At 46.4% G+C, this 72,089-nt stretch overlaps 2 protein-coding genes across 3 annotated transcripts in view; one reads left to right on the top strand and one right to left on the bottom strand.

Annotated features, from left to right (window-relative positions):
* Positions 1–25,255: 25,255 nt before the first annotated feature.
* ZCCHC14 (zinc finger CCHC-type containing 14) lies at positions 25,256–65,146 on the top strand. Of its 2 annotated transcripts, none has more exons than XM_083163872.1 (14): positions 25,256–25,395; positions 31,366–32,100; positions 35,400–35,523; positions 46,499–46,569; positions 50,587–50,658; positions 50,758–50,864; positions 50,994–51,088; positions 51,167–51,221; positions 51,329–51,590; positions 53,416–53,507; positions 55,603–55,727; positions 56,093–56,236; positions 56,323–57,738; positions 61,627–65,146. In XM_083163872.1, exons 2-14 carry the CDS (start codon positions 31,561–31,563, stop codon positions 61,680–61,682), a joined length of 3,159 nt encoding a protein of 1,052 aa, XP_083019998.1. In that variant the 5' UTR covers positions 25,256–25,395; positions 31,366–31,560; the 3' UTR covers positions 61,683–65,146. The 2 variants fall into 2 exon arrangements, with proteins under 2 accessions (XP_083019998.1, XP_083019997.1); XM_083163871.1 differs by having other exon boundaries at positions 56,323–57,753.
* Positions 65,147–68,255: 3,109 nt separating this feature from the next.
* Positions 68,256–72,089, bottom strand: part of MAP1LC3B (microtubule associated protein 1 light chain 3 beta) — a 15,880-nt gene continuing 12,046 nt past the window's right edge. The window contains exons 3-4 of the mRNA XM_083163873.1: positions 70,615–70,721; positions 68,256–70,144 (exon numbers count right to left, since the gene is read on the bottom strand). Of these exons, the coding sequence (XP_083019999.1) occupies positions 69,973–70,144; positions 70,615–70,721 (279 nt within the window). The 3' untranslated portion in view covers positions 68,256–69,972. The remainder of the gene's footprint in view (positions 70,145–70,614; positions 70,722–72,089) is intronic.

The following is a 72,089-nucleotide window of genomic DNA, read 5'->3' as shown; positions in this document are numbered from 1 at the left end:
AGGAGGGTGGGGGACACTGTGCATCTTCTGCCAGTGGGTGAGGGTCCAGCATGGCAGCACAGGAGTACAGGATGGTGGCCCTGAGTCAGTGTCTCCTCCTACTGGGTGGGAGTTAGGGTGCATGAGAGCAGGAGGCTGGGTGGTAAAGCATGATAGGGGAATGTGGGCAACACAGGGTGAGCGGCTTCCCACTGGCGGAAGTTACGGGGCAGGAGAACAGGAGGCAGGGCAGTGATAGGGTTGTGTGGGCATGAGGGGTAGTAAAGGTTTTTGGCTGTTGCAGAGTAGGGATGGGCATTGGTGCAGACGTCATCGATGGTTGGCATTGATGGCGATTTTGCACCATGCCATCGATAGTAGTAATATTACTTGGATAACCATTGATTGTTGTACCTATCGATGGTCATCCAATATATCTGACTGAATAGGCCGTGAATCAATCAGAACTCGGTGGCGGGACTTCCGGGTGTGGGGGGGCGGAGCTATGCTCCGTGTCCCGGCACCCTTAAAAAAAATTGAAACTTGATTGGTTCTCCTTTGCCATTAATGTAGGGAAACCATCTGGTTGTGGATGGTGGCTGTGGAGTAATGGTGGATGTCAAGGGGGTGGGATGTGTAGAACGTTATACACATAGAACACTTTTCCCTGGGGCGGCGGGTTTGTGTATCCTGCTGGGCGGGAACGTTGGCTACACAGGGGATGAGTGACAAATCTGGCTAAATATATAAGAGAGATTTAGATGAATTTTTTCACTCCTCTCTCTCATAACAGACACAACTTCCCCGTGTCAGTCATACTGTACAGACCCTTCTTCCCCGTGTCAGTCATACTGTACAGACTCGCCTTCCCCGTGTCAGTCAGTAGATAAGGCACACTTTTTCTTCAAACTAATTGGTTTTGACAGGTCCACGCCCCTTTTATACAGGATGTCCACGCCCCCATTTATACCAATTTGATATCAATCTTGATAAGCCCGTATCACGTTTGATATCAAAGTGGTATAAATAATATTAACCCCCGTATTAAAATATAATTGGTTTGATACTGTAACTTCATACACTGATATTGGTTATGTGAAATAACACATATATAAAGTACGCGATATCTTAATCAGGTGGAAGAATTTCTAAACATAATGCTAAAAAAGTTGTTAGAAAAATATGGTATACAACAGATATATAATTCGTAGAAATGTAGATCTTGTTTTATATCAAATTTGATTTGTGTAGGATGTCTCGCAACGCTGATAATAAAATTTATAATATAACATACCTTAGACATGGAGAGTGCAGCAAACAAAGATCCTGACCATATGGGTGTATAAAAAATAAAAAGTTATATTCCACACGATAGATTCCACAACATCTAAGGGCCATCTTGCTTTTAAAATAAATGAAATTTAAAGTTATATTCCACACGATAACTTCCACATTATCTAAGGTCCGTCTTGCTTTTAAAATAAATGAAAGATAACTTCCACATCATCTAAGGTCCGTCTTGCTTTTAAAATAAATGAAATATCAGAGTGCATAACAAAGAGGTCTGGGCATACAGCTGTTATGCATTTAAAGATACATGATCCATTCAGGCCGGTGAGAAATGGGGGATTATTTTAAACAACGGATTCCATGGTCTTTGAAGACACAGACATTCACGTATGGAGTAATTAGCTTAGACAGAGTAGTAGTGCTGGTAACAATTATAATCATTAGAAAACCCTAAGGGCTGATGTGTGTTAGCATTTATACCCCTTAGAAAACTCATTCACATGAATAGATGTTAATTAGGTTAGACAGAACAAAGAAAGGCCATGAAATCTTTGCAACAGAGCATGAGTGGCATCTAGTGGCCATGTATTGCAGTTGCAATCAAGTTCCAGACAGAGCTAGAGACTACAGAATTAACTTATATATATATATATATATATATATATATATAGCTATATACAGAATTAACTTATATATATATATATATAGCTATATACAGTATATATATATATATATATGTGTGTGTGTGTAATGTGATGGTATCATTATATTATGTGATGAATAAAATATGGTTAATATGCTATATTAATTTAAATCAAAAATATATTTTAGAAATAAAAAAAAAAATTAACTTTGACAGTCTGAAAGAACTGGTCTTAGATTATCCTTTAAACCCCAAAGGCGTGGATCAGAAAAAAATTGTGACCAGGCAGCCCGGTATAGTACGTGTGAAAAAGTACTGGCAGATTGAAACCCGTATGCTGCAGAAAACGCAAAAGTGCGTTTACACTAAACGTAACCTCACGGATAATTTTACAACCCTACCATTTGGTTATTAAGATGGATATCCGTTTTCAACACCCCTTCTCCTGTATTTTAGCCGGACCCTCCAATTCGGGGAAAAGTTATTTTGTGAAAACGCTAATACAACACGCATCCACACATATGACGCATGTACCTGATAATATTGTTTGGTTTTACACCTGTTGGCAACCGATATACGACCAACTTCTGAGTGCTCACCCTGGTATGCGTTTTATAGAGGGGTTGCCCGAGTCATTTAGCGACGACCAGCTTTTTCCCCCTGATAAGATTAATTTAACGGTGATAGATGACTTGATGGATGCCGCGAGTAATAATTCTGAGGTTGAGAAAGCGTTCACAAAGTATGTGCACCATCGTAATCTCAGTGTCATGTACCTTGTGCAAAACATATTTTGTCAAGGTAGAAAGAGCAGGACTATACATTTAAACACAAAATACATGGTCCTGTTTAAAAACCCCAGGGATAAAATGCAGGTTAGCATTCTGGCTAGACAAATGTACCCATCAAAATATCGTTTTTTTCTTGAAGCCTATGAGTCCGCTACGGAGCCACCATACGGTTATTTACTGGTTGATTTAAGAAACAATGCCCTTGATGATTATCGTTTACGAAGCGGTTTATTCCCCCCCCCGACACACCAGTAGCTTATGTTGTTAAGAAGCGGGGTTCTAAATAGCTATAACCGCGCATCCTATAGTCATTCATTACCACTTCTAACAGCTGTGAACATGTCGACCAGGATAAGACGTAATTGGGCCCTTTTAAAAACCCTCATTAATGCCAAACCGGCCCAAAGAAACGCTATATTATCCAACGCTTCAAACGATTTGGTGACAGCCATATGTGAGATTGCTCTCAATACGCTTAAAGGTAAAATACCCCTGTCACAGCGCCAGTTGAACTACCTTAAAAAGAAGAGGAGCCTTATAAAATCGCTTTGTAATAAGAAATGCGCCATTGGGAAAAAGAAGAGGTTGGTGAAACAGTCGGGTGGGTTTATCGGATCGTTGCTAGGATTTGCCATTCCATTAATTACCGGACTACTGTCTAATCGTTGATGGAATACGCTGAGAAAATGTATCTGGTCCCCCAGCAACAGATAGACCGTTTAAACAACAAACCAACCGGCGATGATATACGCAAAACAGCCACGCAAAGCCTAGATGCTGAGATCATAAGTATACTACATAATAATGCTTTATCAGAGTATGAAAAGGCAAAACGCTACACAGCTGTGTTACAGAGATACCTGGTGTTGAGTAAACAAACTGATAGAGAAATGTCAACTTTAACGCTTTTATCACCCGGTGCAAATGCTGTTGAGGATACCGCTAACCCTACACAAGCTGATGCTACCGACGCTGTTTACCACGATGTCTTGAACAGTGTTAATGCGCGGTATAAAAAGAACTGTGAAATACTAATGAGTAAAATGGTTCGCTCTAAAGACGTTGCGAATTGGGACCGCAAGGGTGTGTTTATGTATAAAGGCGTCACAGTGCCAGGATCCAATGTGTTAGACTTGATAAGGGGTATCACGCAAAATCACAGCGTGACGAGTCATAAAATGCCTAACGGCTGGATTGAATTTATGCGCGCTATGGCTGAGTTGAATATCCCGTCCACTGTAGTTGGTAATGCATCAAACAGATTACAGTTAGATCGCTTAAAAGCTGAAATCTACGATGATGAAATTGGCAATGTAAATATAGCCTCCCCAATACACAACATTAAAAAAAGTCGTATAAATGTTTTAAATTCCCCCGGGTTAACAACGCCACACGGCTACTTACTACCGAGGAAAAGATCCGTAAATCTGTTTCAGGATTCGCAGTGGTTGAACCTTTAACATATAACTAATTTATAATGTTTTTATACAATGTATTTTTGTGCGTTTAATTTGTACAATGACGTTTAATTTGTATTGTATCATGTATTTAGTGTATTGTTTTAACTGTAAAGTTTATCGTGTTATTCGTGATTAACTTGCTGTAAATACATTTTGTCTGTACCAATAAAATAAGATTATGATTTATAAAATGCTGTTTTGTTCTTTGATTCTAATCAGTTTGTCTGCAAAAATGTACAATCACACGGTATAAAGTTCAATAAGCAAGATTTTTTAATAGAAAGTAGCCATAAGCAATGTACATACAGCATTTCAATCACAACATTAGTTACAAGTTACACAAACAATTTTGTATTACACATCAAACACATGTTGGTTACTGGTGACACAGGACTGTATACAGTTACCCGTATATCGACTCAAACAATGACTTCTAGGGAGACGTCTTACAAAGTTTGATACATAGCGATCATTACGTTTTGTATCATAACTAAAACGGGCCAACACATCTGTATATTTGTAATTTTTACACATGAAAAATATAAAGTATATACAATATTGTCCACAAACGGTACTGTTAAAACCTTGCAACTGCTTATTTTGGTGGTAAATTCTTTTTGAATTTGAGTTTAAAAAATTTATTATGTCCTTTGGGAATAGGGGGTTGTCAGGTTCTAATCCGTAAGAGTCCAAAAAGTAACACTCGCTCTGGTTGTTAAAATAAACGGCCAACCAATGCTCCCCCGGTTGGGTGCTGGTATGTGTGTTGATTACAAACGCGCAGGGGTATTGCGATAGTTTACCGCTCGGTAGCATATCGCACGGGAAGGTCCCTTTAAAAAACAGCCGCGTCACCGGATTAGCGTACAGTATACAATTTATCTGTAATGTGTTCATATCGCTGCTTGGGGTGATGAATATTGGTAAATATACGATAAATATAAAAATTATTTATTTCATTTATAGATAATCATACAGCACATCGCGCCTCTGGTTGATCTCGATGATATTATCAAATAATGCGTATATTATTATGTTGACTGTCCGGTCTAGTGCTCCTGCAAACCGGAATTCAGCTCGTAGATTACCGGTTCTGATTAGAGACAGATGCTCCGCGCATTCCTGTTCAGGCGACAGATCAAAAGCAAATAGTGTGTAGCCGTTGAGGTACTCTTCACGGTCAATTAGTATACCCGAATCTGATTTCTGCTTATTTGTGATCTGAATGAGCGACATATACTCGCGAACCGCGTTACCGTGTTCAAAGTCTGGTTGAAATGGTTTGGCAGGATGCGGTGTTCCATCCAGGTATAGGGATGCGAAGTTTACATTTTTATGTTCAAACCGTAGAGGGTTTTTGTCATAGGCTCCTGAAAACGCTTCATTATCTACAAAAGCGGCTATAACGGTTTTTGGTACCTGGCCTAAAAACAGGTTTTCTAAATTAAATACGCGGCTCCCCGTCGGTATACTATAGATCTTCATGCCCACTCTATCGATCGCGTATTTGGCGTTGGTGGCCAGTAAGGCCTGGGCGTGTCCAATCCGGACTGCGGGTGAGACCTGAACTCTTTTCACAAACAGGGACGCTGCAACAATCTGAATTTTAAAGGCCTCCGCTTCAGCAGACATTAAGCAGAAAGCATCTTTGTTTCTGATGAGTTTTATCTTCAAGTCCACGGCGTTCAATATTAGTTTATGTTGATGAAAAAGGTCACAGTGTAGCGGCCCCAATAATTCAACCGTTCGACTTTGTGCCGTTGTTCTTGCCCTTTTTATAAACCCTGTGTTTACACCATCCAGGGTTCTTGTGTTGTGTTCTCCAGCCACATCTTTGTAGAATAATCCAGTTGTGTGTTTTGTGGATAACGCATCTGAGCTATAATTCAGTATGGTCTCTATGTAGGCCCTATAAGCGTAAAGATTATTGGACTGCGATATGAGCCTATCGCCCAAAGTGACATCAACCTGGCTAAATAAAGTTGCTATGGGGTAATTAATAAGAGCGACCTTGGCGTCTTGAGGTATAGCAGTGTTATCAGGCCGTACGATCTTGCAGGTCACGTACAGCAACGTGTTGTTCAGATCGTAGTAGTGTTCCCCGCTGGCCGCTATGTAGAATTCAAGCGGCGCGGTCTCGGATAATGCCGCCAAAGGTTGAACTTCGACGTAGAGGCTTTTCTCTACGCTGGTCTGCGTCGGTGGTACGTCAAAAAGGTCAAGTTCAGATTTTGCGCATTCCATGGATTCATTGTGTATGAAAGACATGCTTAAAAAATATCACCGACCCTTCGCTTCGGTTTCCTTTTTTTAATTAAGCCGCGTCTGCTCCGTTTTTTGTTTAAAAGGGGTCTGCACCATGTCGGAAGTCGTATTGCCCGCTTCCGTTTATTTTTAGCCGCCCCTTTCCTGGCATAGATTAAACCTGATCCATCTTGCTTCGCTTGATTTGCGTCGTGTATTTTGCTCACAACCGCCGCTGTGGCTTGTCCGATGACGTCTTTCGCGATGTTGCGTGCTGCATTCTTCACGTGGGGCTTTGCTATCGCTAGCCCTCTTCGGAAAAGCGGTACCGCTTTTCTGAACAGGCTTCGAAAAATTCCACCTAAACCGCACCCGTACATATACGCGCTGCCGTGAAAACCGGGTAATCCATTACCGGCCTGTGTTTTATAATATTGCGCGTAGAGCCCCGGGTCCCCATAATTTTTAACGGCCACCATTGTCTTTAATAAAATTCGGATTTGCGGCGTCTGAAATGTAGTTTCACGTTCGCTTTCCCAAACTTGAATGACATGTTTTCGTTCTGATCATTCTTTATCTCTATGGCTATAGTGTCAAAATGCGTCTTGCACAACGGAACATAATCGGGCTTCTCATACCGTATAGTGACCATCTCGTTGTTACGGCCCTTTATTTCAACGGTGCGCAACAACGGGACATAACTATCACCGACCCTCTGATGTTCGATAATATCTGTGTACACGAAGAGCGTATATTGCCCTCCGCTGATGTCGGCGCACGGTTTTAAAAACTTAGTTTTCGGGTATAACCCCAGTATTCTCGACAATTTAGGACCGGCTGTGATGTTGTACATCGCCTTGTTGTCGATGATTATCTCTCGTTCAAGCGGATCGTACAATAGTTTTAAACCATCCAGTTTATGTCGGTCAATTTCAGCGTTGAAAGAAAACAGTAACGCCCCGATGGTTTCATAAAACCCCGGTTTAACGCAAACCCTCGTTGATGTACCGCTCGTCCCATCCCACTTTGTTATTTTCAACACACAATCACGCACATCGATTGTATTCCAGGTGTGTGGGTATTGTATTTCTGTAAGAGCTACTTCCCAATCTCCACTTAAGTCTATCGGCCTTGCTAACTTTGTGGTATAGTCAGAAATCTTATTTTGTGGAAATGTATCGGCTGAGGCGTTACTCGGCAATGTTATGTAGAAGGGTTTGTCATCCATCTTCCTCTTTGTTTATATATCTTTTATCTCCGATGCAGCGACCCAACTGTTAAATTTTGTGGGGTATCCACGCCACTTGACTAATACGTGTTTCCTCCCTCTAACCGTCTTATTTTTTAAAATCTTCTCCACTTTGTAAATCCTATTATAGTTTTTCGGTATACTTTGAAGTTCTTCGGGGTAAAAACTACCAGTTATAGCCTCCCCGTAGAGATCCTCCAACGTGTAAAGCGGCTTAAGTCCTTTAGTGTTCACGCCGCGTATTACAAATATTTCCTCAGAAAAACTCTGTTCGTAACCTTTCTGAAATATATCCTTATATTTTGAGATACGAACGTGGTCCCCGACCGCTAAACAAGCCTTTGTTTTCTTACTTCTAAAGTAATCGCCATATATCGTCTTGAAGACATCCAGCGCATTAGAGCCATCAACCTCATTCGGAGCTCGCTTAATCGTTCTATGGTATGTGTTATTATAACTGGTAATGAACGCTTGTAAAACGTCTATATATCGGTATGTATTATTCGCCGTGAAATATCGCCACATTCGTGTTTTTAAAGTCCTATTGAAGCGTTCTATAACGGCGGCTTTCACATCATTATTGGTTGTGAAATGTTGTATACCGTATTTTTCTAACAACTTTTTTAGGACTTTGTTTAGAAACTCTTTACCATTATCGGTTTGTAGTTTCCTCGGTACGTCCCCCTGTTGGAATAATTTTTCAAAAGCCTTAGCGACAGTCGTCGCGCTCTTAGCAGTCAGACTTTCAGCCCAGGCCCTCTTACTGAATATATCGATGACGGTTAGTATATATTTTACGCCGTCGTTGTGCTTTGCCAGATCTATGAGCGATACCAAATCACATTGCCACTGTTGATTTATATCCGATACGCATATCATATTCCTTTTATAGTTTTTTCTAGCCGGTTTGTGCAATGTGTACGCGTCTTGCTCTTGTAACCATTTTCTCACATCGGATCTTTTAAATTTATTTTTCAAAGCTTTATAATATTTATCAAAACCGCAAAAACTCCCCGGCTTTAATACGTTATAATAACTGGCTTTCAGCCGGCTGTTTTGATGATCGGCGTTGCGCGACATCCTACACAAATCAAATTTGATATAAAACAAGATCTACATTTCTACGAATTATATATCTGTTGTATACCATATTTTTCTAACAACTTTTTTAGCATTATGTTTAGAAATTCTTCCACCTGATTAAGATATCGCGTACTTTATATATGTGTTATTTCACATAACCAATATCAGTGTATGAAGTTACAGTATCAAACCAATTATATTTTAATACGGGGGTTAATATTATTTATACCACTTTGATATCAAACGTGATACGGGCTTATCAAGATTGATATCAAATTGGTATAAATGGGGGCGTGGACATCCTGTATAAAAGGGGCGTGGACCTGTCAAAACCAATTAGTTTGAAGAAAAAGTGTGCCTTATCTACTTCAGTCATACTGTACAGACTCGCCTTCCCCGTGTCAGTCATACTGTGCAGACTCACCTTCCCCGTGTCAGTCATACTGTACAGACGCTCCTTCCCCGTGTCAGTCATACTGTACAGACACTCCATCCCCGTGTCAGTCATACTGTACCGACGCTCCATCCCCGTGTCAGTCATACTGTACCGACGCTCCTTGCCCGTGTCAGTCATACTGTACCGACGCTCCTTGCCCCTGTCAGTCATACTGTATCGACGCTCCTTCCACGTGTCAGTCATACTGTACAGACGCTCCATCCCCGTGTCAGTCATACTGTACAGACGCTCCTTCCCCGTGTCAGTCATACTGTACCGACGCTCCTTGCCCGTGTCAGTCATACTGTACCGACGCTCCTTGCCCGTGTCAGTCATACTGTACCGACGCTCCTTGCCCCTGTCAGTCATACTGTATCGACGCTCCTTCCACGTGTCAGTCATACTGTACAGACGCTCCATCCCCGTGTCAGTCATACTGTACAGACGCTCCAAACACATAAGATGCAATATAAGAGTCTGTGCAGTTTGGGATGGTATGACAAAAGCTAGAAATCAGAGTGTCACTTACCCATAGAGGTGCAGTGTAGATGGGGTAGCCAATCAGGTGTAGAAGGGGTGGTAGCTTAGGTGGAGGTATATAGGAGGTAGTCAGGTGATCCATCTTCCTCTTGAGTCTGGATATGCTGGGAGGATCACGTTGAGCAGCCTGAAAGAGATAAGTGCAGCAGTGGGGGATCCATACATTTTACCCTTCCCGGTTCATTGCCCCTCTGCTGCGCCATTATACACCCCCCCCCCCCCCCAGCTGCTGCGGAATATGGTGGTGGCGGCAGGCAGGCGGGATCTACAACTAATCCCCCCCCTTGCCTGCTCAGGGCTCACCCTCCGAGCAGCTTAGCGCCGCTGGCGGCTTTCCTCCGCCGGCGGCATATGCCCAGGCTGTTCTCCGCCGCGCTCACCGCGCTACCTTCACCCTCAGGTGTCATCCTCCGGGCGGGGGGGCGGGCAGCGCACACGGTGGCGCTGCTGCAGGTCCCCTCTCCCCCGCCGCACTCACCGCGCTACCTTCCTCTAGTGTCATCCTGCGGGGGGGGGGGGGGGGCGGACGGCGCACATGGTGGCGCTGCTGCAGGTCCCCTCTCCCCTGCTGCGCTACTTTCCACAAGCGTCCTCCTCCGGGCGGGGGGCGGGCGGCGCACACGGTTGCGCTGCTGCAGGTCCCCTCTCCCCCGCCCGGCTCTCTGTCAGCATCCCATCCCTCTCCCCAGCCCCGCCGCGACCGCAAGTGCACAGGACCCGGCGGCGGCTGCGGGTCGTCATACTGTACAAAGCCGGTTGCCATCGATGGTGATGCTGCACCCAGCCATCGATCAGTGTTTTTACTCGGTCATGTATATCCCCCTTTGTTTTTAAAGCGAGCTGAGGATCCGTCTAAAAGATCTGTATCTTTTCACTGGGAAATCCTTCTGATCCCGGCTCAGCTTAATATCCGTTTTGCCCAGCTCTAATACAGCCCCGGCAAATGCATCCCCATGGCGCCCCCCCCCCCCCCGGTATTCATAAGCCCTCAGTGGGGCGCCACAATCGGGGCCTGGGCTGCACAGCAGGGGGATCTGGCACGCCCTGCTACCAGGGTTTCCTGGATCCCAGGCGGCGGCTGTTTCATACCAGCAGAGGGGCGCTGTGCCCCCTGCTGGTGCCTTGCATCATTGCACGTACAGTAGGGGCAGCTGTATTCCCCTGTTGGGGTTTTTTGTACCCGGCCAAGGCAGTGCCAATATTTCCATGGCAGGGGTACCCACCATCAAATTCCACATTGCCCCCATCAGGGCTGGGGGGGGGCATCTGAGGCACCGCCAGTAGGCGGAGGGCCCTCACATGTAACCTCATCCGGGTTATTGCACGGTTTCGGGCCCGGTTCCCACGAGTGTTCCCCCTAGCTTACGGCACCACATGCCTCCGGCATGGCCCTACCCTGTCCGAATGGCCCCGGACTGTCATACCCATGGCAGGTGGCTTTGCCCCCACTTCTTTCAGGGTGGGGTTGGTTGTGCGTGAGTTACGAGTGAGTCGCTAACCACTTTGCATGCTTCTTCCAAGGGCTCATCGGTTGCCAGGAGGGCAGCCGCGGAAGTGGATCATCATTCTGGAGAGAACATTACGGCAGGTGCCGCAGGCGCTGAAGTGTGGTCGACAGGCGAACAGGCAACAACGGCGATCGCTTCTCCAGGCAGCTGCAGCAGGGGCGTCGCATGAGGCCAGGCCTCGGGAGGCTGTCGACTTTCCGGGTGATGGTGAGCATGATGGTTATGATACCTCTGAGTCTTTTCCGGGCCATTCCTATGCCGGCTGCGAGGAGTCAGGAACCATTAGACGCCCCCACAGGTTTGCCAAGCTTAGTGCGCGCAGTTGCACAGCAAGCAGGGGAAGGGGTTAGCGGGCTAGCAAGACTAAATCCTTCGCTGAGTCCCAGCTTTCTTCTGACATGGTCCATCGCAGCGACACTGCAGGGTCCAGGGGTCTCATATGGGCACAAAGGGTAAAATAGCCAAGGGGGAGTTCGTGGATGTTTCACGTTGCTAGCAACATGTAACTGATTTCGACAAGGCCAAGAAATCGTCCGGTGTCGGTGAAAACTCATATCGGAGTTTTCACCCTAGCTTAAGAAGTTCCTTATATTCCATCTGGCTATTTTAATCCTAGACTCAAGGAGCGCAACAGCGTTAGGCGATGCATTTTCCTTGGGCACGGGTTTTTCTCGCTTACAAGGGTACGGCTCGGAGGGATTAGGACGAGAAATTTCGTCTGACCCACGCCGACACACGGGTTACGCCCGTGGGCCTTAAGCGCGTCAGGATATGGCTGCAGGTCATGGGTAAAGGCCACGCTACTTCCGAGTACCATCCCAAGAAGCCATTTTTCCCCTGGCAAGTAGGGTACGAAGCCAGCCGCTAAAGGCCAGTGCTTTGCCGTCAAGGATTCAAAGGGCGATAGAGGCGTCAATGCCGTCTTCGCCGCGTTTCCTGGAATTGGGGGGCCAGTCACCACTGCCGTACCATTGCCCAACATGTGTTTTTCGCCCTTGGGAGTAGTACCCAAGAAGGCTCTGGGTAAATACCGGTTAATCCAGCACCCCTTTGCCCTCGCTGGGCAGCCATTAAAAATGCTATTACTGAGTAGGCGTGCAAGTGCGTTATCAGCTGTTTGATAAAATACACTGGCTAGTCCATAAGTTGGGCACTGTGCACTCAGGGCCAAGTTGGACATGGAGTCCGCTTTCTGCCTCCTTCCGTGACACCCTGACTTAGAGGATCGGTGGGCCACGCCAGGACCGAGGGCCCAACATGCGTCATATCTGGCCATGCTTAGAGATTGGCACTGCGGCCGGCGGCTGTAGCCTGCCGGCTGACCGAGCCTGCAAGTTTCAGGTCCTTATCCAGGGCTGCCGGGCCAAGAAGAAGGCCTATCTTAGGCAGGTCCAGTCATTACTGGGGGTCCCTTAACTTTGAGTGCTGGGCCGCCCCCAGGGGCGTTGTTTTGCCACAAGCGGGTAGGGGCTACAGCGGGGACTAAGGCTCCCCTTACATGGTTAGGCTGTCCTGGGAGATGCGCTACGACCTGGTCGTCTGGTCTCCATTTCTGGTGGACTTTAATGGGGAGCTTCTTTGGACCGCAGAGCCTTCGCCTATGGCCAGGCTTCAGTTATTTACGCAGGCCCCGGGGTCCTCGGGTTTCTGGGCATTTTTTCAGGGCGAATGGCGCGCACCCCCATGGCCTCAATCATGGATTGGGAGGGGTTTCTCGGCCAATTTGCTGCTATTAGAGTTCTTTCCCATCGCTGTAGCGGTGGGATGGTGGGCTCATATGTTGGCAAGCCAGACGGGAGGTTATGGTGATATAGCCTAGGAGGGGTACACCCCACTAACAACCAGGGCACCTCTTTTCACCCCTGACACTGCTCAGACATCTGGTATCACGCTGCTTGCAGGGCAACATACATTTCATGGCGCAGCACGTTACAGGGGTCGACCATGGCATCGCCGATGCCCTGTCGCGGTTCTACTTTGCGAAGTTTCGCGAGTTGATACCGATCGCTGCGCCCTTGGGCTCACTTATCCAGGTCCTGTAGGGCAGATCGTAGAGCAGACATGGGTGGATTACCTTGCCATCCCTGGCCCCTCCACCAGTAGGGCATATGCAGCCACGCTGCAGGACTGGGCGGCCTATTTAGGAGTCCTCGGGGAACAGCGGAAGTGGGTCGATGACCGTTGCTGTTTTCGGGCGTGGGCATTATGGCGCGGGCCTGTCCATCTGCCATGGCTGCGGCATTAGCCGTGATATATTCCGTGCTAAGTTACGCGGAGAACGGGACACCGCCAAAGCCTTTGCGCTAGCGGGGGCTTTGATTGGTGGGCGAGAGTGCAGACCATGACAGCGGATTCCCGCATGTCCATCGAGCTGTAGACGCGGTGGAAATTGTAGCCGGTGTTCAGAGTGTAGCGGGGAGCACGGAAGAGACGTCACTTTTTCGGGTGGCGTTCTCTTTTGCGTTCTTTAGGGACTTTAGGGTCAGCGAGCTGGTTGCGGCCAGCAAGAATGCCACTGATTTAGGTGCGGTTCGAAGACATGGTCTTCCAGGACGGGTCGTCCTTTGTGTGCTCCGCCGGTCTGAGACCGATCAGTTGGGCAGAGGTCGCTGGGTATCCCTTAAGTCCCAGCTGGAAAGGGGATCTGCACCGTGCGGCTGGCCACGGCATATCTGCCTTTGAGGCCTGCCGCTCCGGCCCAGTTCCTCGCACATGCTGATACATGGCCGTGACGCGCTTACCGTGCACTGCTGTGTTTAAGCGTTGTGTGGCTGCGTTGGGTTTGGAGGTCGCCGATTGCGGGACGCATTCGTTCTGTATTGGTGCGGCCACCAACGCAGCAGCGGAGGGTCTTCCAGTGAATGCCATACAAGAACTCGGCCGCTGGAAGTCCTCCGCTTATAAATCTTATATTCGTTTAGATAAGGTTTAGAACGCGCCTTTGGCGCTGGATCCAAAAACGATGTTTACACTCGGTTCTGTAACGGCAGCGTTACGGAATCGAGGGTGTGAAGGGAATTTTTTACTTTTTCCTCCGATAGTGGGCTGATTACAATTGGCTTCCCCCCCTCAAGTCCACCGGAGGTTTTTTAAGGTTTTCCCCTTCACTTGGATTCTAGTGTACTAATTTATGTTGTGCATTATATGTCTAACCCTACGTTGTGCATTGCACAGTTAAGTTTGAATGCTAACTGGTTAGGGTTTTCTTTTTCAGCCCTCCCCCCCCCCCCTCCTTCAACGACTCATGCCACTTTCTGGTTCGTCGGGCATTCATTCATTTTCTGGGCATCCAATCATCATTTAGCTGTCAGGGCCCGGGCAGAGCTAGGGGCGAAGGCAGTACATTGGTTCGATGTCAGGGGTCTCCGGTGGAATGGTCTTTTGCCATTGTTGTCAGACAAAGAGCGTCGTTGGGGTCGCCCGTATGTTTTGGTGGTACACCTAGGAGGTAACGACTTAGGCCGGGGAACCAGCATAGGCCTTATTTTGAGGATCGAGGCTGATCTTAAGACTCTGGTGGGCCTTTGGCCTGGATTGCGGATAGTTTGGTCCGACATAGCGCCTCGGTTCAACTGGAGAGGCTGCTGGATCCCCAAGTCCTTAGAAAAGATCAGACGCAAGGTTTACTTTGTGGTCTCCAAAGCGGTCACGTCCATGGGAGGCAAAGCGGTTAGACACCCCTCTTTAGCACTGGAGACCCCATCCTTCTACAGAAGTGATGGTGTCCATTTGTCAGAATCAGGCATGGCCGTTCTACTCAGGACTTGTTCAGTTGTTGCAGATAGGGGATTAGGGATTGTGTTACTCTGGTTGACTTAGTTATTGATAGGTTTGGCGGGCTTGGGTTCTACAGTAATTGTCTTTAAGTGGCAATTTTTGAACCCAGCTGTGGCGGGAGGGCGCTCTCGATCAGCAGTCCAGTTTGAAGTACAGGAGGTCACTGTGAGGTATTGCCACCCTCTGCCAGGAAGGCTGGTGAGTTCTGCCCCCGAGGGGGGACGCAGGACACTTTTAGAACTGTCCTCATCATGCCCTAGGAGGGGCGGCAAGACAGTCACAGCGCAGGTTGGCTTTGAATTCAATGGGGGCGGTTCATCGCCCTGGTTACAAGTTGGGGCGTTGTAGTCGCCGCCATTGTTAACGTTTTATGACTTGCTGGTCTCCAAGCGCTCTCTAGGCCATCCCTTTCAATAAGGTCATACCACAATAAATACCCTTTACCTTTTAAACTTATGCAGTGGTTGTCCGTGTCGTTATTTCAGGTCACGTGTCCGTGTGAGTTATTTCAGGTCATGTGTCCGTGTGATTTACTTCTAAGGGTAATCAAGGTTTAAATTGAAAGAAAAGGTTCATCTCAATAATGCATTAGACGCCTTAGAGAGAGCGAGGGCTGCCTAGGCATGAGGGAATATAAGAGTCTGTGCAGTTTGGGATGGTATGACAAAAGCTAGAAATCAGAGTGTCACTTACCCATAGAGGTGCAGTGTAGATGGGGTAGCCAATCAGGTGTAGAAGGGGTGGTAGCTTAGGTGGAGGTATATAGGAGGTAGTCAGGTGATCCATCTTCCTCTTGAGTCTGGATTCCCACCCTCCCTCCCTTGTGCTATCTACCACATGGCCTTTCGGCCTTAACCCAAATTTGGCTCTCATCAATTTAATATAATTGGCGGGAGGGCGCTCTCGATCAGCAGTCCAGTTTGAAGTACAGGAGGTCACTGTGAGGTATTGCCACCCTCTGCCAGGAAGGCTGGTGAGTTCTGCCCCCGAGGGGGGACGCAGGACACTTTTAGAACTGTCCTCATCATGCCCTAGGAGGGGCGGCAAGACAGTTACAGCGCAGGCTGGCTTTGAATTCAATGGGGGCGGTTCATCGCCCTAGTTCCAAGTTGGGGCGTTGTAGTCGCCGCCATTGTTAACGTTTTATGACTTGCTGGTCTCCAAGCGCTCTCTAGGCCATCCCTTTCAATAGGGTCATACCACAATAAATACCCTTTACCTTTTAAACTTATGCAGTGGTTGTCCGTGTCGTTATTTCAGGTCACGTGTCCGTGTGAGTTATTTCAGGTCATGTGTCCGTGTGATTTACTTCTAAGGGTAATCAAGGTTTAAATTGAAAGAAAAGGTTCATCCCAATAATGCAGTAGACGCCTTATGGAACCAAACATTCCAGTTTCACTGGACCAAAATCATTCAAAGCCCACTCAAAAGTTCTTCAATATGATACTTGTCTCATGTAAATGGGTCAGTTAGTTCCGAAGATATAGCCAGTTAAATGAGATATATGGTTAAAGGGGGGGAGGGGTGGTTTTCTCTTCCCCTCACACCAGAAAATGCAGGGACTAGGCTGGTGTAAAAGGGGCCAACCTGTGAATGCATTTTCTGGTGTGAAATGGGTATTATTTCAAATAGTTGGGACCTGCAGTGCTCGGAATACAGCCAGGCTCTGCCACTGTCAGTGGCTATCACTTCTGCCTGGTGGCGGCTGTCCCCCATTTACCACGAGCATGTATTCCCCGTTGGCAATGAGCATGTAATCCCACATGGCAACGAGCATGGAACCTCTGGCAATGAGCATGGAACCCTTGGCGATGAGCATGTAGATAAGCAGCACTTACTGTATGTAGCATAATTTTTAATAGGCATTATGGTGTTTGGCATAATACATAATGGACATCATGCCGTGCAATGGACATTATGGTGTAAATGTTTAATGCGCTCCTTTGGTGGACAATGTCCCTGTTTATGAATCATATTGTGAATTTTGTCTTAATCCGTGTGGCATTATGTTAATTTTGGCTCAATCCGTGTGGCATTATGTGAATTTTGGCTCAATCCATGTGGCATTATGTGAATTTTGGCTCAATCCATATGGCATTTTATGAATTTGGCTCAATCCGTGTGGCATTATGTGAATTTTGACACAATCATGTGGCATTATGTGAATTTTGACACAATCCATGTGGCATTATGTTAATTTTGGCTCAATCCATTTGGCATTATGTTAATTTTGGCTCAATCTGTGTGTTATTATATAAATTTTGGCTTAATTCGTGTGGCATTATGTGAATTTTGACACAATCCATGTGGCATTGTTTGAATTTTGGCTTATTCCATTTGGCATCATGTGTAAGGGGCAAGTATAATGGGGTCTAGTATTTTGGTGCATAATGTGTAGAAGTTGTATATGGTGTTGTACACTACACTCAAGGACATGCCCCCTGTTGAGTGGCCACACCCCCTTTTCCAGAGCGCGCCGCACAACTACATCCTTCACTTTTGTCGCCATGGTAGTCCCACGTACTTTAAATGCCAGGGACTATTTTTAATCCCATTGCCACCCTCTCTCTGCCGCTCTTAGCATGTACACTGGCACCACTAACACTGGCCCTCCCCCACCTAAACCCTCTTTTATCATGGTGCCCCCCCTGTCATTTTATCCTGGATCCGCCCCTGCTGTACAGACGCTCCTTCCCCGGGTCTTGTTGAATCATTTATTATGTGTATAATGCTCCTGATTCAGCATGGATCGCTAATTAGTGAAAAAAACAGACGCTGGGATCAAAAAAGTCGCTGTCCAGTAAGAAAGAATAAACTGCCATTCCAAAATTGTGATGCATTAGCAGATCCATTCGAAGAAATCCCAGAAAAGTAAAGGGTACTTTCCTTCTTAGTTGGTGGGTACACACCTCAATGGTTATCTGTCCAATGTGTCTGGTGGGAACAAAGATCTGGTACTCTATAGAAGCAGAACAATCAGCCATTTGCTCCCAAACACTGGAAAACAGTCACAAAACATTATTGGTATACATTTGTTAAATTAGACAAGTTGGTTAAATCCACTTGAACAACCATTATCTGTTTCTCAAGGCCCCCATTACACTAGAACAATTTTGCACGATTTTGGTGGAATCCGACCATTCGGGAATCGTCTGAAAAGTGCCACATCGTTTTTGTTTTCCATCCGATCCGATGCGCGGTCCCGTGAGAGTCGGATAGGAGCCTCTAGGTTGGTTGGACCACACCTGTGATTTATCCTAATCCGATGTAAAAAGAAGTGCTTTTTTTGTTCCCTTGATATATGGCCTGTGCGATATATCAGGAGATTCATCCGATTGTGGCCCTAAAAATAATGTATTTTTCACACACACCTGCACATGCACACTGGCCAGGGCAGCCGAGAGAGGGGGTATTAATTACTCGGGCACAGGCTTGCTGGAGGGGCCCTGCAAGGGCCCTGGTCCAACCCCTCCCTTCTGCCTCCGTCCCTCCCAGGTAGCAACAGCAGCACACACTTCTACAGCATGTGCTGTGCTGACAGCAGGCTCAGTATTAGTGTCTCACTGACAGCGTGAGAGCTCATGCTGAGCCTGCTGTCAGCACAGCACATGCTATAGGTGTGTGCTGCTGCTGAGATTACAGTTTTTAGAGTTTTCTTTCACCCTCCTCTAAACATTTTGGGGGCTTCGCCTAAGTGCAGGAGGTGCCAACACCTCCCACACTTAGGCCACGCCCCCCGGCATTCCTCTCGGCTGCCCTGACACTGGCCACCAATTCAGATAAGATAAGATAATAGTTTATTGTCATTGTCACACAATATGAAACTGAACAATAACTAAATATAATTCTAGGACACAAAAAAGAAACAATTAACAATTTTGATTAAAATCAGTAATTGCCATAGGGAAAAAACTATTGCTCATATGCGATGTTCTTGACTTGGCACACCTTAACCGTTTTTTAGATGGTAAAAACAAGAAGATATGATTATACGGATGGTGACAGTCATGCATAATGCTATCTCTTTTCCGCTGACAATACTGGCCACCAATGCAGACACTCAAAAAACAGTTTTGGCTAAGTCCTGCGCTGTGAGTGGGTTGACCCTACTAATCCGTTGAAACAGTTAGTATAGCAGAAACTATCACACCCCGTTAATTACTGCTGTTCTATAAGGGGTAGCTCAGTGCCCCAAATTGATTACCAGAGAAAAGGAAAAGAATAGAACTGCGCAATAAAGGGGGAAATAGCACATGCAATTTATTTACGTACTAATATGAAAACATATAAAACATACACAGATTTAAGAAACAATTATGAAAATTAATAAAAAGGGGTACATAAAATATTTTAGCACAACCGGTCGTGTCTGATTAGTATGCAGGTTTAAAAACATATACGTTTTGCTTCCCTTGAATTAGTCACAGTCATATTAGTGTATTAGTTGATTAGAATGGCTGGTTTAGTAACAGTTTTGTTTATGGATTAGTGAGATAACTTGAAATCAAATTTGAGTTAACTGTCCAGGTTTTTATGTCTGGCCAGACAATTTGTATTCGGGGTACCTTACAGCTGCCACCTGTACTTCCTCCGTTCTCCCAGTGGATGGTGCTGAATCACCTTTCTTGGTCCAACTATATCTGGAGTCACCTTTGGGTTGGTGGTCTGGTAGTTAACCTGTATTGTTTCCCTTCTGGTGCAAAAATAAACTTATGTGGTAGCCGGGCGTAGCTGGGTGCCCGGCTAACACATAAGTACCTAATTTGTCAACCTTTATAATTAAATTATAGGGATCTGCTGTAGGCCGGAGCCTGCGATAGCTTTCACCAGTGAGGAAGTGGAGATGAAAGCCTCCATGTACGGCCTAAAACATTCTGGCCTTTACAACATCCCCGGACCGTACATGAATGCTTTATCATCTCCCTCCACCTGTCCCTGGTGAAAGCTATCAGGTGTCACGGGCAGCCCCACCGGACAGGCACCACACAGATCGGACACTACAAGCTCATGAATGGAGACATTCCAGTCAGGCATTACGGGGTTCTGTCCGGTTCCAGTTTTTACCCATACCACTTTTTGTGCCGTTGGATACACTAAGTTGTTGGAAACGCATGTAATAATTGTCATTGCACAGCAATTTTAAAAGTTAAAGTATTTTCATAAGTTTATAACTGTAGTGTTCATTCTAGCACCTGCCATATTTGAAAACCCATGCAGTTCCTCTTCCCTGCCTGGGGTGTCGCTGTCTGCTGTAGTGCTTCTAGCACAGTGTGGTCTGTATATCAGCACTGATATGCAAACCAGACCTGTGCTAGAAACACCAGAACAGACAATGACACCCCAGGCAGGGAAGAGGAACTGCATGGGTTTTCAAATATAGCGGGTGCTAGAATGAACACTATAACTGTTATAACTTTGCGTATGCCATGTTGGTGGCAAGAAATAACATTACACAGCTATTTGCCATGTTGGCAAAACATTATAAAATTCCTTTAAAAAAGAAAATTCCTATAAAAAAGTATTTCAACTAAACAGGTGTGGTATTTTCTTTAGCATTAAATAAGGACCCTCCTACATTTCGACTGTCTGGAAATGTATCACTGTCTGCTTTATAAAGCGCAACGGAATATGCTGCGATATATAAGAAACTGTTAATAAATAAATAAAATAAATTAATTAATTGTTTTCTCAGCCAATCAAAAGCCGGACAGTCATTTGACACATTATATTATACATAAAATTCGGTACTTGTGTATTATTAGGGCGCCCATTACGTAGTGGTGTATTTAGAATACCAATACAGCACTATTCTACGTAAGTGGCTCTGGAGCCCTAAAAACACACGATGCTTAATATTCCCACTATCCACGTCATACCCCCAGTATCCACGTTGGCGTGGAGTCAGTTTTATAAAGTGTGGCGAGCCCGAAGCGTGGTGAGAGCAGCGAGCCCCGCGAGGGGATGCGTATCTGCGTCCTCTCGCTGCACTCGCCACACTTTAGAAGATCAACTCCATGCCGACGTGGATAGTGGGGGTAAAATGGCTGGTCTATACTTACCCTCCTCCGGCCCGGGCACCGCGCCGATCCCCGCTGACTCCCACTGGGATCCCCGGCAGTCGCATTCACTCCCCCTGCTCCGGCACTCGGCACGAACGCTGTACGCAATTAGCGTACTGCCTCTGGGGGAGCAGGGAAACCATGTGATGTGTCGACAGCGGCACTACGCTGAATTACGTACAGCGTCCGCTGTGAGTGCCGAGGAGGGGGACTGAACGCTGCTGCCGGGGAGTGACCGGCGCTGCCTCCGGGGAGTAACCGTCGTTGCCCAAAGTCATCGGGGATTGCCGCCCGGAGGAGGGCAAGTATAAACCACACCACCCTGCTCAAAGTGCTGCCTCCTGTATTAACACGGTGCCGGCTACGCTGACAACGTAGCTTAGCCTACGTTGAAAATGTAGCGAAGCCGGGCGCCCTGATAATGCACAAGTACCTAAAATTCTAATAGCCGCTGCTGCCCGCCCACTGCAGCGCTGCACACTGGTGATCACCGCCTCCCGCCCCACTGTTCTGATCGCAGCCGCACTGCTTCCTCACCGGCAACCCAGCTGCACCCGACGGCCACTCATTTGAGAGCCGCCAATGCCCACCCCCACTGCTCCTCACAAGAACAGCCGCTGCTTCCTGCCTGCTCCTCACCAGCACCGCCGCTGCCCGCCCCATACCTCCCAACAGTCCCGATTTTATCGGGACAGTCCCGATTGTCAGGGCCTGTCCCGATGTCCCACCCGCGGGCAGCAGTGTCCCGCGGTGTGGGGGGGCTGTTGGGAGTCCCCCCTGTCGGCTGCTAAGCAGCGGGGAATAAACGCTGTGCGCATGCGCACAGCGTCTATTCCCGCAGCCAGGGGGCTGGGGGCATGGCTAGAGGCTCACAGAGCCTCTGGGTCATGCCCCCATAACGGCAAAATGGGGGCGTGGCCTCGCGGGGAGCCGCGAGTATAGGCCACGCCCCTGAAATTAGGCCACGCCCCCTAAATAAAGATGCGTCCCGAGTCGCCGGAGACAAATATTGGGAGGTATGCGCCCCACTGCCCCTTACCGCCCTCCAGCTCCCCGTTTTATTTTTAGATGTGATAGATCGCATGCAATTTATCATATGTAAAAAATGGCACATCAAGTGCCAAATTGTATGTGAGCCTCCTGGGGATCTGCCCGGCAGCTAAGGACAAGTCGGCCTAATGTATGGGGGCCCTTCAGTGTTTGATTCTCCTATGCTCCCATACATCACCAGGTTTTTGTTCCCATCACATAGATTGGACAGATAAATCTTTAGGTGTGTATCCAGCTCAGTAGCTTTAACAGATCTGCTGAAGATCCAAGTAGAAGTAGTCATCGCTCACATCAGATACCCGTACCAAAATCACCTTGGCATGCCTGCGTTTTGACAAGCACTCTCTCTATGCTGATATGGATAGTAGGAAACAAGCCAGTAAAATAAAATAAAAAACACAGAAAAAAATCATGTCGACTTCATCATGTGTCTACCTTTTTTATGTCAACATTTTGACCCTGTCAACCTATTGACTGTCTATCTTGAGACTGTAGATCTATCAACTGGAACCACTTGGGGACATGACAAAATCAAGGAAGGGTGGCCATGCACACTCTCCAATTAAAAAACAAACAGTACAATGGGCCAGATGTATAAAGTGATAATGTGGAGAGTGATAAATAACCAGCTCCGACCTGTAATTTCTCAAACTCAATCTGTAACAAGACAGTTAGGAGCTGATTGGCTCGTAGTTTAACACTATACACTTTATGAAGTTTGTTGCAACTGGCCCTATGTGTGGTGACTTAACTTGGTTTATTTTTCTGCCTATCCAGAGGCAAGGGAGACACATGCGTGTGCAAATCTTAGGATTCCACTGTGCATGCACACTAACTAAGCAGCGAATGGCTAACCTGTGATACAACTGCAAGGCACGTTGTGATGGTGGCAACTCCGCAACTACTCAACTCACCTGGAACCTTTGCATAGTGAAGGCAATTTGTGAACTGAAGCAATATCCATGTAGGTAACTTACCATGAGGGCCTAGGGACACCACCGAGGAACTGACAGAACAATATTGTTGTCTGAAGCAATATCCATTCCTATCACTAGGATCACCACAGAGCTACGAGGCACTGAGATAATTTAGTGAGGTTTGAGCATACTTGCCTACTTTTAAAAACTAGTTTCAGGGAGACTATAGACTATGGTAGTACAATTTTGGGTTCTTGTTTAGTTTCACAGCGGCAGCATGGCCGCCCGCTACTTCCGGGTTCGGTGCTCGGCAAACTTTCTAAAATAAAGTCCATGCCAACGTCAATAGTTCATACCCCCACTATCCACGTTGGCATGGAGTTGATTTTAGATAGCGTGGCGAGCGTAGCGAGCCACTGAGTCTGTAGCGTGGGCGAGCAAAGCGGCGAAACTAAACAAGTACCCAATTTTGCATTGAGGGGGCGTGTCATGCTCATCCCAAAGGGCGTGTCTAGTTCCATATATGGAGAGATTGTGTAAAGAGATTGTGAACATGGCACCTAGAAGTGTGGATGTGTACTGCTACATCTGAGAGGAATCTTTTAAAATGACATATCCCAATGTAGATGAGCCCCGAAGCAGTTAGTAAGAGCTACTATACTTGGTAAAGTGCTGGGAAATGGTGCTGATGATTCAATGTAAATGTATCTGTCTCTCATTCCTTTTTCCCAAAATGTAATGCTGCCCATACATATGTGAGATATTGCATGCAATCATTCGATTTCAACCACATCTGGCCGATAAATTGATTGCATGCATTTTTAAGCTAATATTCGACACGATGCGCAGGGACGCTGTCGAATGTCGCATCGATAGATATTATGAGCTGCACATAATATTTATTGAATTGCACGAGCAATCGCATGTGGTTTTTAACCACATGCACCTGCTCGAATGCAATCAGCGACGGGTTCGGGGAGCGGGACCGGGATGAGGACCGGAGCTCCGGCGGGGAGCCGGTACCTTAATGCTGGGGACCGGAGGGACTCAGCAGCAGCAGGGGAGGCATGGCAGCTGTGTAGTGGCGACCGGAGTGGTGGAGATTTCAGGTGGCGGGACTCGGCAGCAGCAGCACATGAATTTGAAACACTGGATGGCCCTCTGATTGGCTGAGGCCTCTGAGAGCTCTCTTAGCCAATCAGAGGGCCGTCCAGTGTTTCAGGTCAACTGCTGCTGCTGACAAGTCACGCCGCCTGAAAGCTCCACCGCTATGGTCCCCAGCTCCGGTCCCGCCTACACAGCCCCACATCACCCCTCTTCCAGCACCCGATGTCCATCGCAGGATGGCATGCGACATCGGGTGCTGCACTGGGCATTGCGATGTCCCATCGCATCTGATCGCATAAGTGTATGGGCAGCATAACAGTGTAATGTGGGATAGGTGAAATGAGGGAGATTGCAAGACTAATGAGGAAGAGAGGGACATTGCTGCTATTTCAGGGAGTCTCCTGCAGAATGCAGAATAGGCAACTATGGGTTTGAGGCACTGACATAGCCTATAGTGAGTAATCATGAGGCACCATAGAACACCACTCAGACATGAGGCACCATAGAACACCACTCAGACATGAGGCACCATGGAACACCACTCAGGCAGAAGGCACTGAGATAATATAGTGAGTGAGGCATGAGGCACCTTTACATAGTGTGTAGGCAATTATGGACTGAAGCAATATCCATTCCTACCACTTGGAACACCACTGAGAAAATATAGTGAGAAAAGAGGCACTGAGATCGTGTACATCAATCATTGTAGTTGCTAATGTTGTTGGAGGCCGTAGTTACAAATCTTAAGAGAGATTAAACAACATGCGGATCTTCAGTTGTCGGGGGAACTACAAGTCTAAGCACAACCCCTGTTGCAGGGTATGTAACGCGTCGTAGGGATAAAGGGGCGGTTACAGCAGAGCCTGGTTTTGTTTTGAGCGGCGCCCAAACTGACCAATGAACTTCCTTTATATGACGTACCTGGGCGGGCACAAGAGTTTCTGGTCCCGCCCTATCCGCTGATTGACAGCTCCCCCGGCCATCCACGACAGCGCTTTCTCCCCCCCGGCCGTAGTTTACGGAGGTCCAGAGATTGACAGTTCTCAGCAATGAATAAAACGAGTCCCAGCTACGATGTAGGCGGTGCCGCCTCACAAGCTGGCCAATGGTGTCCCTCGGCGCAGTGTGCGAAGGGCGGTGCGTCACTTGTAGCGGATCCTGTGCGAGGGGAACGTAACCTCCGACACTGCGAGCACCGGGGAAACCGGAGACAACCGGTAGCCAGGACGACGGTTCCCCGGGGACCACTCGCCTCACTTGGGGTTTGTTGATGTTGTTCGTCCTGCGTGTGAGGGGGAACCGACCGGAGAGGAGCGGGGCTGTCACCCGTGTGCCGGGCTGTGGCCTCCCTCTATAGTTGGTGTGGGAGGGGGTCAGGGATAGGGTAGTTACCAACGCCCGTGGGGAGGCGGGGAAAAGTCTGACAGCTATTGCATACTAACCCCGCCCACTGGCTGGTAAATGCCCAGCACGTGACACACCCCGAGTGAGAGACCCGGGTCTCCCCTTATCAGATGATCACTGTAATGTGTAACAGGTGTGGGGTGCCATGGGGTAACTCTCTGTACACTACAGCGTGTGGAGTGCAATGGGGCGACCGTGTCTACACCAGTGGCGTAACTACTTTAAGGCAGCCCCAGCTGCTGCTTGGGGGAGCAAGCCCTAGTGGGGTCTCTGTGGGCGCCAGCACCCGCTGGACGCACTGACATGCTGCTGCCTGCCACTGTCAACTGGCTGAGCACCGGAGGCAAGTCAGGGTCTCTTGGTTCCTAAGTTGGGTAATATGTTATGGTAATTGCAGGAACCGCATACCTAAAAACTTTCCGGGAGACGGAGGAGGGACGGAATGATGTGCGCTGCAGGCGCGCCAAATTTTTTCAGGGGGGGGGGGGTGGGCGAGGCACGCCCCTGTTTTGACACTAGGGGGGCATGACCCAGAGGCTATATACTTACCAAATTGTCTGCTATGTCAGTGGATCTGTAACCTCCATAATTCTCTAGGAGCCTTTGGTACATCACGGCAAATATGGGTGACCGGGGATGGGAGGGTGATGCAAGGATAGCATGTTAATGATACAGAATGTAGGGGCTATAATATCATTTACCATTATAAAGAACTAGCGCTGTATGGTGGGCCATTGTCGTCTCCATGTGGTTCCTGCATGATTACAATATGTTTTAAAACTACTAGAAAGATCTGCGCATAAATTAGCCGTCAAATCTTTTGCCTGTCCTGGACAAAAGATTTCAGGCAATCGCACATCTTTACCAAAGTTTTTTCTTAAGATCCCGTGTGTGTTCCTATGGATCTTTTGTTAAATCTTCTGAGGTACTTGTGTATTATCACGGAGCCCCCGATTTCCATCGCAGGGCATTGTACAACCACAAAATCGCATTGCATGCGATGCGATTGTACCCGATTTTTAATTGTACAGGCACCCAGATGCCTGATTCCTATGTTAAATGCCCCCCCCCCCGGCCTGATTTTAGATTGTACACCCACCCTGATGGGTAATGACTATGTACAATGCCCCCCCATTGTTAACGCCACCCCACTATCAACGCCAACCCATAGCGTGGCGAGCGCAGCGGTATGCGTCCTCCGACCTTTTCATACCCCCACTATCCACGTCGGCGTGGAGTTGATTTTATATAGTGTGGCGAGCCACCGAGCCCGAAGCGTGGTGAGCGCAGCGAGGGGACGCGTAATACTTGTGAAGTAATGCGCGGGGCTCGCCACGCTTCGGGCTCGGTGGCTCGCCACACTATATAACATCAACTCCACGCCGACGTGGATAGTGGGGGTATGAAAAAGTTTGGAGGATGCATACCGCTGCCCCTTGTGGGCTCGCTGCGCTCACCACGCTTTGGGTTGGCGTTGATAGTGGGGTGGCATTTTACATAGTTGTTACCCATCAGGGTGGGGATACAATTAAAAATCGGGTCTGGGTGGGCATTTAACATGGATATTGCGTCGCATTGCATGCCTTTATAATGGCATGCGATGCAACGCGATATTAAAATTGTACACTCATCCCGGGGAAAGGCTGAAATCGGGTCCCATCGCATACCTTAATTAGTGGTATGCGATGTGACGCAATGGGCGCTGTATTAATACACAAGTACCTCTTCTGATCTTTCATGCAGCACGTAAGATCAGAAGATTTAGCAAAAGATCCACGTGAGCGCGCATCGGACGATATATCGGCCGATTTATCGAAAATCGGGCAATCGGTCAAAAAATCGTTCTAGTTAGTGGGCACCTTAAAGCTGTGTACACACGGAGCAATATGATCGCTGCCAATATATTGCTCAGTGTTTTCCGTTTTCATCAGAGACCAGAGATGGTCGCCGATGAAAATGTCACACTGCCGGGAGAAGAGGCAGGGGAAGTCGCTGGTGGGAGGAGCATGCTCCTCCCACCAGCGACCATTAGGGGACTGAAAACGGGAGCGCGCACCTGGCGATTTATCGTCGGTGCACACTCTAATCACTGGCAATATGGTCGCTCAGCGACCATATTGCCAGCGATTTTATGCCCGTGTGTATGTACCTTTAAAGATTCCATTGTCTTGACTTTAAGATAGTACATAGAAATGCCTTTAAAGAAAATGATTTTATTCTTGTACAAGTGTGTTTACACACGTGTGCAACTGTCATAGCACATTCCTGCAGAAATCTCCATACAGAGCTAGTAGTTCAGAATGCAGGAGTGCAGACTGTGCACTGTGACTTATAATTGTACTCACGGTGGAATTCTCTGGCTCCAGTGGGAACTCCTGGGGAAGCCTGTCTAGGAAGGTCATATAAATGTCAATACTGATAAGCAGTACTTCTCCATAGATGTCATTACAGTTTAATTTCAATATAAAATCAAGGAAAATCTGATGGCAATCAGAATTCTTCCCATGAACAAACAGGAGACCGTTAAATAAAGGATCTGTTGCACCCAATTTCAGAGTACATAAACTAATAACCAAAACGGGAAACGATGACTACAGTTGAATACGATAGAGGACGAGTACAGGGTACATAACCATAGAAGTCGCCTGCGATCCACCTTGAGCTGCCCATGACCTTCCCGTTCAGCAGCATTGCATACTATCGTATAACATGCATTCCTTTTGCATGCGATCCCAGCTAAGCCTGCAAGGAAGCAATACAATTGATTGCTTCTGCAGCTGGGGGACTTGAAGGCTCCGGTGCCATGCGCATGGGACCATACATTGCATCAGACTGGCTGTCATTCATATGCAATTTGGGTGCATTGAACGCCGCAATCACATGAAAAGAGCCCAAATTGCATCTGAATTGCTCTAATGTGTGGGGGCCTTAAGTTAGGAGCTGATATAAGGAGCCCTAATCTGTATAGGAATCGGTACATCTGTCAGAATGAACTTCGAAGGAAGGTCGAACTGATTTAAGGTCGACATGGGCCAATGTTGACATGACTTAAGGTCGAATTTGCATAAAGGTCGACATGAGGAAGGTCAACTGGTCATAAGGTAGACATGGGGTTTTCACTGTTTTTTTATCCGAATGTCGACACAGTCGACATGGACACAGTTGGCAATGAGAATCGGACCCTCGCATCGCTCGCCTCGCTCGCAATGCTTCGGGCACGGTGGCTCGCTTCGCTCGCCACCGCTTTAATAACCTCCTCCACGCCCTAGTGGATGGTAGGGCATGAAATACCGCCTGTCGGCACATGTCGGCTCAAAAAACAGTGAAAAACCCCATGTCGACCTTATGACCAGTCGACTGTCCTCATGTCGACCTTTATGCAAATTCGACCTTAAGTCAGGTCGACCTTGGCCCATGTCGACCTTAAGTCAGGTCGACCTTCCTGCCAGTCGACCTAGTGGGGTCGACCTAATGACTGTAGACCTAAGTTCATTCTAATAGATGACCGCTTCCCTCTGTATATAAGCGAAAAGTACACCATAAATATGGCTATAGATTTCTATGCAGAATAACTTTATAGCGATCAGTTTGCGCTAGTGTAGATACTGGCTCTATGGATGTGTGCTGTATTCCCAGTCATATCTTCAGTCTTCTCCTAGCACAGTTGCTGATGATACAGTATAATATACATTTGCATTAGTTAGATTACTCACCGCCTTAGTCTCATGACTGATATAAAAGTATTTGGCCTGCAGCCCTATCATTTAGGGTTCATGTTACTGTGTGCTGCACCCACTAAGTGCACGCAATGTATCTGCGATTGTCAGAACAGTTACTCATTTATCATTATAGCAGTTATAAAGGATCTGCAGCGCCCAAAGGCTGGCACTTAGTACATACAGCACTAACGTTAGCAGCCATTATTTCTAGAAATTTGGGAAATACTTCCAACGTCCAACATGAGATACTGGCACAAGCAGGGTTGGGCATAGGAAACCATCTGTGAGTGCTTGAACTCCCCTAATATATGTACTATTACTGCTATGGGTATAGGGCACAGGTTCTCAAACTCGGTCCTCAGGACCCCACACAGTGCATGTTTTGCAGGTCTCCTCACAGAACAACAAGTGAAATAATTAGCTCCACCTGTGGATGTTTTAAAATGTGTCAATGAGTAATGAATGCACCTGTTAGGTAACCTGGAAACCGTGAACTATGTGAGGTCCTGAGGACCGAGTTTGAGAAATCCTGGTTTAGGGACATTGGCACCAGTAGGATGTTCCTGTGACTGGGAGGCGATATTGGCTGATATTGAGTAATACCTGGTAGCCAGCCAGTGGGAGATGCCTTGTAGAAGGCTAGCATGGGGAGACGCCTGTGAGCCAGCAGGTTATAGCGGGTGAGGCCTGTGAGCCAGCAGGCTATAGCGGGAGACGCCTGTGAGCCAGCAGGTTATAGCGGGTGATGCCTGTGAGCCAGCCAGCGGGTTATAGCGGGTGACGGCTGTGTGCCAGCAGGGTATAGCGGGTGACCCCTGTGAGCCATCAGGTTATAGCAGGTGACACCTGTGAGCCAGCAGGTTATAGCGGGTGACGCCTGTGAGCCAGCCAGCGGGTTATAGCGGGTTACGCCTGTGAGCCAGCCAGCGGGTTATAGCGGGTGAAGCCTGTGTGCCAGCCAGCGGGTTATAACGTTTGATGCCTGTGAGCCAGCCAGCCAGCAAGTTATAACGGGTGATGCCTGTGAGGCAGCCAGCGGGTTATAGCAGGTGATGCCTGTGAGCCAGCCAGCGGGTTATAGCAGGTGATGCCTGTGAGCCAGCCAGCGGGTTATAGTGAATGACGCCTGTGAGACAGCCAGCAGGTTATAGCGGGTGCAGCCAGCAGGTTATAGCGGGTGGCGCCTGTGAGCCAGCCAGCGGGTTACAGTGAATGATGCCTGTGAGACAGCCAGCAGGTTATAGGCGACACGCCTGTGAGCCAGCAAGCAGGTTATAGAGGGTGATGCCTGTGAGCCAGCCAGCAGGTTATAGCGGGTGACTCCTGTGAGACAGCCAGCTGGTTATAGGGGATATGGTAATTTGGTCTACAGCATGTTGGTCGACACAAGCATTAGGTGGGAGGGAGAATAAAATGCGTGGTGCACTTCAAACTGTGTCCATGTCGACTATGTTGACATTCGGTTCAAAAAATGGTGAAAAACCCCATGCTGACCTTTTGACTGTTGACCTAGAGCCATGTTGACCTTTCCCCATGTCAGCTTAGTGGTGTCGACCTAATGCTTGTCGACCAACATGCTGTAGACCAAATGATCCCAACCTGGTTATAGCGGGTGACGCCTGTGAGACAGCCACAGGTTATGGTGGGTGACACCCGTGAGAGGGATGGCAGGTTACGGTGGGTGACACCTGTGAAAGGGACGGCAGGTATGTGTGGGAGATAGTGAGTGACATATGCGGGGGAGACATGCAGGAGCCGCCGCCGGGGGTGATTGTGCGGGTGACACGCATGGTCCGGGTATGACACTGCGGGTGACATGAAGGAGCCGGGGGTGATTGTGCGGGTGACACGTTTGGTCCGGGTGTGACTGTGCGGGTGACATGCAGGAGCCGGGTGTGACTGTGCGGGTGACACGCATGGTCCGGGTATGACACTGCGGGTGACATGAAGGAGCCGGGGGTGATTGTGCGGGTGACACGTTTGGTCCGGGTGTGACTATGCGGGTGACATGAAGGAGCCGGTAGTGACTGTGCGGGTGACATGCAGGAGCCGGCGGGTGGTTGCTCTCGTTGTTTCCCCGTGTGACCGCTGCGTCTCTTCTCTCCGCAGGCGGCAGCTGAGTGGGCCGGAGGATGCTGCGGGAGCGGCCCAGGCCTTGCTGCTGAGCGCCCCCCGGACTCCGGAGGGAGGAGTGGAGAAGGCGGGCAGAGCCAGGCCGGGAGGCGGTGTCTACGTGTATCCCAGCGGCAGCAGCAGGGATCGGGGATCTGCCGGGTGTGTCCCGTTATCTCCCCCCGGGGCACCATGGTGGAGAAGCAGCGCTGCCCCCTGCAGAGGGACGGCGTGTACCGCTGGTTCTCCGAGCTCACCTCCTCCCAGCGCATCGAGTTCCTGTGCGGCCTGCTGGACCTGTGCATCCCGCTGGAGCTGCGCTTCCTGGGCTCCTGCCTGGAGGACCTGGCCCGCAAGGACTACCACTCGCTGCGGGACTCTGAGATCAAGGCCAACAACCCGGCCGACCTGGCCAGCCTCACCAACCTGACGGACGAGGTGGTGCGGAGCAAGCTGCTGCTCTCCCTGGCCCTGCTGGCCTCCGACAACCGGGAGGCGGCGGGAGTGCTGTGCCGGACCCTCACCCACATCGACTCCATCATCAACAACCTGGGCCTGCAGCTAAACGACGGCCGCACCGGGGACGAGTTCCTGCTGCTCTTCACCATGGCCACCATCCACCCGGCCTTCAGCTTCCACCAGAAGCAGCTGCTGAGGAAGGAGCTGTCCCATATCCAGGGCCGGCACCCCAGCACCGGCAGCAGCACCAGTCAGGGATGCTGCCCCCCCAAGGTACTGATAGCTGATATAATGTAACAATGTATCACTGCTGCTCTCTCATAAGAGTTAAGAAGTGGTCCAGTGAAGATGTGTTTGAGGAATGCTGTCTAGAAGCTCATTGGTTGCTAGGGGCAACCTCTCCACTTTTCTTTTTTCTACTCTTTAGAAAGTTAGATACATCTCTGCCATTGTCACCCTGATTCCTGCCTGAATATCTGTCTTACATACATGTTCCCCTCATTACCGTGGTGCTGATGATGATGGGTATGTCCCCAAAGGTACAGTGGGCTCAGGGTTGTGAGCAGGTTCAAAAGTGCATGCTTTCCCCACAGTCAGCAGCGCACGCACCATGACATAAGAGTGCGTGGTTCTCTCTCTACCAAGTGGGTCTCACTTGGCAGATACCACACACGTGGCACAGATGCACATCATGGGTTGTGTAACCCGGCTTACAAGCTCACTTGAGCTATGTAGGCAGAGATGGCACGACTGTTCGGGGCCCCAGTATGGTTAAGGTGCAGTTACTGATTTCTGAGCCATGCGTATGCATGAAGGCGGCACAATATTTGCCTAAGCTTTGTGTCCAACTCACGGTCCAGAATGTCTATGGCTGGCAGAGATGTTTACGCCATTTGTCTTCCAACAGAAGCTGCAGTAATTAATATAATTAAAAATATTTTGCCCCTATGTTCCTCTGTCCCAACATATCCCTAATATTGGCATATCTGTTCTGTAGGAACTAATGTCATGACATCATTTTAATGGTATCCGTAGTTGGCCACCAACGCCACGTGTAGACCAGTTACACCAGGCTTGGCCAAACTATGGCCCTCAAGCTGTTGTGGAACTACAAGTCCCATCATGCCTTGCCACAGTTTTGCTATTAGGGAATGCTAAAACTATGGCAAGGCATGCTGGGATGTGTAGTTTCACAACAGCTGGAGGAGCACAGTTTGGCCATGCCTTAGTTACACTTTCACTAAGGCTCATTGAATAAGGCATGGAGTCACCGGCTAATAAGCTCTAGTTGGCCCTTGTATTCTTTCTTCCATTGATAATTGACTATTTGAAATGAACGTGCCAGCTAATATCCACCGGGTCAGCCTTGTGGCCCATGTGACCTTGGTGAAAGAAGAGGCTGTAATCAAAGCAGCGCTCCACTGGAGGTCTGTCTGTAAGGAAAATGCCACCGGTTTGGCAGTCAGGCTTTCCTTACTATACATAGCATTGGAGAATGTGCTACAGGTATGAGTGGAAGCATGTACTCTCTTGTCCTGGTATGTAGCACATCTGCTCCTGCTCCAAAGTGACAGCTCCTCATTTACACAGTGCAGCACTTATTGCCATTGCATGGCCTCTAACTATACTGCATGAGTAGTAACATATGACAGTATATTGCTGATTAATTAGACATTTCAGCCTGAGGTCCGGCAAGTCCCTGTGTGTGTGTGTGTGATAAATTTTTGTCTAAAGAGTTGTAGGTTCTGTCATTGAGGCAAAACCCAACCAAACTAATGGGAACCATGCGGAAAGTCCTGTCTGAGAGCTCATTCAGGTGACTTTCACACATTCCAGCTTGCCACACCCAGGGGTTAGCGAGCTGATCTAATGTTAGCACTCCCATCAGCAGAGACAATCGAATAATGCCTGACAGGTGTGCACAGGTGCAGGGAGGGGGGAAACAATGAACTAGCGCCCTTAAAAACTGTATGGAGCAGGTAGTCTTTCTGTGATGGTTTAGATTGGGGTAATGGTTACTGCGCTAGAAAGAGCAGCTCTTATTAATATGAAGTTGACAAAAAGATTTTAAAGAGCGCTTGGTGGAAAAAAGGGAAGTTATTGTGCAAGTGATTAAACAGGGGGATAGGGAGTGATATTGATACTGAGTGGTACCTGTGAACAAAAGGGGTTAATATAAAATGTTTACACCCTTTTGGGGAATGTTTGGTGGTTTGATAAAAAGAGTGTGTCCAGCTTACTTTCCCTATGTAACCCTACCTCTACTCCAGATCGGTGTATCTCCTGCTGTTGTTATGACGGAGATATCATCCAGTTCTGGGGCAGCCGCTAGTTAGTGTTTGCGGCTGTGTTGCTCGAGGCTGGGGTACCGGGCTGCCAATGCTGAGACAGCCGCTTGTTGTTATGTTGCGGCTGTGTTCCACGTGGCTTGATGCCTGGCGTCTTCTCCCGCCGAGTACCGGAAGTCGCCGGAAGTGATGCCGCGGCCGCGAGTGGATGTTTCAGGTCGGGTGTCGGGTCAGCAGGCTGGTGTGGTCTCTTCGGTCCAACGCGTTTCGTGCGACTAGCGCACTTTTTCAAGGATGGTCTGTGTCCCAACTGTGTGGGGTTTTTATAGGGAAAACTTTATTGGTAAAACGGAAATGGATTTCCGGAAGTGGTGTTAAAAAGGGTGGGAAGCACATGCCAAAACATGGCCACCAAAAGTAACATGTGCTTCCCACCATTTTTAACACCACTTCCGGAAATCCATTTCAGTTTTACCAATAAAGTTTTCCCTATAAAAACCTCAGCATTGGCAACCCGGCACCCCAGCCTCGAGCAACACAGCCGCAAACACTTAACTAGCGGCTGCCCCAGAACTGGATGATATTTCCATCATAACAACAGCAGGAGATACACCGATCTGGAGTAGAGGTAGGGGGTTACATAGGGAAAGTAAGCTGGACACACTCTTTTTATCAAACCACCAAACATTCCCCAAAAAGGTGTAAACATTTTATATTCACCCCTTTTGTTCACAGGTACCACTCAGTATCAATACCACTCCCTAACCCCCTTTTTAATCACTTGCACAATAACTTCCCTTTTTTGCACCAAGCGCTCTTTAAAATCTTTTAGTCTTTCTGTGATGGCATATTCTACTGTTGTGGCTACTAAGCACCTCATACGAAATATGCTACCCACATAAGAGAAAGTAGTCATTTCATGGACAGTATGTGGACGGAAGAATGCGTAACTTTAAATATGGTGCTTTCCAATCATGCTTATATTACTACCCTTAAAGTGCTTTTAACTAATAATACGGGCACATTGGCATTCTCCCATCCTCACATTTACTGTAGGTGAAACTTCTGTACTCCCGCTCAAGTACAATTTGCAGCGCCACAAAGGACTGTGAGCGCAGCTGCCTCTGTGTGTTGTACCACAACCAGTACATACTCTTGTGACCTTTCCCCGCACAGGTCCTACAGTGATTGGCACCAATTACCATGTTCACCGCAAAGCAAAGTTGTTTTTGACTGCACGTTGGCATATTTAGATGGTCACATTGTGTATCTGCTCTGTCACAGCTGACTCCCAGAACGGAGACCCCTATAAGCAGCGTCGGTAACAGCTTAGCAAATGCACTACACATATCAGCACATTCCATAGAAGATTCGTTACCCAAGCGGCCTTCCGGAAAGCACTCCAAAGGTGAGGAAATGTTCTCTTTCCACCGTGTACCCTTTGTACATAGAGCTTATCCTGTCTGTTTTTTGTTGTGCTCTCTGCACATCCCACACATCATGGCAGCTCCCAGTCACCAGATGATGACATTCAGACGTCCAAATACTGTATCAGGAAGCTGGGAAACGATACAACTTGATATGTTTTAAATGTAATTGTAATTTAAATGTATCAAAAACAGAATCTGGAATTAATATTACAGTGGCTGATTACGGCATTCCAGGGACTACAGAGCATTACGGAGTCATTGAATTGTATTTGATGTTTGGAAAGTTGCGCTAATTCTGACCCTCAAACTGGATGGCAATAGAGAAAAGTATTTCATAGGTTGTGCTTTACTCGTGTGCTACAAACTCTCCAAACACACTGGGGTAATGGGGACCTGCATTTACATTAGTGTGGATATATAATGATTGTCACAGTATACCACAAATCCATTGAATGGAATGCATGCAGCAGTAAACTGGGTACACACAATTTTATTATGCATATCATCTAGTGTGTACACACTATGGGGCCCATTTATCATTAAATTTGCAGCTGAGGGGCCACAGCAGGAATCTCTGGGGGCTGCCGCGATCCCTGCTGCGTCGCCGCTGGCCGCATCCCCTATAGGCACCCAGCTCAGCATATCGAAGGGACCTGTCCCTGCGCGTCAGGGATGATACATCCTGCCATTAGGATCACAATTTGCAGTGCAATCCTGTGCAGTAATATTCCGCCCTGATCCCATTGTAAATGCAATCCTTGATAAATGGGCCCCTATATAATTTCCGATGCATACCCCATGAGTCAGTAAAGACCCCTGTTATTTGTACAGGCGGTCAAAGTTTGACTATATCTTCAAAGGCTGCATGTTCTGAGTCCCGGTGACGTCACTGAACAATATTGTTAACGATTATTTCAGTGTGTAAGCGCTAGATTGTTTCCGTAATGTTATTAATGATGTCGCTCATGGAGGAATTGTATAGTGCAGGGGGAGCCAACTCCAGTCCTCGAGAGCTGCCAACAGCAGGTCTCCTCACAGAATCACAAGTGAAGTATTTAACTCCACATGTGGATCTTTTAAAATGTGTCAGTGAGTAATGAGTGCGCCTGTGTACATGTGAGGTGAGCTGGAAAATATGAACTGTTGGTAGCTCTCGAGGACTGGAGTTGGCTATCCCTGGTATAGTGCGTACCCAGCTTTGGTCTTGGTCCCGTGTCAAAACTTAAACGCTGCCCGTAATGTGGCCGCATCAGACTGGTACTGTATTGTCCGGGGCAAGCTGAGTAATTAGTGTTACTATAACAGACCCCAGGTATTGCTGGAAATACAAACACTGTAATAAGTTCATTGGAGGAAATCTTTAAGTGCTAGAATTGTTTGTCCACTTATTCAGATCTGAACGCAGTACAAATTTGTTCTCAAATTTGGCAAAACCATGTGCACTGCAGGTGGGGCAGATGTAATATGTGCAGAGAGAGAGATAAGCTGTGTACACACGGAGCAATATGATTGCTGAGCAATATATTGCTCAGCAATCATATTGCTCAGTGTCCCGTTTTCATCTGCGACCAGAGATGGGGAAGTTGCTGGTCGGAGACGCAAGCTCCTCTTACCAGCGACCATTAGGGGGCTGAAAATGGGAGCGCGCACCCAGCGATTTATCGCCGGGGCACACTCCAATCGCTGGCAATATGGTCGCTCAGCGACTATATTGCCAGCGATTATATGCTGAGTTGTTTTGTTTCTGTGCAGGGTAAATACTGGCTGCATTATTTTTACACTGCAAATTACTTTTCAGTTTCAACACACCCCACCCAAATTTAACTCTCTCTGCACATGTTACATCTGCCCCACCTGCAGTACACTTTTTTTTTTTTTTTGGGCCCATTTTGAGAACAAATTTGTACTGCGATCAGATCTGAGTAAAGCCCCGATTGTGATGGCCCTGAGACAATTCTGTCTAAACCTAAATACATCTAAAACACACACACACACACACACACAACAATAGAGTGCAGGATACTGTAGCAGATAAATAAAAGTTCAAGTTTTATTTAGTCACCCAAACGTTCCTTTTGTCCAGCTTGTGCTCACTAATTTTAATGTTTGATTCTGTTACACCTGCAGACATGATGGATAACATGCACAAAATAACACACCGGCTTTGTAATCTTGTGACGGTACTAATGTATCTGTCAGTGTACACATTCATTTGTGTTCCTTCCTTCAGTGCCTCGTTAGCGTTTTACTGGTGATTACACCCTTTTTATCTTTGTTGAACTTTGCATGGCAGAGATTGTGTCTCTATCCCGTGTACATGTTGTCACAGAGCTTTGTGGTGGCAAGTCTATAGACTCGGTATCACAGTAATCCGCGTCAAAGCTGCCCTGATGTCTGATGATCTGATAATATCGAACCCTATTATTATAAGCTTGTTAAATGGTTGGAATATGACAACGATCTGACTGCAGCAACTACGTGGCCTCTGTTCCAGTTGGCTGGTGGAGACCAGGTGGTCTGATCAGTTTGATGGTAATGTTAGGTCGACACATGGAAAAAGGTGGACATGAGTGTTTCATGTGTTTTTTGGGTGTCTATGTCCGCATAGATCGACATGTAAGTGTACTGCAGCCCATCGGTATCCAGACAGCGGATCGATCATGTTTAGGGCGACAATACCATGATCGACCTCTAACGGTCGAAGGCGTCTAGATAGACAGTGACGAGAGATCGACGCTTGTGAATGATCGACGGGAACACGGTTGACATTAACATGTTCGACTTGAGTTTTTCATGTATTTTTTGGGTGCGACTCCACTTGGTTTATACTTTACTATCCAGGTGGACCTAGAGTTAGATTATAATAGTCTGCATGACCCCTGTGACATTCGGCACCAGAAAAACATGAGAAACTTGTGTCGACCATGTTCCCGTCGATCATTCAGAGGCGTTGATCTCCCATCACTGTCTGTCTAAAGGCGGTCGAGCAAGACCAATAACTCCTGTTGATGTTTAGGCATCATGGTATTGTTGACTTAAAGATGGACGATCCTATAGCCCAGAACCGTCCCCTCACATGGCTCGCTGCGCTCGTCGTGCTTCGGGCGCGGTGCCTCGCTGCACTCGACCCACTATTATATTCTCCCTCTATGCCCACTGGGACGGTAAAAGATGAACAAGTTGATTTAAAAAAAAAAAACATGAAAAACTTGTGTCAACCTTTTCATCATGTCAACCAGAGAGTGGTTAACCTATAGACACTGTTGACCTAATGACATCATACCCTCCTGGGCAGCTTACCATCTGTTGTTTGTTGTCTCTGAGGTCCTAAGAACATGAACACAGTTCGGTCTTCACAGCTTAATAGGCCTGCATGCAAAAATTAGCAAGTGCAGCACTAGAAAGGGCTACAAGCGGGGGAGTTTGGGGGCCGTTGCCAGCAGCTTACACGCCATGGCAAATCGCACCACTCCCCAGCTGCTTGCACCTAAATCCATTCCCCCCAGACATTGAATGGCCCTTGGATACACCTAGTACAGTACTCTGTGCGGCTGTAAGAAACTGCAACCAAGCCTAAGTTATTGCCCGTTCCTAGCATAAGCCAATAATCGTGGCATTATATGTGGAATCTCCAGTACGTAACATGAGTACATGTGTGGCAATCTCATGGTCGCATTCCAGGAATAAGACTTTGGTGGCTGCAGCATATTCTTTGGGGGATCAACAAGATTAACATTCCTTCAAATTTTCCGTCAAATCCACAATATCCCCTCCTAACTGCTCTCTTTTGGGGGGTCTTTGCCCCTTCTGGTCTGTCTGCTTCATGTCTCAGAGGTGGCAATATCTGAAAAAGTGATTGAGAATTAAGATGCAGTTGTCTGAGAATAAGCCTATATCTGTAACATGAAGTTCTTTGTTTAAACCCCTTCGTATCATATTTTATCTTGATGACGGGGGCGTCTGCTCCGAGTATAAGGACTGTAAATATGCTTAATGTGTCGGATTTCAGCGTTAAACTCCTACATAGCTGCTGTACGCAGGAATTGTTCCTGGTGCCCCTACAGGACCCTCGGGCTAGAGTGACAGCAAGAATCCGATGACCTCAGCTTGCAGCGCAGCACCTGCATTTATGACGCTCCGGAATGGGGTAATGAGAGCAGAGTTTCCCTAAACCACTTGGATTCGGGCTGGTTTGGTCTATAGTACCCATAATCCTTTGCCTGATCTTCTCTAAAGTTTATCAAGCATTTCATTGCACCAACTACTCTGCATTACACTAGCAGTCCTGTTATCTGATCTCCATACTGTGATATGCTATCATAGATTACATTTTCAGGCCAAGGCATGCTGTCCCAACAGCTGCTGCTTATATCCTGGCTCTAATCTGCTGCATGGATGTGTTAACACTTTCACTGCTGTAGGAGAGGGAGAGAGAACCGAAGGAAGATTTTTAGTTCACTTCCAGGCAGAACAGACAATGGGGCATAATCAATTAGCTGTGAGATTTACCTGCTACTGAATTCCTGAGTGTGAGAGCTGCAAGGAGAAGTCCATTGGGGCCTACACACGGGGAGATTTGGTGAGCGATCTGTGTGATGCTAGATCGCTCAGCACACCATGTCAGCACGGTGTGCTGAGGGGGCAGGGCCAGTCAGCGGCTGATAGACCATTCAGCCTACACACGTAGAGTGCCCGGACCCGGGGGGTGTAGTGGTGGTTTTTTTTTTATTTTTTTAATGTGCGCTCCCCAGAAAAAACGCGCCCAGTGGGGAGCGCTCCCTAAAAAAAACACCACTGAAGGGGTTAATGGGCGTCTTAAAACCCAATGATTCCGATGTTTGTGCCCAATCGGTGAGTTTTTCTATGTTAATCACTGATTTTTGCTGCGGGGGAAAAAATCATTTTAATTGAATAGCCTTTCCCCTCGAGGGGGTGTTCGCGCTGTGGATAATTGAATATACCCTAATGATGGATGTATTATGGAGTGGTCGCGCAATGTATCGTTTAAGGTGTATGGACTAATGACCTCTCCACACATTGCCCTACTGGAAGATGCTGCATGAGACCTAGGACAATCTGTTATGCTGATACCAGAGGACAATACAGAACCTTGATGTATAGAAGATTGCCGGGGAAAGCCGTTCATCTGCTCGTATTACCAGCAGGTGAGCGACTTTGAGGACGGCTTTGCATAGCACTGTGCTATGCAAAGCCGTCCTCTCCCCGCTGACGGCGCTGGGTGGGGAGAAAGCCTCTCAGTGGCTTCCCCCCCCCCCCCCCCCCCCCAGCAATGATCGCAATCATTGCTGGGCATATTCGCCCAGTGTGTGTGGACTTTAGTGGAGACCTGCAAAAAGTGCACTGTTGGGGATACTTGAGTTGGACAGGGTCTTGCTGTTCTGTAGCTCAGAGCATAAGGTTGCATTTGTAAAAGGGGGCATGCTAATGCTGCTGACAAGTTATTGCAAAGAATCATTAACCGCCATGTCTGATTAGGATTCAGTCAATTTCCATCAGGCTATTGCTATTTTACAAAAAGAGAAAAAAGCCAACCGAGGTTGGTATGGAACGCTTGCCAGGAGTGGTTTATTCAAAAACAGCAGCTGCTTAAGGGAGTAGTCAGCTCCCAGATAGGAAAAAAGTGAAAAAATGAAGCAGCGCTGATAATTACAATGCAACAAAATTTATTATACACAATAAAAACAATAAATTAAATTAAAAAGCATTGAAATGAACCAAATTGTTTGGACCCTTATCACTTCAAGGACCTCCACTTCTATACCAAGGACTGTCCTTACCTGCCGAAATATCTGATCTGATGCCCATCACTTTGGAAGTCTCAAGCCAAGAATCCTTGTTGGACACCTGACCACTCTCAGCAGTGGGACTCCCGATCAGGCTAATTCCAATCTTGCCATCGGTTGTAGTCCTTAAACACAACTTCAGGATACCATCAAGTGGCCTAAAAAGGACTTCCTCATACCCCTCTGGATCAGAGCAGGTTCCATTACCGCACACGACTGGTGATTATAATACTGGGTCCATTCAAAATTATTTACACCATTTGGTTCATTTCAATGCTTTTTAATTTAATTTATTGTTTTTATTGTGTATAATAAATTTAGTTACATTGTAATTATCAGCGCTGCTTCATTTTTTATTTATTGCTATTTTACCATTACCGATTGCCCCCATATCTGTTGCAGTACAGCAAGCATATGTTCTGTTTTGTTCTTTGTGGTTGGGATTTTTTTTCTTCCATTTTTTATGCTCTCTAGATTCCCCCCCCCCCCCTCCTTTGTGGGATAAATCACTGAGCAATGAGGGTTTTTTTTTCCTGATGAGCAATTTTCTGAGTATGAAGCTAAGAGCCAACACTTCCAATTGAAGAAGTATGTTCTCATCCAATTACTCTGGAAAATGCTTATTTTTTTATGTTCCTGTGGCTTCCCGTTAGTAAGGTTTTGTATTTGTCCAAGATTACGCTGAATGCGCATTTGTGCAATCCTGTTTGTACTCTCTTGTTGGGCTGCAGAATACACTTTGCGCAATGTAAACAGGAAGCAAAGCCTTGATATCGAACACACGGTGTCAGGGGCTGTCGGCTTATTCTGGTTGTTATGTAGCTGGAACCAGTCTTATGAGTTCAAGGACTGCATGTGGTAGTCACTTGTGAGAGATTTGCTGGCATCTGGAAATTGTCCATAACTATACATTTCCCTTCACCCTCTCACATGGCCCAGGAGAGTGTCCTTCATCATCATTGCTTTCCAGTTTGATATTTGGTACTTTAATCTCACAAATGTCCTTTCTGACAGCAAAGATGGCAGTGTCCTGTCGTTCAGGAGTCCTACCGCTTACCCTGGCTGTATAGGACCCTGTGTACCCTTGGGGAATATGTCCCGTCCCCGTATGGTCGTCGTATCATTTAACATTTGTTTATGTGTGTTCTGCAGCAAGTCACTATCTATTCTGGATTCTACCCTACTGGTTTGTACAAATAACAGTAATGTTAATGCACCATACAGTACTTTCTAGTTCTTATACAAGGGTGGATTTAAATGGTCATGGCCCTATCCATAAGGCTGGGACACCCGTGTAGTCCTATATGGGGATGTACCATTGTATCTTCTCTGTGTCTTCAGCTCATACACTTCTCTTCCCCTAGACCTTGTACTCTTATATACCAGTCGTGTATATTCTGCTTGCAGCTGCAGGACTGAAATCCAGCGTGACACCTCCCCCTCATATAAATTCCTCAGTTTAGTAGGTAGTATTAAACCTTGATGATGCCATGTTGACACTGTTACTTGCTATAGCTATATATATAATCCTTTATTTTCTTTAGCTCATTTTGTGTCCTGATCACATATATATGAGAAGTAGCAGATCATAAAAATCTAAACTTAGTTCCTTTAGCACACACGGGCGCATAGTGTGGGCGCGTAGTATCAGGATCGCGGGCGCACATTATCGGGATCGTACTGTCGCGATACGCAGGCCTCACGCCGGGGTCGGGATTGAAATCCTGGGCTTTTTGGGGCCAAATACCGGGATCTCACCGATCCTGGGATTGGCAACCCTACTGTAAGGTACAAGAAAGTACTGTAAAGTACAAGTAAAGGTGCCCATACATGGTGTGTTCATGATCTTACCCGTTATGGGCTGGAACGCAACGCATGTGTTTTGCGTGCGATGCGAGGGCAGTACAGAAAGACTGTGCAGCACATACTTTTTTTACTGTGCGATGAGATGCCCGAGGGAGCGCGCATCGCACTGTGAAAGCGAGTGAAAACGTGTATGGGCACCTAAAGTTTTCAAGTAGTCTATACAAACAACATTGGCTTTGTTGTATATCCGCTCTAAAGGCCCCCGTACTCTACACCGATTTTGCAGAATTTCATGTGATTCCGATCTTTCGGGAAAATATATAGTGTGTAAATTGTATGCGTTTTCCATTTGATCTGATGTGCGGTCCTGTGAGTGTCGTTTGAAGCTCCTAGATCGCTAGTACTGTGCGGTTAATTTATCGGAATCACATGGAATCGGCTGAAAAATGGAGTGTTGTTTGTGCATGTGATATATCGCAGGAAGTTTGACTAACAAATCCAGCCCATCAAATATATCTATGGTACAAGTGTATACCGTAAGACAGTCATGCCCAAACTATGGCCCTCCAGCTGTTGTGAAACTACAAGTCCCATCATGCCTTGCTACAGTTTTACTATTAGGGAATGGAAAAACTTTGGCAAGGCATGCTGGGATGTGTAGTTTTACAACAGCTGGAGGGCCGGAGTTTGGACATGCCTGCCGTAAGATGTATCACATGCGATTTACGTGGCTTGATCAATCGCATGCCATATCTTATGCAAAAATAGCATATCGTAAACCTATCGTTGTAGCATATGGGGCCCTTCACCTTGTCATAGTTTAGGGCCCGGGGTACCTGCATGTGTCCATGTTCACCACCCATTCGTCCTCTCCAATAATCTGCTGAGCCACCACTGAATGGCAGAGGATGTTCTTGTGCAGCTGCTGTAGGAGGTTTCTCACCATGAGGTCTAGACCATGTTTTGAAGTGGATTTTATCTGAAGAAGCACATCTGGTCGTACGGACAGGCATTCTCCGACTCACAGCTGTTTCTGATGCGGGTGGAAGCATTTTACTTTGTGTTACCGCGGATATCACGTGCCCCCACTAACTTCTTTTTCTTTGATCAGCATTTACTGACGTATCGGGGTTTGTGTAGCTGATTTGTACATGTATGGTGAATTTTAGTTGTGGGTTTCCTTTATTTATTACACTAGCTTTTTGTTGAACTTTTACAAGTCAGGTAGAATAGTGTTTGTAGCTTCTATGGTCAGTGTTAGCTTATGCGTTGGCCTTTTAAATAGTAAGAAATATGCTGCATTTTCATTTGCTCACCCTTCTCTACTGTGCCTTTTTTTTTTTTATGTAGTTGTTTCCATTACAACAATGCCCCTAGTGGCTATACAATGCCACATCAGCTAATTTCAGTGACCGCATAACCACGACTGCTAATAGCAGCAAGTTTAGTTCTAGCTCCTGGAGTAGTGAATGCTGAGGGTTGTTTTTGTAAGTAGCAAATGGCAAGACCTAATTTTAATGGTTCTGGGCAGAGCACAAGGGTGAATAACTATGCTCTAGGTGCGGCACCCTGCAAAAGTAGATTAGAGGGAACACTAGTTTTAGTTGTTCAGTGGGTATACATTTATGTATGCATGCTAAGTCTAAGGCCGGGCAGTGTCTGAGTACCCGCACAGACACGGCCCGGCTGTTCCCAACCCTGGCTCTGCGCAGCTTGACTGTACCGCTTACGCCCACGCCGCCCACTTTGCTGCTGCCAGATTTGAGGCAATGCGCTACTTCCTGGTTCTGGGCAGTTGGTAATTACAGGCACTGCGCAACTTCCTGGTTCTGGGCGGTTGGTGATTACAGGCACTGCGCAACTTCCTGGTTCTGGGCGGTTTAGTGATCACAGGCACTGCGCTACTTCCTGGTTCTGAGTGGTTGGTGATTACAGGCCCTATGCTAGCTCTTGGCTCATTGACTTATTCATGTCTGTGGAAGAGAATGGAACATTTCCAAGTCTTTCATAGCATTTTAGTATTCTGCACCGCATTGCTCTGGTTTTCCCATCATTGTGAATCGCTATCATCCATCATTCATCAGACATCTGTCCCGTAACCCACTATAACCGCAACCTCTCGTGTTTTGCCGACTGAAGTTGAACTCCGCTGGCTGTACATGGATATTCTCCAATTCTGACAATGTACAGTGAGCCTGATTCAGTACCGCTCGCTAAGCAGTGCTACCTTTATTAGGCTTGGAAATGTGTGGCATTCGCACAGCGGCCCTGCACATGTGTATATTCGCTCATGCGCAGTGCCGTACAAACGGCAGATTTGCTGCGGGCCGACTGATGTGGAATCCGGCCCGCATATCCATTGTGTGTCTTCCACGTTTTCCAATAACCTCTGCGCCGCGTCCTGTACGTTGTTTAGCAGTAAGCTGGTATTGTAAATGTTTCCCAAAGGTGCGCCATCCAGAACAGTGTATCCTTGCCTTCAACATGCCTTTAATTTAGTATGGTAAATTCTGTCCGTCTCTTCCATATGGAACTCTAGTAAGTTTCCACTGAAGCTGATTCATCTGTGCTGGAACAGTGAGTCACACGCACATTATTATTATTACTACAGTGGAGCGGTTACTGCTGGGACGTCTGCTGTGCAGAAGAGATCACTGTGGCCTCTTCCACATCTATATACATTAAGACCATCAACTTGCATAGTGATGTGTCGCCATGGGAGCTGGTCATGTGTTTAACAGATACAGCAGGAGCCTATGAGCTCACAGACTCTTCATATCAAAGTATTAATGAGAGAGACCCTTTCTGGGTTCCGCAGGGGTTCTTGTACAGTAGATTTCATCCATTAACAGACGACTTGCTCTGCAAACTCCTGATATAGGGTAGAGCCATAGGGCGAGATGGGTAACATACAGATTATGGGGGTGATTCAGGTTGGTTTGCAAAAGCAAGCTCCTCCTTTAATGGACAAAATCATGCTGCACTGTGGGTGGGGCAGATGTAACATGTGCAGAGAGTTAGATTTGGTTGGTGTGGTTAAAAATAAAGCAGCCAGTATTTACTCTGCATTGAAACAAATTCACTCACCCGAATCTAACTTTCTCTGCTCATGGCACATCTTCCCCACCTGCAGTGCAGCATAGTTTGTCCATTAGAGAAGGTGTTTGCTTTTGCCAACTAACCTGAATCGCCCCCTATCGACCACCGTAAACCTGCTTGCCTCCTCTGGTTTGGTGGTGACTAGACTTGCGGCAAGGGGGTAAAATATGAATTCTGCAACAATCCGGTTGTGCAAAATAAGAATGTTTCCCTTCATTGTTATTTCCCCCTTTTCTCTTCGCAGTGAATGTTGAAAAAATTGAAATGAAGGTATTGACGCACAAGAAGGAGAAGAATGCAGACTGCTGTTTTGAGGTATTGTTACTCAACACAAGGGGATGGATGTGAGCGATATATACCCCAGGGTTATTGGCGGGGTAGCCCAGGTCCAAGCGAGGTGTGAAAGAGTCTCCCTGGGAACCTGGCCCATGTAGCTACCAGGGTTGAATTTGGCACTGGCCCTGGTAGCCTGCAGTGTGAACCCTGTGACCCAGGTCATCTGACTCTAGAGATACCCCTTTCACACTCGCAGAGCCTGGTCATACCTGGGAATGTGTTCCCGGATGCTTCCCGGGAATGTACCCTACACTACACTCAGACCTGGGATCGACCCAGGACAGCCCCATTCACACTGATCCCGGGAAATCCCTGCAAATACATATGCATGTCATTAGAAATGGACTCCAGGGCTCTGAAAGATGACATCAGCATTTGTGAGCTCAAGAAAGCTCCAATCAGCAGCTTTTTTTAAAGTCCGTGTACCCAATCCCTGGTACGGGACCATTCACACTGACCGCATCCCGGGTCGATTCCGGAATCTACCCAGGTCAGGACCTGGGTAGAAATCCTGGGATGTTCATCCCGGGATATTCTTTCAAGACCCTTTCACACTGAGCTAAATTCCGGGTTGATGCGCGTACATGTGCAAAAACACGGGATATTTTTGCAAGTGTGAAAGGGGTATTAGATGACCTGGTTACGCTAAGAGTCGGATCACTAGCGCTTAGATGATGTCATCCATGTGGACCTGGGTCAAGTCTGCGGTGGGAACGCATTTTCAAGCAGCTGTTATATGGCTTATATATTAAGCCTGGTGGAAGGTTAAAACGTACCAGCCTAGCCAAATGACAGAAGCTGACTGCCCGGTGCATTACTACCGAACACTTTATCACTTCCCCACTTTATCACTGCACCAGGCTTAAAACATCTGCACCAGTGCTCAATAACCCAGGTCGGACCTGGACTTTTTGCTTTCAAAGGGATATTCCATTCAACAGGCACAAAGGCAGAGAAGTGATCAAGTGGAAGGTGATAACGCAGTAGCCAATCATCTCTTAACCGACATTTTTTAAACCTAGCCTGCAGGGGCTGGCTGGCAACTTTCAGCCTGGGGGGCAAACACAAGCAAGTGGCCCGAGTGATAGAGACTGTACTAGGGAAAAGGAGACAGGAAGAAACGGCAGAGGAAAGGGAGCTAGTGAGAGACAGCAGATGTGATGCTGCCTGATTTACGAATCCCTGGAAATTGTTCCCTGCAGCTACCATTCCCCACAGTTATGGGCCACACATTGCATAGCTAGCCTGCAGAAGGTTCCTGCAGAACCCTCTCTGGCAATGGCCAATGCGTATGTGCGGTCAATGGGACTGTGCATGTACAGTAGCCACAGTAGCACCTGGAGCACATCACAGGGATGAACATCTGGCCAATAGAATTGCATATTGCAATGTAATACTGGGTGCTAATACCATGCCCAGATCGCACTGCATATGCGATTTTTCAATAAACGGGCCCCATAGCCCGAGAGAACAAAGGGGACAGGAAGATAGTGAGAGAGGTTGCAGTGGAGAGGGAGGCTACAGGGGAGATAGAGAGGGAGGCTACAGGGGAGAGAGCGAGGGAGGCTACAGGGGAGAGAGCGAGGGAGGCCACGGGAGAGAGCGAGGGAGGCCGCTGGAGAGAGAGCGAGGGAGGCCGCTGGAGAGAGAGCGAGGGAGGCCGCAGGGGGGAGAGCGAGGGAGGCCGCAGGGGAGAGAGCGAGGGAGGCCGCAGGGGAGAGAGCGAGGGAGGCCGCAGGGGAGAGAGCGAGGGAGGCCGCAGGGGAGAGAGCGAGGGAGGCCGCAGGGCAGACAGCGAGGGAGGCCGCAGGGCAGACAGCGAGGGAGGCCGCAGGGCAGACAGCGAGGGAGGCCGCAGGAGAGACCGCAAGGGAGAGACTGTAGGGGAAAGGGAGAGAGTGAGAAACCCGTTGGAGAGATATAGAGACTGCAGGGGTGAGGGAGAGAGAGGTAGAAAGACTGCAGTGCAGGGGTACCTCTGTGTTGTTCTCTGCATCTGTTCTCAGGTTCAGCTTTCTCCAGCCTGTGCGGTGCCAGGGGGAAGCAGGGACCAGACTCAGATGCTGCTTTCAGACCGCAAAACTGGCTTTGACCCTGTATTTGGAAACGTTTCCAAAAACGGGTCTGCCAGGTAAAACCCCTTTCACACCGCATCTCTTAAACGGTATATTACCGTTTAAGTGCGTTTTTTTTGCACTGGCAGACCCGTTTTTGGAAACCTTCCAAATACAGGGTCAAAGCCAGTCTTCAGCGACACCCCCCCCCCCTCCGCACCCCCAACCCTGTTAACCCCTCCCCGCATTGTGTTTAAGAACACCCCCCCCCCCCCCCCCCCCCCCCGTGAAGTCGGTACCTCCTCACGTTGCAGTTGATCGGCAGCCGCAGTACTGTACCACGGCTGGCTTCGCGTATGAAAAAAAAAAAAAGGAACTTTCTGAAAATGGCTGCCCCATAGGAAACCCCATTTAAAAAAACTGTCTTTCGTATGGGGGCAGCCATTTTCCGAAAGTCACTTTTCTTATAAGAAAAGTGACTTTCGGAAAATGGCTGCCCCCATACAAAAGACAGTTTTTTTAAATGGGTTTTCCTATGGGGCAGCCATTTTCAGAAAGTTCCTTATTTTTTTCATACGCGAAGCCAGCCGTGGTACAGTACTGCGGCTGCCGATCAACTGCAATGTGAGGAGGTACCGGCTTCAGGGGGGGGGTTCTTAAACACAATGCGATGTGGGGGGGTGTTAATGGGGGTGGGGGTGCAGAGGGGTTAACGGGTTTGTATGTGTTAACCCGCGTGCGGGGGGGGCGGCGGCGGCGGCCTCCTGCGCAATGAATATTTAATGAGCGCATTAAATATTCACTGCACTGAATTTATTGGCTGGGTCCTAAATACCGTTTCAGACCCGATTTTGATCACAAAATACCGGGTCTGAAACGGGTAGGACCCTGCATTTTAACCGGTCAGAAAAAACGGTATTTTCTAACCGGTTAAGTGGTCCTGCACCTTTCAGACCGCACAGATTACCGTTTTAAAACGGTAAAAAAACGGCAATATACCGTTTACAAAGTGCGGTCTGAAAGGGGCAAGAGAGAGTGAGTAGAAGACCAGCTTTGGGGGCGGAGCTACCTCGGAATAAGGAAGTAGGCTGATCTGGTAGTGGGGGGGCTTAGGGGGGAACCTGTGAATTAGAGGTTCCTATGGCAGGTTCCTGAATAATAATCAGGATGTGCAGGAGAGTCCCCTTATAGTGCCCCCTTCTTATGCTGCTTGCTGGACACAGCAGCCAGACACTGACAGGAGATAAACCTTCCCGGCTGTCAGATCTGCAAACACAGTGGCCCTATTTCTGCAAAATTGTTCAGGCCTGGGGTTCAGAAGGCACCCTGCCCAGCCCGCCACTGCTAACCTGTAACATGACCATAAAGGCCCCCATACACTAGGCAATTTACCTGCCATTTAGGCTATTTTCCTGGAATTGTGGCGATCAATTGCAGGAAAAGAGCCCATATTGCAGGTGAATGACAGCGGGTCTGATGCGTGGTCCTGTTTGCATCGCACCAGAGCCTGCCAGCCGTGGCAGCTGGACTCGGAGATTCCTGCTGCAGTCCCTTGGTCTTACATTAGGGGGATACTTTATATTTCTAGCCAACCTTCCAGGGAATTTGCTGCAAATATTGATTAATAAATGGGCCCCTATGTCACATTCATAAGCATTGTAGTGAACAATGATGCAAGTATTAAGCATGAAAAGTATTCGAAATGTAGCGCAATAATACATGGGATATATAGCATCATCAATACCGTGAAATAAAGAACCAAGCGGCTCCGTCACATAGAGACTCATTACAGTGAAAGGTGAATTAATGTAAATACAGTGGAAAGAAGGCCTCTTGCCATCTACCGTAACATCCACCTTTCACTGCATTTACATATATTTTACACAGTATACACCTGATTATTGTATTTATTATTTTTTAATTTAATCATTTTTATTTTTAGGTTTTTTGGTCTGATTCCTCGGTGTCATTAATAACCAAATCTTCTGCTGAAGTTACAGAGCTAATTTCTAAGGTAATGACGTCACCCCTCTGCTACGGGCATGGCTAGTGTTACGACAGGATGTATCTACCCTGCATGGATATAATCAGCAGCCTCCATGTGTCTTTGCAGCTCTCCCATCTCTTTGCGGACGATTTGGAGAAATGCATTCCTTACCGTGGGGGCGTGGACTCCTATTCCATGGACAGGAACCATGTGGACCTTGATTTAGATCTCCGGTACAAGCTTTTACATCCTAGCAATGACTACGCTAAATATACATTAGCGCTCCCTGTTTACGTTTCTCCTGAAGCTGAGGGCTATGTATGGGCTATATATATATGAGCTTGTTGTGTTCTGCTTTTTAGGTGTTTATTATCTCTGCCCCCCCAAGTGTTAAAGAGTGACCTTATCAAGAAGTTCTTCAGCTATTCAACAAACCACCAACAGCATCAGAACCTGAGTGAGTGTCCCCAGCATTTCCCCTACGCTACAGGTGGTGTTCTTGCAAGGCCTGCTTACCTGGTTGTGTTTCCCACAGGTCTCAGCAATCCATCCCATGTCAAAGTCAACACTCCCGTGAGCCCATCTTTACGGTATGTAGGCGCCAGCTGCCAAATGCCCCGAGTAGAGATTTCACTGTCTGTATTTTTTACCTTCTGCTATTTCAAGCTTCCATTCTACATTGGGTTCTTGTCCACAGGCCGATATGTGGTGTGGCCGGTATCCAGTCTTCTCACAATAACATGGTATTGCACCACAGTGGGGCCACAATGACCATGTCCCCATGTTCCAGCTCTTCGTCGATAGCCTATCGGGCTCAAGTGGAGGCCCCTTCGGCTGCTGTGATCTCCTCCAACGTGCCAAGCCCGCAGACTCAGGAGCAGCAGGAGATACTGGAATGGCTCCGGAAATTACGTCTTCACAAATACTACACGGTATTCAGTCAGCTGTCCATGAAAAAGGTAACGGCCGCTATGATTGGCTGCGTGTTTAATAATGAGATATGAAAAGTGTGTGTGGTGGTGGAAGTGTAGCCTGGATGGAGACACGTGGTTTAGGAAAGTTCAGGTCACACGTAGGTCCACTATGGCTCTCCAGCTGCTCTGGAACTACAAATCCCAACAGATCATCAACTTCCCTGACATTATTGCTGGATACCTACAAATCGCACCATTGGTGATGTAATGCGATAAAGGATAAGCTGTTTATGGGTGCCAGTTATAGCATTCAATTGGCCTCTTACATTCCACCTATTCAAACTATCCGACTCACATGTTGGATAGTCCATCGAACGCTGAAAACAGATGGGAATTTGACAATTTAGCGCCCGTTTTCGTCAATGCAGATTCCGCTTTAAAAAAGTTGAATCAGCGTTGGCGAAAACAAATGTTAAATTGATGAATTTGTGGCCATTTTCGACAATCTGCAGCCGCATTGAATAGGTGTACACTTATATGGTGACCATCCTAGACACCATAAACCCGTGAAAAACTTGTGTCGACTTATGGTATGTCGATCCATTTTCAGGTGTTGACATTGTCACTGTCGACCATTAGTGGTCAGCCTAGTGACTGTCGACATAGACATTGTCGACCCCCTATACCGTAACCCTTCTGGAAAACCCAGGGGCAGATGTACTAAGCCTGGAGAAGTAATTGGATGGTGATAATGAAGCAGCCAATCAGCTCCTAAATGTCAAGTTACAGGCTGGGTTTGAAAAAAAGACAGTTTGGAGCTGATTGGCTGCTGCATTATCACCTTCCACTTTATCACTTCAACCGGCTTAGTACATCTGCCCCTGAGTGCCTTAAATATGCCTCCTGTATTCCATGTATCATATTTTCACAGTTGTATGAAGATGGCTTTTTTTAATATGATGTAACAATCCGCTTATCAGGTATAATTTGGAAATTGATTGGGAGATGCTGATTTGTTGCTATGGAAACTTCTCCATTCTGTAGAAGGTTTGATGCATCTCCACTTAGTATGATTCTGTGGGGCAGATGTATGATCAGACGATATGGGGGAGAAGGGTATCAGCGCACGTTATGTGCACTGATACTCCTTCTCCCCATGTATGACGGCGCCAGCGTGCGCCCCTGTCCATATCGGCGCTGCTATCTAAATGATAGCAGGCCGATTTAATTATTTGCTGTATAAGAATTCTGTGTCCTTCATATGTCTGCTCCTATTTCTAAGTGGGATATGGTCATTACCCTATTTAGGTCGACATGCATTGAGTCAACCACTGAATGTCGACACATGAAGTAGGTCGACCTGGCGAAGGTCGACATGAGTTTTTCAGTCTCTTATGAGCCGACATGTGCCGACAGGCGATATTTCATGCCTTACCATGCACTACGGCGTGGTGGGAGAATAAAATAGTGTGCCCGAAGCATGGCGCGTTCGGGCTGTACACCTTGACGGTGTCCATGTCGACTATGTTGACATTCTGAACAAAAACAGTGACAAGCTCATGTCGACCTAATGCTTGTGTCGACCTTCCAACCAGGTTGACCTATTTCATGTGTCGATCTAAGCCCTACTACCTTCAGTGGTTGACCCAATGACGCATGCCCTCTGGAGTGTCATGGATGTGCTAAGACTGGTAAATGACAAAAATAGAGGATTTGGCGCCATCTGCAGGCTGAAAGAATAAACTCCAGCCTAGTGAAATCACTTTCACCTTTTTCACCCAGGCGCTCTTCAAAATGCTACTTGAACCTACATATATAGAGGTATCTTTACATAGTATAAGTTTTTTTTTTTTTTTTCATACTTTTTTAGTTTCTGAGTCTCACTGAGGAAGATTTGAATAAATTTGAATCTCTAACAATGGGAGCGAAGAAGAAGCTGAAGACCCAGCTGGAGTTGGAGAAGTGAGTTTGGTCGTCTGATGCTTTAACCGTTTCCTTGCCCGTATGATTCTATTGTTAGACATTTCTGTGGTATTACTTTAGTACGTCCTCTGATCAGCGTAGCCTGTCATCTAGCGGTTATTTTAGATCCACTTGTGGATGTAAATTAGCAGCAACGGGAGGAAGGCCTGGCAGTGGTGGTGCCTGGCAGCTGGAGCACAACTATAATTAGCTTCCTCGTGTGACTTACAGGATATTAGACACCATGAAATGTGGGCAGGAAGGAATTGGGGGAAACCCCCACCCCGTTAGGGTTTGCTTTTGTTTGAACTCAGTGTTGGGGGGCATTTAAAGGATCCGTAAACCCTGTTAACTATACAGCTCAATAACCAATTGCAATTTGGTACTTGTGTATTATCACGGCGCCCATCGCATCGCATGCCACTAATTAAGGTATGCAATGGCATGCTATAGGATCCGATTTGAGCTTTGCCCCGGGCGTGAGTATACAATTTTAATATCGCATGCCATTATAATGGCATGCGATGCGACACGATCATGCCCAATTTGGGCTTATTCCCATGTTAAATGCCCCCCCAGACCCGATTTTTAATTGTATACCCACCCCGATGGGTAATGACTATGTTAAATGCCCCCCCTCCCCCCCATTGTTAACGCCACCCCACTATCAACGAGTGGGCTCCTTAATTAATATTTTTGTTTGTACTAAAGTGCCAGAATTTGTGGTCTGTGGGTGGTCCTTTAAAACCACCCACATTCTACTTACCCCCTCCCTTAATGTCCTATAGCCAGCTGTATGGGAAGGTATGCTGTAATGTTCTGGGCTCAGTAAAAACGAGCCACGTTGGATGCAGAAGCATTGGACCTTTGCGACTATCTGGACAGAGTACCCAGTATCTGTCCAGCAAAGGCGCACAATCCACTGACTTTGCTCATAATGTCAGTCGAAATTTTGCCATAGGAGCCAGCGGCGTAGCTATGTTTTGGGCGCCCCCCCCGCCGCCCATTCAAACCCCCCCAAACACCCGCAGCCTTACCTTTCATGCTGGTCCCGGCGGCTCCGTTCTTCTGCTGTGCACCACCACAAAATGGCCGCCCCCATACAGCAGACAGTTTCAGAGAACTGTGTGCTATATGGGGGCGGTCATTTTGTGGTGGTCCTCAGCAGAAGAACGGAGCCGCCGGGACCAGCGAAATAGGTAAGCCTGCGGGAGATTGGGGGGAGGTATAACTATAGCACCGGCGCCCCCATATGCACAGCGCCCGCCCCCCCCCCCCCCCTCCCCCCCCCCGGCGGTGGCGGGGGCTGCGGTGCTATAGTTACGCCAGTGATAGGAGCAGAGTACCAATTCAGAGGAGCAGAGTCCCTTTCCGACTACAATATGGTCACCAACTACAACCACTTCCAAGGAACAACTATTGGACCTGCTGGATCTCTATGCAGTTCTTATCTGCATCCAGCAGTGATGACCATCCGGTTTTACTTGCATCTTGGTGAGACTGTGGCCCAGAGTTTGCAAAGTACTTATCAGAGTTATTTTGTTTCTGTGCAGGGTAAATACTGGTTGCTTTATTTTTAAAATGCAATTTAGATTTCCACTTCAACATACCCCACCCAAATCTAATTCGCTGCACATGTTACATCTGCCCCACCTGCAGTGCAGCATGGTTTTGTCCATTTTGAGAACAAATTTTTCATATATTTAATTGATGTTTTTATTGTGCCCATTATCGTGCTAATTGGGGTCGTGTTTAACCAATGAATGCAGCTAAACCCGACTAAATGAATGAGTGCAATGCGAAAAGTCCCGTTTGAGCACTCCCTGAAGTGGATTTCACCCAGCATTACCAGCTCATGCATTGCCTTCTGTGTCATATAAGCCAATACGTCCTGTGCGATATCTTGTTTGGTGTCATTGTATATACGCAGGTGAGAAACCATCTGCTTATACATAGCGGGCAGCGCCCTCACTTCATAGCAGATGTAGATATCTCTGTGCTATCTAGATCACTCCAGTATAACAGGGATTGTATACTTATATGCATGTCTTATATGCATGTCTTTATTTCATGTTCTCTGTATTCTGTCCTGCAGAGAGAAGTCTGAGAAACGGTGTCTGAACCCAACGCCATGTACGTTCGCGAACGGCGGCGTTGCCAGAGTTCCCCCTACTAGTCACGTGGGTCCTGTCCAAAATGTACACTGCAACCACTCTACAGGTAAGCTTAACTATATACATCGGCGAAGACTTCTGCCAAGGAAATACACCCTGGCTGACATTTTTTGTATTCATAGATCCAGTTGCTCTTCCCCATTATGGTCCTCTGTTGCGATGTAAACTGCCACTTAGTTACAGTAGCCGCGTCATATCCTGGCGTTTCATTTGTTTTGTTAGCTTGAGATGTGCTGCGCTTGCCTATTCTATGTCTTGGGACAAGTCCCGCATGACTTATGACTGGTCAGATCTGTGATTTCTCAGGGACTCTGATACACAGGGCTTATTTGCTGATGCTGATCAGGTCCTCCTGATCCTCTGCAGTATCGTCCAGCTGTTCTATTAAGAAATGTCTAATACATGTTCTAGAACTGTCTGTAGCTGTGGAGCCCAGATCTTCTCAGATGCCTCAAGAAGGCAGCTCGATGTCCGAGTACTCCAGCTCCCCCTCCAGTCCGATGGGACTCCAGATGCGAGAAGAGAGCTCCGATAGCGCGGAAGAAATGGATAGACGTAAGATTATGCTATCATTTTAAAAAAATAATAATTGTGTGTTTTAAAAAGAAGGACAGGTGATAGATGCTTTATTTATGTTCTAGGTCTCGGAAGACACATGGATTGCTCAGAGAGAGATAAGTCTGTCTTGTTGGTGAATCACTTCACATCAAGTTCAGTTCGCCCAACAGCTCAGGTTTTACCTGTTCAAAATGACAGCGGGTCGGGCCCTTCAGGCCACCACCCACTGCCCCTTCACATCATAGCCGGTGGACCCTCTTGCATGTCTCCAATCCACATGGTGAACGCGTTGCACAAATCGGACAGAGCCGGTGGCGAGATAAAGCTGCTGCAGTCCTCCGCACACGCACATCTATCTTCAGAAGAGCGGAGTAAAGCTTCATCCGGACCCAGAGGTGGCATTAAAATAGAGAAAAGTTTTGGCAATGTGCTTCTCGATGTCAAGGCGTCATCAAGTTCACTACAATCTGGTCCGATACTCTCGATCATGCCCGATAGCGGCACCATGCAACAGACTGTAAGCTTCGGGGTTCGAGCCAAAATGGGAAACTCCATAACTGGGGAGAGAACAATAAAGCCAGCTCACCAGCCAGCGCTTATGGTGGACAGCAGCACTCCCACCACCATGGCATCTACGGCAGTCTTCCCCGTGACTCGCACACCTATAAAACTTCTTGTGTCCTCATCAGATTCTTCTGTGGTCGGACAAATGACGTGTACTAGTGTCTCCCCGGCAATAATAAACCCCAGGAATGTTCTTTATACAGCTAATACCAAAGTTGCCTTTTCTGCTATGAGTGGTATGCCTGTAACCCAACTGCCAGGCAACTTCTGTGCAAACAGCAGTGCATCTTCCAGCAACCACGCCTCTACGTCCTATACCAATGTGGCAAATCAACCCAGTTGCCCGGTGCCCAGTTCAAGCCCCACGATCTCCCCCACTTCTGACACCAATTATTACAGCTGCAGCGGTAACACTCCAACAGTGAATATTCAGATTTCCAACCAGACTCCCAGCCATCCCCATATCCACCACCACCACCAGCAGCAGACGGGGTGTACGGTTTGTAGCTCATGTGGCTGCAGTGGTAGCTGTGGGTCAGGTGGCGTGGCTGTCAATTATGGCAACTATTTTCAACATCAATTCTCTGCACCCTCAATGTTCCCATTTTCCCTCATGCCCTTTAGCGCAATGTGCAATAACGGGTACATTAACACCCAGCAATACAACAACAGCGCCACGTTTCCTGTGGTCCACGCACCGTACAATAGCAGCCTGAACCCGGATTCCCTGCTCTCGGGACAGCCTAGCTTCTCCTTGCCTCCGATGCAGAACTTTATAACTGGCACAGCGGGGGTGTACCAGCCTCAGGGGATCATGGGAACCATTAATGGCACAGTTCACAAAAAGATTGGGAACATTTCATGTTATAATTGTGGGGTCAGTGGTCACCGAGCTCAGGATTGTAAGCAGCCGTCAATGGACTATAATCAGCAAGGTAAAGTCTACACAGGTGGGAATTCATTTCAAGTTCTAGCATTTCAGTACATTTCAGTAACAGTTGACACTTCTAGAAAAGAGTTTTACCAGTATGAAGGGTACAGTAAGCAGAGCGACCCAGCCACCATCAGTCATGTGAAATGTTACATTGCTTGCATAAGAATCTCTTACCCCCTCTTTGGATGGCATTATGTAACAATTAGCTATAACTTGTGGCGTCCATCCACCATCACCTAAGCTAGTTTATAATGGTGCAGAAGAACACATGGACGAGTGGTTATAGTTGATGCACGCGCCCGCATCATCGCTGCCCGGCCGCTCATCTGCTGGTATTACCAGCAGATGAACAACGGAGTGGATGGCTTTCTATAGCGTCCTGCATTCCATTTCATGACCCGATGCCCAGCTGTGCACATATGAGGCACTTGCGTTTTATTCTGACATTACAAGTTTCCCTGTGCTGTGGTGCCTAGGAAAATTACCAGTACTGGTGAACGCAGTCTCTAAATTCATCTGCATTACCAGATTAACATAACCCCCCCCAGAACAGTGAAAAAATATGTAATAATTGTACAGATGTGGTTATCGTAATCTTACCCGTAATTGTGTTGCGGCTGCTATTTTGCAGCAATTATTTGCAGTAAGGTGCGTATAGTTGCAACTGCAGTCGCTCAATGCATTTCTCTGGATTGTGCGCACACATTGCCGGCAAACCTGCAGCGAATACACGTGATCGCGGGGAAGCTGAATAGGGTCACATCTGAAGATAGAATGCTAGGAAATAAATGTCTGACTTTTATATACAGCATAAGGGCACAGCACGCCTCACGATTGGGTGGAATCACATTCTCGAGAATAACAAAGTTGGCTTTATAAATGTGCACAGACAGATTAATGTTCTCTCTACATTACATTGTTACAAAACGGGCACTCAAGACCCACTTCTTCATTAATCTAACCATTTCTCATCCTGACCCTATGTTTACGCTCGCTTCTATCCCTGCTGTGTCACCCCAGTTTGTCTGCCCCGTACCTTTGAGAATGTAAGCTCTAATGCTCATGTGCTTTTCTTAGAAGATATCTCTGCCACTATTGTAATAGCCTCAGTGTCCGCTGCTGCAACCGTCTTTATTTACCATGTACTTGTCCGGTACTTGTGTATTATCACGGCACCCAAGTTTCTTACGTACGGCACCGTAGGAAAATCGCATCGCATGGGCCATTTTAACGGCGATGCGAAACGATTTTCCTATGTCATTTATTCACTGCTCTCTTAGCCCTGGGGGATCGCATTGCATAGCATCGCACCTCCCGCATATATAGGGTGTACGATGCCATTACATTACCTATACAATTATATTAGTATGACATACAATGAGGTTTTAGGCACCCCCCACTATCCACGCCACCCCGAAGCGTGGTGAGCGGCGGCGGAACACGTCCTCCGACCTTTTCATACCCCCTACTATCCACGTCGGCGTGGAGTTGATTTTATATAGTGCAGCGAGGGGATGCGGATTACTTTACATGTATTCCGCGTCCCCTCACGGGGCTCGCCATGCTTCTGGCTCGGTATATATGGGTGGAACGCCGACGTGGATAGTAGGGGTATGAAAAGGTCGTAGGATGCGTCCCACCGCCCCTCACTGCGCTCGCCATGCTTCAGTGTGGCGTGGATAGGGGGGGGGGTGCCTAAAACCTCATTGTATGTCATTATTGTATACCTAATGGCATTGTACACCCTATACAATATAAATAAGAGAGCACTGAATACATTACATAGTGTTCACTCTAGGAGTGACACCGGGCAGGGCGCTGGGGGGCGGACCAGGCACGCCGACGTCACAGCTGGGGGCGTGCCCGGGCCGCCGACGTCATGAAAGGGGCGTGCCCGGGCCGCCGCCGTAATGAGAGGCGTGCTTGGGCCGCCATTGTCATCAAAGGGGGCCGGCCCGGCCGCCACAGTTATCAAAGGGGGCGGGCCCGGCCCCTCCGAATTCACTGTGCTGCCGGGGAAGCGCCAGGCATCGCCGTCAACGGCAACGCTGGGCTTCCCCGTGAGGCTGTTTTAGCGGGGCGCTGCGAGACGGGCAGGGCGCATTTTGCCCTTTAAAAATTGGGCAGGGCGCTGCGCCCCGCTAAAACAGCCTAGCGGGAACACTATTACATAGGAAAATTGCATCGCATCGCATGGCCCTTAAAATGGCCCATGCGATGCGATTTCCCTACACAGAATAGCCCACTAAGCACATAGCAAATTTTCTTGTTTTGTACTTTTGATCATCTATGTATTGTCAGGCGTTGTGGAACCCTTGTGGCGCCATATAAATAAACGATGATGATAATATTATTAGGGTTTAGGCGATTGCATACTCAAACCATGGGGGTTATTCAGACCTGTTCTCTATGCTGCGTGTATTCACAGCCTAGCAAGCAGGTAAACGCTGAACATCCACGCTGCCATTCGTGGATAGACGTAATGCTGTGTACACACGGTCCGATTTCCTTTCCGATGTTGACGACATAGTCAACATCGGATCGGCATCGGATGCAGATCGCAAGGGTTTTAACCCTTGCGATCCCAATCCGATCCCAATGCGCGTTCAGGTATCGGAAGCCAGAAAGCCTTGGCTGCCTTGTCTATATAGTGCAGATCTGCACTATATAGTCAAGATTGTATGCAAATCGGATGTGCCTTGCGATCTGATCGGATCGTGGATCGCATCTTAAGGCACATCTGACCGTGTGTACACACCTTTAGTCTATACTTTTATCCTGGACAGAGATGGCCAAAAAGGGGGTGAGTACCAATGTCCACCCCAAGCAGGCATCGACACACCTGCATCTGTAGGGTAAGCTCAGCGTTTTTAAGGGCACACCCATAAAACGCTGGCCGTCTCCCCCCCTGCTTCTGTCACCTTCCCATCCACCATTAACCGTATGGCCCGGCCGAGAAGCTTGCGGAAGCCACTTGCTCGCCTGGTTTGCACATGCACAAACCTCCATCACCCCCCATGTTTCTGTATGTTTGTTGGCTGTGGTTCTTCTCTTTAGGAATAAACTAGAGGTATTCATAACTTGGCAACCGTGACTTTATACTTTCATGACATTAATTATCTGCGATTGGCATATTAAGTCCCCTAGCAATGATGCCATTGTATGTGAAATCGGGATACGGTCACTAGGCCTACAAGCATTAGGTCAACACCACTAGGTTGACATGCAGGAAGGTCGACATGACTGAAGGGCAATATGGGTTAGGTCGAAATGGTGTTTTTTTGAGCCGACGTGCCACTAGGGCGTGGTGGGAGAATAAAATAGTGTGCCGAGCCATGCGAAATGTCGAAATTCTGGACACAATTTTTTTTTTTTTTTTGAACCCATGTTGACCTTCATGCATGACGACCTAGTGCTGTCGACTTAATGCTTGTCGACCTAGTTGCTGTCTATCCTATGATCCATACCAGTGAAATCATTGCTGCTAAAATGTAAAAAAAAAAAAAAATGTAGTTTACTTCGTTTTTGTTATTATAAAAGCTCTTTGGGTTCTTAATAGACTGCGTTGCACTAAATTTTAAGGGACCAACAAACCATTGCCGCATTGTGAGGTTATAATAGGGCTCAGGTAGAGGAAGTTTTTGTCTGGTCACATGTCATCCCAGAAGAGGATGTAAGCCAGTCACATGACACACAATTATTGCACAGTGGCCGTTGTTTTCCCAGTATTGTAATGACGTCCTTTTCACTATTGAATTATATTGAATATTGGTTAAGTAAGCATAGGGTCTGTTTATGTCTGTCCCACACAGATGGTTTTCTTTCTATATTTAACTTGCCAAGGACAAATGAGACTTCCGGACTCATATATTGTTTCTCATTTATGTAGGTACGTTCCGTCTTAAATATGCTCCGCCGTCGGACGGCTTGGACTCTGCAGATTGACCGGACTCTTCACTTTAAAGAAGATGTGAACCAATCTGATTGGCTGGCAGCTGGGAGATGTTTATCACGTGTAAAGGTGCTTTAATTTTACCCAGGATGAAATGACAATGTTTCTCCATTGCCAAATTCTGCTTAAAAGGATATCCTCTTACCTTCTCTACAACACGATGAGCTTGGCCAGAGCAAACGTGTGTTTTGTAGACAGTACAGACTGGTATAGGTTTTTTTTTTTTTTTTTAATCAATATATACACCTTAAAGGGCAGCTACAACATATGTCAGGGTAACATTGGAGAGGTCACAATCCTGAGATTTACGCGCAGAACACAAAGTGCGCTACATGACATGAGAAGTTGCTGGGAAGTAATCACTTGGATCCTCTGTAGATTGCACTAGGGAAAATGGATCATATTTTCTGGAAACTTTGTGGGACTTGAGATGACTTTGCATCAAAAACATTGAGCAGCTCCGAACTCTGCATCACATTTATCGAGCTCGCACTTTTCATGTTCCTTCGGCCTCCCGTGTCAGACCCTTTTTAACACTTCATCTTTGAGGAAATTTGCACTTTAATGTCTGTTTTTTTTATTACTGTTTTGTTTGAGTGGATCTGTGTTACAAATGTGGAATCCTCTGAAGCGTGTTGCATCTATGTTTCCACACAGAAAATTTGCGGAAATGGTGTCTCCCACGTGCATAAAAAAAAAAAAGAGCCATTTACATTGTTACACGTGCATCGGGGCTGGCGCCTTGGCCCTGACATTTACAGTATTATTTATGGTGAGTGTGTGAACGTACAACAAAGGGCTGACACCATTCTAAACACTACGTCTCAACCGTTACTGGTTGCTGTCTTATTTATTTAAAAAAAAAAAAAAATGTAATCTGATTTTTTTGTTTTCAGGAATCTTACTCTGTTTGAATTTTAGGGAACTGTTTAACGATGGTTAACTATGTTTGAGAAATTTACTATTTGACGTGTAGACGTATACATTGGTACTTTGTATCCCATACCTGCCGCAGGCAAACACAAACACTTTATCCAGTCATTTAGCACTAGAACGTTACACACGGCAGCGGAGTAAGAAAACACTCCAAGAACTGTCTCCGAATGCCTGTGAAACCAAAGATATAAATTTGATTGTAAGAGATGAGGGGAAGCCGTAGAGTTTTCCAAGACTGTTCTTGTGCGTATAACTTTTCAGAGCGGAGACTTGTTGCTTATTGACCCAGAGTTAAATTGTTCTGATACAGTATTATAGCAGACCCGCTGTATACAATCAAGACTTACAAAGCATTTTAATTCCTACGAACGCTACAGAAATGGTGCGTAGAAAATGGCTTGAGTGATCTTATTTTTCCTCTGCGCCTCGTTTGTGTCTATGGGAATTCATGCCAACAGAAAACACTGTCGTTCCCCAAAGGACTATTTACTGCACAGGGGGATTGTGTTAATAGGTAACAAACTGTTCGTTCAAAAAGCGATGCGCAGCCTGCAAAAGGGTCTTTGTATTACAAAAGGATGACATCATAACGTACGTCCCTGAGAAATGATCGCTTGAAAGCGGGTTAAACGTGTCCTTGTTTCTTTTCATGCAGTTCTGTTTCAAGGATCAAAGTGATTTGCGCTATAGGAGACACTAAGCCTTAATAGATTTCAGTAAACACCACGCACTTCGCCGTGTGATTCGCCAGACAATGTAAAAAAAAAAAAAGACTTTTTCTAAATAATTTTTAGATGTTTACTGTTTTTTTAAGATCTTTAATGGCCTTTTGCCATATAGCCTAATTGTGCGCTGAAAGCCAAACTTTTTTTTTTTTTTTTACTCAAAAGAAGTATTCTAAACTTGAAATGTATTTAATGACATAGGATTAATATTGTAACGTTTATTTTTTTCAGCAGAAGACGTTTGATGCCTTTTTCTTCTATATGAGAAAAAAACCTTCAAGGAGGTTTTCATAAAGAATATATTGGCAACGTAGTGTTTTTTTTTTTCACGTGTTCTTTTTTTCATATCCCATGCTGCCTATAAGTAATTGCAAGCGGAATAATAAATTCCAAGCAATTCATCCACTAAAAAAAAAATTTTCTTAAAATTTTATTTGCACCTTAATATATGTCCTATATTTTTTCCGTTCTAAAAATGAAACGGCGGATAACTAGTTTCACACACTAAATTGCTGGTGCTTATTGCTTCCAGTATGCTTTGTAGCTAGATCTTTTCTGTTACCTGGACACATTTTGAATGTTTTTTATGATCGCTGTATGGGTGATCTGCCATCGGAGAACTTCATTCGCTATGTGTTTTTTTTGGAAGAATGCATTTTTTATATGTTCCCCGCACTCCTGAAAGCGAGACTTCTCCGCTGTGAACGGCAGATGTGTCCTTTAACACTCGCAGGAACAAGTCGGACTAGTGAATGTAGATTCCTGGCCGGGGTTGTGATGCAACATTCTGTGTGCTCTAAAATAAACCTTTAATGTGTCTTAATGGCAAATTTAAATAGGAGAGATCTGGGGAAAGGGGGGGGGGGTGCTCGGATTAAATAGGCGGCATTAGGATATTATTAGAATAAAAAGGTATTTTTTTGGTTTTTAAGCTTTATAAATCCTGTAGGATCAGAAATAAGTGCAATTTTTCTGTTCAATATAAAGAAACTTCAATAAGCACTGTGGGAATACTAAGGCATAACCGGTTTATTTTAAATGCAGGAAGTGTGATAATAAATAATGTGGGGTTAGCTGCCCATAGTATCATTTCCACTTCGAATCGCACTGCAACTGATTTTGTATCTGGCTGACGGTGCAGCAGCACTATCTGCCACATGCAGCAGCTGAGTCGCTAAATCCCATGCGGCCTGCATAAAGGTTAGAGGGGGGGGGGGGGGCAAAATATATAAAGGAGGGGGGTTTGCAGTCTGTAAAATATTCCCAACTCGTTTGTTCCAAGAACGAATGTTTAGTAATTATTATTGGTTTTATTTACTGCTAAACTATTATAATGCATCATTATTTTTTATTCTAACCGCAGCTTTATTCGTTTGTTTTGTATTCTTTCAACAAATAAGCACATGCATTTATCCGAGAGGTTATATCACACGAGGGAGGGGGGGGAGGACGGTTTGCAGCACATTTACTAAGAAACAAAAAAAAAAGGAAAAAAAATGCCCATCTGCTTTCAGAAACCGTTTTTATTTGAGCCATTTTATTAAGAGCAAGTTGTTTGCATTACAGTATTACCTAATGTGCATGTGAAATGTATTTCTGTACATATTTAATCCGCTCATTCGACGTTAAATTGTTAAGTATTGGTTATTGGTTTTTTTTATGTTTCTTTATTCTTCCAAGAGTTCAAATGGAAATTTTTTTAGAATGACGTTTTTATCTAAGTAAGTTTCAGATAAAATAAGGTTTATACAAAATGCAGAAAAAAAAAAGCTAATAAAAGAGAAAAGTAAAACGGTCTTTTGTTCCAGGCAGTCGTTGTGCTTTTATTGTGTGGGGACCGAAATGTAATTCTGCAGTCTTGTGTTTGCTAATCTAAATACTAGTTACAGATAAGAGTCAAGTGTGTATGTGTGTGCGTGTATATACAGCGGTCTGATAACAAGATTGGTGTGGTATAGGGGTCCGACAGTCATTATCCCGACGTCGGGATCTCAACTGGCCGGACCCGGACAGCATGGTGAGCGCAACTAAGCCCCTTGCGGGCTCATCACGCTGCGGGCGCGGTGGCTCGCCACCTGTTCTATTCTCCCTCTATGGGTGTCGTGGACCCCCACGAGGGAAAATAGTAGGTGGTCGTCGGGAACCTGGCTGTCTGTGTTTTGACAGTTGGGATCCCAACTGGCACCCTAACCAGATTCCTGGGGGGGGGGGGGGGGGTAGTCACACACAATGTACTTGTGGTTCTCCAAGCACCATAATGTGGTGAAGGCCTGCTGTGACATGTAGTTCCACACATATGACAATATATATATATTTTATTATTATTATTATTATTTTTGTCTTTATTGTGGCGGTCCATAGGGATCCTGGCCAGGGCTAACTAGTTTGAGGTGCTACTGCTTCAGCCTTCAGCCATGGGGACCTACACAAGTGTCCCCAGGTTGTGGAATTACCTTCTTGGCTAATGGAGCCCAGTGCTGGTTTTAAAAGATACAGGGAACCCCCTACCTTCTTTTCCCCCTATATTTTTACAACCAGAACTGGCTCTAAGAGCGCAGGGACTGGTTATTCTTCGGAGTAATATTTTTAGATATTTTTTACCCCAAAACATTTTTATTGAATGCAATGTGCATAACAATCAGTATACATAGAACAATTTAATCAGTATCACATACATAGAGCATGTTACATATATTCGGACAAGTCAATCATCATCCAATCAGGTTTACTTTAACTGAAACAACATATCAAAGAGTCTAACCCAGTGGTAGCCAACCCTAGCCCTCGAGAGCTACCAACAGTTCACATTTTCCAGACAACCTAGCTGCTGCACTCATTAATCACTGACACATTTTAACTGATACCCAGATGGAGCTAATTAGCTCACTTGTGATTCTGTGAGGAGACCTGCAAAACATGCACAGTTGGTAGCTCCCGAGGACTAGGGTTGGCTACCCCAGGTCTAACCTCTATGGTTCGCTGCACTGTTGTTGGAAATGTGCGATGTGTGGAAGGCCCTCAAAAAGGGGAACACCATTTGCAATAGTCTCCAAATCATACCAGGATGTTGATCGGAAGCTGCTTCTCAACGCATCTTTAGTGGTCTGGGTCCAAGTATGTATATAAGGCATCCGCAAATTTACAGACCAATTTTTTCCTTGTTTGTTGCAGCCTCCGACCAATCCATTTGAAATAAGTACTGGATTCTAGGATATATCAATGAAAATGGGATTGGGTCGATCCATTGAGAAAGAATGGGGTTTTCCCCCGCTGCTGCTAACTTGTACCTTTAGGCAATCTCAAGTTATCTTCCCTCTTATGTATGTTCCAGAATACCCAGACTTTTGGACATCTGGAACTGTTAGTTGAGTTGAGTGTTAATAAAGTTTTGCAACCCCTCCCAAAATTGCCGTACTAATGGGCAATCCCATAAGCAATGTAATATGTCTGCATTTGGGGTGGGACATTTAAAGTAATTCGATGTCCGTGAATTTCCCCTTAGACATTTTAATTTAGGTGTGTAATATGATCTGTGAAGGATTTTTTGGTGCATCTCCGCATAGGTCAGTGGTCCCCAAACTGTGTGCCGTGGCACCATGAGGTGCATTGGGGGACTTTCAGGGGTGCCCTGTGTTGATGGTCCAAGATCAATTCAAGTTTTTTATGTCCATTTATAATAGTCATATTGTTGACAAACAGAAGGGAATCTTGTCCATTACCACATAACTGACCCTTAGGATGCGATATAAACACATTTTATTTAACTTTAATATTTGTTTCTAACTTTCTCAATGAGAAACATTTAGCCTAGGGGTGCCTCTCAGCCAATTGCTGATTGGCAGAAATTGGCTGAAAGAGGTCTCAACCAATCAGTGGCTTTCTATTCGTTTGTATGACTTGTTTTGTTTTTTTAAGTGCTGCCCGGCAGCGGCTTCCCCTGCCTAGATCCCCGCCTGCTCAATCATCCCAGCTCTATGGTTGCCGGCATCCCTCGCCCGGCTCCGGGCTGCACATAAGATTTAGCAAGTCTTATGTGCAGATAAGTGCCCTGAACTCTTCTGGTGCTTTCCCTGCCTGCTCACACACTAGCTGCTATTGCTGTATTCCTTCCAAGAAATTTCAAGTAGGATATGGTCCATTGTCCATGAGCTGTCTAGTACTTATGCGGGATCACCACATTTAGGAAAGCTTACTGGTCAGGTGTTATTGTATAATTATTTCCCCCCAAAATTGAATTTAATTTTCTTTAAAGTATGAATATCAGTTTGTTAGTGGATGAGATATGGTAGAATGATTACTGTGTTGACCATTGCCCCATGTGTCCTGGTCTTGTGTACACCTGATGCTCCTGCTGGTTATGCTAGTGCAGTACGTTCTGGCTACATTTGTGCGGTATGCAATACCCAGCCCTCCTGTCAGCAATATGCAATACCTGATGCAACTTGAGGCTACACTGGTGCAGTCTATGATGGCTAATGCTTCTGCAGGCTACGGTGGTGCAGGTCGTGACCTCTACCTTTGATGAGCACATTGCGAGCTATGTCTGATTAGAACACCTCTGTCTGGTATTATCTGAGCCAACAGTTAAGCTGATCTAATGCACATTCTAGCACCCTTCCTCTTTCAAAATCCGTGCAGTTCCTCTTTTCTGCCTGGGGTCACTCACTGCTCTGGTGATTCTAGCACAGGTTAGTCTGTATCTCTCAGCTGAAATACAGACCGAACATGTGCTAGAAAGCGAGGAATTGCACAGGTTTTGAAAGCTAGAATGATCACTAATTGATCTCTGGGTCAGTGGTATTGGTAAGCTGTGAATACAAGTTGGAGAAGTAATGGAAATATATAGAATTCATAGACAAACTTTTGTAAGTTATGTGACAAAAATAGACTAGCATTACTGCAATGATCTATATAAAAGAAAAGCTTTATTTATACAGAAAAACATCCAAAGAACAGAATAACACGACTAAAATTAAAAATAAAAATCTTAAAAGCTTTGTTATTGAACACGAATTCATAAGGCTAAAGAAAAAAAAATGAAATGTGCAAAACAAATGTAAACGAAGGAACTGAGTAATGTATTGCTAAATGTATTATCAGCTTCTAGACTATCCTAAATAACAAGGTCAGAATGTTAATTATCTCTGGACCAGTCAATGCCTTCTCTTACCAATGGGTCCACAGCTTCTGCACAAAGTACTTGAGTTGCAATGCTGGTTAACCCGCCAGTTATACTGATCCTTATGTGGTTCTGCACACAATACAGTAATGAGCCAGACGGCGGATTGACGGGGCTGAGGTTGACAATACTATGGTTGATCACTAGAGGTCGATGGCGTCTAGTTAGACATCTATAGGCATACTTATATTTACACTCTATATCCACTTGGATAGTAGAGTAGGAACCAAGTGGTATGGCTCCTTGCTACTGTCGACGAGGTTCCCGGCAATGGATGCCTCCTGTCGATACAGTATTACTGTCTTTGTAAACCCACGTATAGACATCGAACCATGGTATAGCCAACCTCAGACCCATAATCCTTCTATTAGTCTGGGTTTTTCTTTTAGTACAGACAGCAGTAGATTGTGATCAATGGATTATCATCACTGGTTTGGATTATAAATCAGAGGTATTTTCAAAAAGGCCAGTGGACTTTTAACAGTAGATGGTTTCACCGACCCCTGGGCTAAATAGTTATGTATTTACGCATAAAATCGGATTTTCTGCTGTTCAAAATGAAAGCCCTGCTCTGCCAATCAGCAGCCAGCTCTTAGCAACAGCGTGGCGTATCGTGCATCCTACATCCATGTCTATATACACATATATAAGGATATATAAAAGCCAATACAACTCTACCCCTTTGTAAAATTTGAATAAATGTACATTTAAACATGCCGCTTTATAGCATACTGTCAAATCACCCATTCCTCTTACTGTACAAGTGTTAAAACTGAAAAAGGGGTCATTTTCATTTACAAAATAAAAAAAAAATCCAAAAATGTTAACCTTTTCATTAGCAATTGTCTGAGGCTGTCGCACCCCTCGGTAGCCAACGGTTAGACACTTAGGACTCGTATTCTACATAAATACATCAGGAACTGGCGTTACAGCACTTCGGCCAGTCCATGCGTCAACCCAAAGCAACAGCGGTAATGTATATGTTAACAAAAATAAAATAACACGCAACTGAAAAGTCTTGGACAAGATACACGTGAGCGCTCAAAGGGCGCACATGTTACGAAGTAGAAAGACCTCTGCTGATCACGTAACAGAGAGCTATGCTCCGAGCGTTGCCGTATAGGGCCCATGGCGCCAGGGTTATGGTGAATTCTCAAGCATCGCTTCTGCTACAAAGATCCTTTACATAAAGGGGACATGAAATGATCACGTTACACAAGGAATAATATAAATCAGGCTTCCTCTGACCTTAGCACATGTATTTTTTTTTTTGTTGTTAATTTAAAGCAATTATTAAGAGCCATATTAAAATGTATATTTCATGTGTAGCATGAATACATGGATCTAACTGGAGAAGACCTGTCATTTGGTGCAGCTTTCCTCTAAGGACTTGCAGGAGAAATTATTTTTCAAATGAAAAAGAAAAAAGTGTGGCTGCGGCGTTTATGCGTCTTTCATCCCGAAAGTCTCCTGTGATGCGTAGACCATATAGAGGAACCCGTCCTCGTCCTTTTCCTGCTCGTACACCTCTGAGATGGCGGTACATACGCTCACCATACTGTGGCTATTCACCAGGAGGAAGAAGGCTTGGTTGGCGTTGAGTTGTAGACGTCTCCTGTAATAAGTCAGGAAGGGATGAATTATATCAAGATTTACAGCCATTCACCTGCACTAAAGACCTGAAACGTCTATAAAAACATCACGTGTAGTATAGGGATAAATATACTAAAAGTGATCCGGGCTTCCGACTGTCGGAACGTCCTGGTCCGTTTCCGCCCAACTCGACTGAAACTAGACAGCCAAAATTCAATGAATTCGACAATCCACGGCCGTTTCTGACAAAACAGATCTGACTTGTTCTGAAGTCTGATCTGTTTTATTGGAAACTGCCTTCAATGCTGTCGGAAATGTAAGCATTTAATAGGCAGCGGCTGAGATTGTATACCCCCCCCCCCCCCCCCCAAAGCTTCTAACAATGACATTTTGAGTTGGCCAATTTGGTTGAGATTCTGAAAAGAATCAGTTATTGTTGTTTGACCCCCCCAACACCATGCATAAGGCAGCTGCTTCTCTTCAGCCACTTACCGAATGATTTTGATGAGTTCGCTCATATTAACGTGGTCCGGAACAAGGAATTTAGTTTTATCCAACACAGGAAGTTGCTTCTCTCCCTTGTACCTCTCAATGATCACCTGCCGATAACAATGACATAACAGATTAGCAGATGACATCACTGGTATGTGTGCAGAGAGGCTCAGGATTGTAGCTTTGCTCCTGGTGGAAATGACCTACTGCTGAGTGATTTTCAAGCAGCGTAATTGCAAGAATACATATTTATCATATTACAATTGTCTATTTTTATATTCGACTATTAAAGTTTCCCAAATTCTATCATTACACTCCAGGTTTTAAGGAGTCCAGAAGGTTAAATCAAACTGATTGAAGTACAGGTTGAGTATCCCTTATCCAAAATGCTCGGGACCAGAAGTTTGGATAACGGATTACTCCGTATTTCAGAATATTTTAATATTTCAATTATGTATTTTGAAGTATTTTGCATTTATGCTGTATATAAACACATCAACCACATGAAATACACACAAATATATTTTATTTGTTCAAAAAACAAGGTTTCAAAACATGAAACAAAATATCTCATGCACTGAATTTGAATCCAAGCAATCATTTTCCTGCACATATATAGTGCCAGTTACATATCATGTCCTCAGTAGTGCCAGTTACAGATGTCCCCAGTAAGTTTTTATCCAAAAATAATAATAAATTCACTTTCTGGAATGTATGTTTTTCGGAATAATAATTCGGATAAGGGATACTCAACCTGTACTAAATCACCTGTGCTGAAGCATGGATATACTTAGAACGTGTACTGTACTGATGGAGTTTAGGAAACTGGAGGATTATAGGTTAGTAGATTTGCATACCGCAGAGGTGTACAGGTTTTCTGTCTTTTTTTTTTTATTCAATGCTCTTCAAAAGTAAAAATGACTGCCAAAGAAAGGAATGAAATTGGGTTTTATTCCCCTTTTGGCATTGCTTGTGGAAATTACAACGGTCTGCAACACTCAGTGTCCACATACATAAGTGTGGAAATATAAACGTGACGTCACCCAGGACAACCGTTGCCAGAAACTCAGTCATATGACTGAAGCTGTGGCTTGCATGATTAATGGCCAGCTGGAGAAGGATGTAATATGATCTCTACAGCCTCTGCTGTCTCCTTCCTGTGTACTGCCACCACTATATGTGACACAGCCCCATCCTGTATGGGATGCAGTTACAATCCCGGCGGTCGGGATCCCGGCGTTCAGAATCCCGACGCCGGAATCCCGACCGCCGAAATGCCGACACATTCTCCCTCCGTGGGTGTCCACGACACCCCTGGAGTGAGAATAAATTAGTGTGCCGAGCGTAGCGAGGCACCGGGCCCGCAAGGGGTGGCGAACCACGTCCCCCCCTTGTCGGCATTTCGGCTGTCGGGATTCTGAATGCCGGAATCCCGACCGCCGGGATTCAATACTGAATCCTCCTGTATACCCTAC

This window comes from Crinia signifera, chromosome 11 (assembly GCF_055691185.1).
Source record: "Crinia signifera chromosome 11, ASM5569118v1, whole genome shotgun sequence".
Taxonomy (NCBI): domain Eukaryota; kingdom Metazoa; phylum Chordata; class Amphibia; order Anura; family Myobatrachidae; genus Crinia; species Crinia signifera.
The sequence above is the reverse complement of the archived record's forward strand: the minus strand, read 5'-3'. Positions and strand labels throughout refer to the sequence as shown.

Excerpts from the sequence above, each read along its gene's own strand:
- ZCCHC14 (XM_083163871.1), top strand. The coding sequence starts at position 31,561 with ATGGTGGAGAAGCAGCGCTGCCCCCTGCAGAGGGACGGCGTGTACCGC. Across the intron at positions 32,101-35,399 it reads AGGGATGCTGCCCCCCCAAG|CTGACTCCCAGAACGGAGAC; the intron begins GTACTGATAGCT and ends GCTCTGTCACAG. Across the intron at positions 50,865-50,993 it reads GACCTTGATTTAGATCTCCG|GTGTTTATTATCTCTGCCCC; the intron begins GTACAAGCTTTT and ends TCTGCTTTTTAG.